The 70,182-nt window shown below is 42.2% G+C and overlaps 4 protein-coding genes and 1 non-coding gene across 5 annotated transcripts; 1 reads left to right on the top strand and 4 right to left on the bottom strand.

The window, feature by feature from the left end:
- Nucleotides 1–35,604: 35,604 nt before the first annotated feature.
- Nucleotides 35,605–38,655, top strand: LOC139565086 (sphingosine 1-phosphate receptor 1-like). Its single transcript, XM_071385149.1, has 2 exons — nucleotides 35,605–35,741; nucleotides 37,033–38,655. Exon 2 carries the CDS (start codon nucleotides 37,311–37,313, stop codon nucleotides 38,511–38,513), a length of 1,203 nt encoding a protein of 400 aa, XP_071241250.1. The 5' UTR covers nucleotides 35,605–35,741; nucleotides 37,033–37,310; the 3' UTR covers nucleotides 38,514–38,655.
- Nucleotides 38,656–43,054: 4,399 nt separating this feature from the next.
- On the bottom strand, nucleotides 43,055–45,211 carry LOC139564793 (kinetochore protein Spc24-like). Its single transcript, XM_071384611.1, has 6 exons — nucleotides 45,067–45,211; nucleotides 44,638–44,806; nucleotides 44,391–44,535; nucleotides 43,684–43,788; nucleotides 43,468–43,544; nucleotides 43,055–43,333 (listed from the first exon to the last, which is right to left on the bottom strand). The coding sequence occupies exons 2-6, from the start codon at nucleotides 44,789–44,791 to the stop codon at nucleotides 43,227–43,229; spliced, it is 588 nt and encodes a 195-aa protein (XP_071240712.1). The 5' UTR covers nucleotides 44,792–44,806; nucleotides 45,067–45,211; the 3' UTR covers nucleotides 43,055–43,226.
- LOC139564792 (protein KRI1 homolog) lies at nucleotides 45,211–51,460 on the bottom strand. Its single transcript, XM_071384610.1, has 19 exons — nucleotides 51,241–51,460; nucleotides 50,455–50,531; nucleotides 50,184–50,289; nucleotides 49,962–50,067; nucleotides 49,815–49,872; nucleotides 49,677–49,726; nucleotides 49,453–49,540; nucleotides 49,274–49,351; nucleotides 49,076–49,182; nucleotides 48,798–48,930; nucleotides 48,607–48,702; nucleotides 48,323–48,493; nucleotides 48,155–48,230; nucleotides 47,942–48,060; nucleotides 47,628–47,781; nucleotides 47,372–47,502; nucleotides 46,819–46,883; nucleotides 46,614–46,709; nucleotides 45,211–46,522 (listed from the first exon to the last, which is right to left on the bottom strand). The coding sequence occupies exons 1-19, from the start codon at nucleotides 51,323–51,325 to the stop codon at nucleotides 46,036–46,038; spliced, it is 2,283 nt and encodes a 760-aa protein (XP_071240711.1). The 5' UTR covers nucleotides 51,326–51,460; the 3' UTR covers nucleotides 45,211–46,035.
- Nucleotides 47,063–47,160, bottom strand: LOC139565566 (Z30 small nucleolar RNA). Its single transcript, XR_011672933.1, has one exon. It is a non-coding gene; the product is annotated as a Z30 small nucleolar RNA (small nucleolar RNA).
- A 5,205-nt stretch (nucleotides 51,461–56,665) lies between the features above and the next one.
- On the bottom strand, nucleotides 56,666–69,507 carry LOC139565515 (low-density lipoprotein receptor-like). The gene is made up of 19 exons (XM_071385923.1): nucleotides 69,366–69,507; nucleotides 69,205–69,265; nucleotides 64,302–64,427; nucleotides 64,055–64,177; nucleotides 63,500–63,877; nucleotides 63,242–63,364; nucleotides 63,011–63,133; nucleotides 62,707–62,826; nucleotides 62,214–62,339; nucleotides 61,916–62,087; nucleotides 61,538–61,765; nucleotides 61,306–61,424; nucleotides 61,048–61,187; nucleotides 60,771–60,912; nucleotides 60,348–60,491; nucleotides 59,985–60,233; nucleotides 59,770–59,844; nucleotides 59,481–59,644; nucleotides 56,666–59,331 (listed from the first exon to the last, which is right to left on the bottom strand). The coding sequence occupies exons 2-19, from the start codon at nucleotides 69,260–69,262 to the stop codon at nucleotides 59,299–59,301; spliced, it is 2,643 nt and encodes an 880-aa protein (XP_071242024.1). The 5' UTR covers nucleotides 69,263–69,265; nucleotides 69,366–69,507; the 3' UTR covers nucleotides 56,666–59,298.
- Nucleotides 69,508–70,182: the final 675 nt, after the last annotated feature.

Raw genomic sequence — 70,182 nt, 5'->3', positions numbered from 1 at the left:
CAAAAACACCTTGTTAATGAGAGAGGTCAGAGGAGAATGTCCAGACTCATTCAAGCTAACAGAAAGGACACAAATGCTCAAATAACAAGCTGTTTAAAACAGTGGTGTGCAGAAGGGCATCTCTTAACGTACAACACCGTGAATAATTCAGGCTGTTGTGGAGGCAAAAGGGGGTCCTACCCAGTACTAGATAGGTGTAACTAATCAAGTGGCCGGTGAGTGTACAGTAATGTCAAATCTGAAAACATGGTCTGGAAAAGTGGTACATGGGACCATAGAAACAGTGTCTGATAAAGAATGATGATGAAATATTACATCTATAGATAATGTAGTCCAATTGGTTCATGTTCCACGGTAATTGGTGTCAGTGGATCTCATTATCCTGAAACTTTCATGATCTAAACATGGAATATTGTTAGTCAGTTTCCGTAAAACTATGCATTAAGAGTAACGCAACAGTTACTTATCATTTTGAGCAGTTGTATCAATTGATAGTTAGATCATTGTAATGAAATGAATAGACAGACATCTCAGATGTAATGTGTGAATTGCATTTTGAAATGGTAATACTTTGATGTTATGTTGTGTCATTTTGAACAGGTGATTTTAGTTCAATGAACAAATGATCTTAGCTTTATGTGTATTGTATCCAAGCAATTGGAAAAAGTGTAAGAGTTTTGAAAAATTGGCATTTTGATCATTGGTTGTGAGTTTTGTGTCTAGAGTTTTGAAAAATGACATCAAGGTTTCCCGAAATTAGTGCCAAAGTGATTGTAAAAAAATTGTATTGTTGATTATGTCAGTGTTAATCATATGGGCATATACTATAACAGGAGAAACTGCCCCACATACTTGACTATAGTAAATAGAAGGATTTTATTCTTAAGTAAACTGCACTTGATTGATGACACTGTTCAGTCAAAGCCTTAGAGGGCCCTGTCTTTAAGACAGAATAGTTATAGATCTCCACAGAGAGAACATGGAACAGAGAGTCCAAAGGGCGTGTGAGCCTTCACCAAAGCACCTCATAATGACATCCAAACGTTTGTGATTAGAACAGCTTAGCACTCTCTCTCTAGTTGGAGGATGACTAAATGATTTAATGCCCCAACTGTTCCTGTGTTCCCACGAACTGCGTGAAGTTTACAGACCCAACTTTTCCCCCTGAAAAACTATCCTTAAATACTTGCAGTCCCATAAATACTTCCAGTCCCCACAAACAACAGTAGGAAATAACCCCCAGGGGATTTTACAGTGTAGGAGGCTGTGGCTGGCTGCCTTTGCAAGGGCCTCAATGTCTGACAAAACCCAGTCAACCTCAAATGACAATGACCTGAACTGATAACAGATAAGGGACAGACAGGCATGGGTCTAGCAGTCTGGTTTCCTGGGTCCTGGCATACGTTGGAAGACTGTCACAAAACATGATGAAGATCCTGCATAAGTAGTGTAAATCAAGGGTTGAGATGTTCTGAAATACATGCAGTGGTGCAGAAGGCCTTACAGTACATCCAGCACACACAGAGACAGATTGATAGGATACTTGGTTCTGCTGCTGTGGTACAGGATGCTCTGCACTGTGCTTGTCTGCTGGTGGCAGCATTCAACTCTTTTCCTCTCTGTCTAGGGGAGTTGTTGAGTCACTCTGTCTGTAAGTCAATGGTAATGTGAGCGTCCACAGGCACCTTACCATATCACCACAGGAAAAGAGAGGAAGTATGTATTAAACACATTATGTAATGAAGTTTCAAGGATATGCCTAAAGAGTTTCTATATTACAGAGAAATGCAGTACTAAAGCACCTTTTTTTAAAGTTATCTCGCCATTATCTTGGAGAGGCTTATCTGCATCGATGGCAGAATGTCAATAAAAGCAGTGGTGAGGGATCCCTTGATGTTTTCTGGAGGTGAGTGGGGACAAGTAGCTCTTCCTTTTCCAGTTATGCAGCTGTGGTGGACAGCCTGCCTGGTCACTGCTCTGGTCTGGCCCCGCCTCCACCGCTGAACAGCACGTTCTCCAGACCTGGCACTGCGCCTACCCAAACACCCCTGTGCCTCCACCCGACCCAACAACCCTTCCGCTTGACCTCTACGTCACACACAGCCACAGCTGCATCCGCACAACCAGGGAGAGAGCTGTGTGTGAGGGATGAAGGTGGAGTGAGGAGGATGACAAGAGCACCTCTACTCTAAATAGACACAAAGAGGATCTTCAAGGACTCATGACTTGGGCAGATACAGCCAATGTGCCTTCTTAAAAGTTGCCTTGTTTCTGTCCAGGCACCCTCCCCCTTCTCCTGAGATGGAGGGAGAACAGAACAGCGAGGAGTTGGACTGAGTTTATACTGTATCTACAGCTGAGAGGTCAGCTTTCCTCTGGGACAATGTGAGGATATGACTGTTTGATGACAAGATACGATAAGCGACTCCGGGGGGGAGCAGGGGTGACGGGTGCAAGGCAACAAGTACACTTTCTTTAATTTATTTTTGCCACAGCCCTGTCTTACCCTTTAATTTTTTAGCTGCTGCTACATTTCTGAGAATTCTACTAATGTGTCAGTGTCCTTGACTGACTGTGTGACTCTTTTTAACTAGAAAGTGTGTCTCTTAGCTTGGGTTCCAGAGCTGGGACTGTGTTGTAAACATGATGAACGGTCAGTCAAACTCACAATGGCTTGTTTTCTTCTACTGTAAACTGAAAATAAACTTTGTTTAGAAGCTTTTAAAGACTCTCCTTGGCCCTCCAATGTATTTGGAGGGACCTTCATGGGTCACTGTAGATATCATGCTTTAGAAATCCAGGGAATAGCTTGTACAACCATACTGTCGTTAGTTATATCACTGTAAAAATCTGTATTTATTTGAAAAAGCCTTATTTCCAGGTGATTCAGAGGCAATAAACGGCTCATCAGTGGTCAGGGAGGGCACATGTTTTCCCAGGGCAGAGTTAGTGATGAGCAAACACACATCCTTCTGTCAGCATCACGTCAAGGCCTCTATCTGTCGTACCAAACAATGGACTCAGGATTCCTGCTCTGTTCCGCAAAGGATCAGGTAGCAATTTAGATAACCATATCTCAGTATTTAGACATACAAGCTAAGTCAATGATATAATTTGTTGAAACAGTGCAGTGTCAATAGCTATTCAAGAACAGTTGTTTCTAAGTAACAGAGCAAACAGTCAGTTGACAGAAGGATTCTGATTGTTCAGTGGCCTTTGATGTTTTAAACTTTGATTAGGCACGTTTATGTTCTTCTTAGGTACACAGGAGATCTTTAAATGGTTACATTGCAGAATGTAAATGACACTGACACACTCTGCGCTGCGGTATCTGATGCTGAATCTGTGAGGGAGGGAGAGAGAGAGACTACTACACTAACACTGACATTTCAGAGTCCACCATTGAGTAGTGGTTTTAGGAGGAATGGGTTAGCTAAAACTGCCCCCATATCTACTCTGTGTCAGACTCAAGAGGTTCTAACAGTTAGACCACTCCCAACACCCACACCAATCTGAAGACTGAAGAAAGGATATAGAACTATGAGAATGGAATGGATTAGTCAGGATTGGCAAACGATGACTTCCTGTAAAGAACGCATTGACATAGAATTACCATTCCTCCATATCTCAATAACCCTCTTAGACATTCTCCAATACAGAGCTCTGAAAACTATCATCTCCCAGTTTTCTAGGGATCTTTTGTAATGCCAGGTTGTGCTCTTCGACTACCATACCCACAAAGATGTTAACATAGGTGAGACAGGGCAGCAGGAAAAGGAGGAGTGGGTTGAGCTGGCTCTTGGGTGATGACTGTGAGTTTCATGGTTATGGGCTGCAGGGTGGTTAGTTACAGGGTGAAACAGTTTCAATCTAAGTTGCTGGCCACTCTTAGAAAGTGAGAACCTGAATGTGATTCACCAGGCTTTATTTGCTATAGTGCTCCCACTTTCACTGCCATCACCAACCATTCTGACTACATGTAGCACATGATGATGTGTGAAACTTATACCTCAGCCTGAAGTCTTCCCACTTGTGCCAGTGAGCAGCTAGCTTTTTGTGTGGCGCCGACTGGTAAGAAGCTTCAGGAGGGCAGTCACTTGTGCTAGCAAGGCAGAGGTCTCCTAGTTTGCGCCTGGTATGGGCCGAATCGGGAGGAAGTGGTACTCGCTAAGCAAACAACGTGATGTCCTTTATATATGCATGAATAAAACCTAGGAAGTCGCAAAACTGAAGGTTTGCTTTATATATGAAACATGTTCCTCATAAATGAATGTGGTACATTTTTGGGCAATCGCACACATTCACACATTCATATTAACTTATTTGACAAAAAGAAAGCTTAGAAGAAGTCACTAACATAGACAACACTTTTACGAGAAGCATAGGCCTAAGTGTGATATTTATTTCCTGAGGGGTGAAAACAGCTGCAAGCAAATGTGTCACTCTAGGTGCAGAAATGGCCTTGTGTTCTCACTCAAGGTTTAGCTGCATGCCTTCAGCCTAACTCCAGCACGGCTATCTAGTTGTGGTGCAACGTGTCACATATTGTAATTAGGAGGTCTCTGAAAACAGTGCAAACAGCTCATGAACTCATGGGTAAAAACAGACACACTCACCTCAGACCGTAAAAGCCTGAGTGATGCTATTTACATCTCCTCCAAAGCTATGAGACTCCACATTGGAATTCTCTCACAAAACACAGATGTATAATTATTATATATAATTATAGCCTAAATGTAACCCTGTAAGATTTATTGTTGTGATAAAGTCATAAAATAACTTAGATTTAAAAGTCATAATTAATCTTTAAAATAATATTGAAAACTTTTGGAATTGGATTGGATGCAATTAATCATCATAGTAAATGTAATATGAGCCTCGTATAAGGTTGTACCTATTAACCCCAGTCAGTCCAGTCTACATGGGCAAGCTTTAGCACCTTCTCTTACCTCATGGTCATTCCCCAAATTACCTCGAAGAGACAGGCCTTTATTAGAACCTGAAATAACCTGTCTGTAAAGAGAGTGGTGGTCTGCATTTGACCCCACCTTAAAGCACCTCTCTAAGTAATATCACATTGATTTGAAATATCAGGTTTCCTAAAAATGTAATTTCACATGATTAATCACAGTTGTTATCGGATCCGTGTAACAGTCAAAGGGCAGGACGTAAAACTGCTGCTGTCTGCAGGAAATGGCCCTGCATCTGAAGAAGCCCCAACAAGATGGGCCAAACACAATCAGGCACAGATGATGAAAAGGACATGCAACCAATCAGAGAAATAACAGGAAATTCAGACTTCATAACAATAGTATGTCAACCCTCCAGCTAACATTAGCAGGTCAGGAGAGATACAGTACATATCTGACCTCAATGTCATATTATCTGCTTATTGTGGATGTACTTTTTAATAGCAGTAGGGGCTTCATAGAGGGGTTTCGTCTTCCAGAGAGATTCCCATTCACTTTTCATAACTGCAGGGCTCCTCTGAGTTCATCTAAAATAACCCCTTCAATGATTAGTTAACAAACAGGGTTATTAAAGGGTTCAGGTGATTGGTCTGGCCTGTCATCATGGGCAAATGGTGAGCACTGGCTTGAATACAATGCATACAGTATGAAGGCATTAATTGAGGTGTCGTGGGGGAGGAGCCAATATCGAACCATACTGACACTGACACTTTCTACGTTTCTCGTGTCCAGGTTTTAACATCACAATCTTAATGAACCAATTCCATAATCACATGGCTCGCTGCATAGGAGATTAACTACATAGTCCTATATCAACATAATCCCTATAGAGTAGATCTGCCTTGTTAACAAGTCAACTAGATCATTTAGACTCTCTCCTCTGGATCATCTAGAATCTAAATTTTAGAGCAATCCAAAAAAATCAGGGATTCTAAATGCTAACTGGCTGCAAAGTGTTGCAGTTGCACTTCTCAGGCATGCAGCTAAACCTTGAGTGAGAACACAAGGCCATTTCTGCACCTAGAGTTGAGTGTTAAATTAAACAACTACTCCGTCCCAACAACCACTAGCTCTGACACAATGATGATGTGGTTAACACATTCTGCAAAATGGATTACTAGATAAGAGGAGGAGGGAGGTGTGTGTGCATGTGTGTGTGTGTGTATTTCCTTTCCTGATGGCTGCCCTTGGGTTACTGAACAAGTCTGAGCCTGAGTGTTGTGCCAGTGTAAAGAGTTGTGGTTAAGCAAAAAAAAGAGCAAATATCAATGGCAAACTTAAAGCTCGAATCCTTAATAGGAGAAACTACTACGTCCCTTTGGGATATTACAACAACAAACACAATTCTTTCCCGTCGGACATCATTACACACACAATAGAACAGCAGAATATGTACTGCCACACGCAATAGAACAGCAGAATATGTACTGCCACACGCAATAGAACAGCAGAATATGTACTGCCACACGCAATAGAACAGCAGAATATGTACTGCCACACACAATAGAACAGCAGAATATGTACTGCCACACACAATAGAACAGCAGAATATGTACTGCCACACGCAATAGAACAGCAGAATATGTACTGCCACACACAATAGAACAGCAGAATATGTACTGCCACACGCAATAGAACAGCAGAATATGTACTGCCACACGCAATAGAACAGCAGAATATGTACTGCCACACGCAATAGAACAGCAGAATATGTACTGCCACACGCAATAGAACAGCAGAATATGTACTGCCACACGCAATAGAACAGCAGAATATGTACTGCCACACACAATAGAACAGCAGAATATGTACTGCCACACACAATAGAACAGCAGAATATGTACTGCCACACGCAATAGAACAGCAAAATATGTACTGCCACACGCAATAGAACAGCAGAATATGTACTGCCACACGCAATAGAACAGCAGAATATGTACTGCCACACGCAATAGAACAGCAGAATATGTACTGCCACACGCAATAGAACAGCAGAATATGTACTGCCACACACAATAGAACAGCAGAATATGTACTGCCACACACAATAGAACAGCAGAATATGTACTGCCACACGCAATAGAACAGCAGAATATGTACTGCCACACGCAATAGAACAGCAGAATATGTACTGCCACACGCAATAGAACAGCAGAATATGTACTGCCACACGCAATAGAACAGCAGAATATGTACTGCCACACGCAATAGAACAGCAGAATATGTACTGCCACACACAATAGAACAGCAGAATATGTACTGCCACACACAATAGAACAGCAGAATATGTACTGCCACACGCAATAGAACAGCAGAATATGTACTGCCACACACAATAGAACAGCAGAATATGTACTGCCACACGCAATAGAACAGCAGAATATGTACTGCCACACGCAATAGAACAGCAGAATATGTACTGCCACACACAATAGAACAGCAGAATATGTACTGCCACACACAATAGAACAGCAGAATATGTACTGCCACACACAATAGAACAGCAGAATATGTACTGCCACACGCAATAGAACAGCAGAATATGTACTGCCACACACAATAGAACAGCAGAATATGTACTGCCACACACAATAGAACAGCAGAATATGTACTGCCACACACAATAGAACAGCAGAATATGTACTGCCACACGCAATAGAACAGCAGAATATGTACTGACACACACAATAGAACAGCAGAATATGTACTGCCACACGCAATAGAACAGCAGAATATGTACTGCCACACGCAACAGAACAGCAGAATATGTACTGCCACACACAATAGAACAGCAGAATATGTACTGCCACACACAATAGAACAGCAGAATATGTACTGCCACACACAATAGAACAGCAGAATATGTACTGCCACACACAATAGAACAGCAGAATATGTACTGCCACACGCAATAGAACAGCAGAATATGTACTGCCACACACAATAGAACAGCAGAATATGTACTGCCACACACAATAGAACAGCAGAATATGTACTGCCACACACAATAGAACAGCAGAATATGTACTGCCACACGCAATAGAACAGCAGAATATGTACTGCCACACGCAATAGAACAGCAGAATATGTACTGCCACACACAATAGAACAGCAGAATATGTACTGCCACACACAATAGAACAGCAGAATATGTACTGCCACACACAATAGAACAGCAGAATATGTACTGCCACACGCAATAGAACAGCAGAATATGTACTGCCACACGCAATATAACAGCAGAATATGTACTGCCATACACAATAGAACAGCAGAATATGTACTGCCACACGCAATAGAACAGCAGAATATGTACTGCCACACGCAATAGAACAGCAGAATATGTACTGCCACACGCAATAGAACAGCAGAATATGTACTGCCACACGCAATAGAACAGCAGAATATGTACTGCCACACGCAATAGAACAGCAGAATATGTACTGCCACACACAATAGAACAGCAGAATATGTACTGCCACACGCAATAGAACAGCAGAATATGTACTGCCACACACAATAGAACAGCAGAATATGTACTGCCACACGCAATAGAACAGCAGAATATGTACTGCCACACGCAATAGAACAGCAGAATATGTACTGCCACACACAATAGAACAGCAGAATATGTACTGCCACACGCAATAGAACAGCAGAATATGTACTGCCACACGCAATATAACAGCAGAATATGTACTGCCACACACAATAGAACAGCAGAATATGTACTGCCACACGCAATAGAACAGCAGAATATGTACTGCCACACACAATAGAACAGCAGAATATGTACTGCCACACGCAATAGAACAGCAGAATATGTACTGCCACACGCAATAGAACAGCAGAATATGTACTGCCACACGCAGTAGAACAGCAGAATATGTACTGCCACACGCAATAGAACAGCAGAATATGTACTGCCACACGCAATAGAACAGCAGAATATGTACTGCCACACACAATAGAACAGCAGAATATGTACTGCCACACGCAATAGAACAGCAGAATATGTACTGCCACACACAATAGAACAGCAGAATATGTACTGCCACACGCAATAGAACAGCAGAATATGTACTGCCACACACAATAGAACAGCAGAATATGTACTGCCACACACAATAGAACAGCAGAATATGTACTGCCACACACAATAGAACAGCAGAATATGTACTGCCACACGCAATAGAACAGCAGAATATGTACTGCCACACGCAATAGAACAGCAGAATATGTACTGCCACACGCAATAGAACAGCAGAATATGTACTGCCACACGCAATAGAACAGCAGAATATGTACTGCCACACGCAATAGAACAGCAGAATATGTACTGCCACACACAATAGAACAGCAGAATATGTACTGCCACACGCAATAGAACAGCAGAATATGTACTGCCACACACAATAGAACAGCAGAATATGTACTGCCACACGCAATAGAACAACAGAATATGTACTGCCACACACAATAGAACAGCAGAATATGTACTGCCACACACAATAGAACAGCAGAATATGTACTGCCACACGCAATAGAACAGCAGAATATGTACTGCCACACGCAATAGAACAGCAGAATATGTACTGCCACACGCAATAGAACAGCAGAATATGTACTGCCACACGCAATAGAACAGCAGAATATGTACTGCCACACGCAATAGAACAGCAGAATATGTACTGCCACACACAATAGAACAGCAGAATATGTACTGCCACACACAATAGAACAGCAGAATATGTACTGCCACACGCAATAGAACAGCAAAATATGTACTGCCACACGCAATAGAACAGCAGAATATGTACTGCCACACGCAATAGAACAGCAGAATATGTACTGCCACACGCAATAGAACAGCAGAATATGTACTGCCACACGCAATAGAACAGCAGAATATGTACTGCCACACACAATAGAACAGCAGAATATGTACTGCCACACACAATAGAACAGCAGAATATGTACTGCCACACGCAATAGAACAGCAGAATATGTACTGCCACACGCAATAGAACAGCAGAATATGTACTGCCACACGCAATAGAACAGCAGAATATGTACTGCCACACGCAATAGAACAGCAGAATATGTACTGCCACACGCAATAGAACAGCAGAATATGTACTGCCACACACAATAGAACAGCAGAATATGTACTGCCACACACAATAGAACAGCAGAATATGTACTGCCACACGCAATAGAACAGCAGAATATGTACTGCCACACACAATAGAACAGCAGAATATGTACTGCCACACGCAATAGAACAGCAGAATATGTACTGCCACACGCAATAGAACAGCAGAATATGTACTGCCACACACAATAGAACAGCAGAATATGTACTGCCACACACAATAGAACAGCAGAATATGTACTGCCACACACAATAGAACAGCAGAATATGTACTGCCACACGCAATAGAACAGCAGAATATGTACTGCCACACACAATAGAACAGCAGAATATGTACTGCCACACACAATAGAACAGCAGAATATGTACTGCCACACACAATAGAACAGCAGAATATGTACTGCCACACGCAATAGAACAGCAGAATATGTACTGACACACACAATAGAACAGCAGAATATGTACTGCCACACGCAATAGAACAGCAGAATATGTACTGCCACACGCAACAGAACAGCAGAATATGTACTGCCACACACAATAGAACAGCAGAATATGTACTGCCACACACAATAGAACAGCAGAATATGTACTGCCACACACAATAGAACAGCAGAATATGTACTGCCACACACAATAGAACAGCAGAATATGTACTGCCACACGCAATAGAACAGCAGAATATGTACTGCCACACACAATAGAACAGCAGAATATGTACTGCCACACACAATAGAACAGCAGAATATGTACTGCCACACACAATAGAACAGCAGAATATGTACTGCCACACGCAATAGAACAGCAGAATATGTACTGCCACACGCAATAGAACAGCAGAATATGTACTGCCACACACAATAGAACAGCAGAATATGTACTGCCACACACAATAGAACAGCAGAATATGTACTGCCACACACAATAGAACAGCAGAATATGTACTGCCACACGCAATAGAACAGCAGAATATGTACTGCCACACGCAATATAACAGCAGAATATGTACTGCCATACACAATAGAACAGCAGAATATGTACTGCCACACGCAATAGAACAGCAGAATATGTACTGCCACACGCAATAGAACAGCAGAATATGTACTGCCACACGCAATAGAACAGCAGAATATGTACTGCCACACGCAATAGAACAGCAGAATATGTACTGCCACACGCAATAGAACAGCAGAATATGTACTGCCACACACAATAGAACAGCAGAATATGTACTGCCACACGCAATAGAACAGCAGAATATGTACTGCCACACACAATAGAACAGCAGAATATGTACTGCCACACGCAATAGAACAGCAGAATATGTACTGCCACACGCAATAGAACAGCAGAATATGTACTGCCACACACAATAGAACAGCAGAATATGTACTGCCACACGCAATAGAACAGCAGAATATGTACTGCCACACGCAATATAACAGCAGAATATGTACTGCCACACACAATAGAACAGCAGAATATGTACTGCCACACGCAATAGAACAGCAGAATATGTACTGCCACACACAATAGAACAGCAGAATATGTACTGCCACACGCAATAGAACAGCAGAATATGTACTGCCACACGCAATAGAACAGCAGAATATGTACTGCCACACGCAGTAGAACAGCAGAATATGTACTGCCACACGCAATAGAACAGCAGAATATGTACTGCCACACGCAATAGAACAGCAGAATATGTACTGCCACACACAATAGAACAGCAGAATATGTACTGCCACACGCAATAGAACAGCAGAATATGTACTGCCACACACAATAGAACAGCAGAATATGTACTGCCACACGCAATAGAACAGCAGAATATGTACTGCCACACACAATAGAACAGCAGAATATGTACTGCCACACACAATAGAACAGCAGAATATGTACTGCCACACACAATAGAACAGCAGAATATGTACTGCCACACGCAATAGAACAGCAGAATATGTACTGCCACACGCAATAGAACAGCAGAATATGTACTGCCACACGCAATAGAACAGCAGAATATGTACTGCCACACGCAATAGAACAGCAGAATATGTACTGCCACACGCAATAGAACAGCAGAATATGTACTGCCACACACAATAGAACAGCAGAATATGTACTGCCACACGCAATAGAACAGCAGAATATGTACTGCCACACACAATAGAACAGCAGAATATGTACTGCCACACGCAATAGAACAACAGAATATGTACTGCCACACACAATAGAACAGCAGAATATGTACTGCCACACACAATAGAACAGCAGAATATGTACTGCCACACGCAATAGAACAGCAGAATATGTACTGCCACACGCAATAGAACAGCAGAATATGTACTGCCACACGCAATAGAACAGCAGAATATGTACTGCCACACGCAATAGAACAGCAGAATATGTACTGCCACACGCAATAGAACAGCAGAATATGTACTGCCACACACAATAGAACAGCAGAATATGTACTGCCACACACAATAGAACAGCAGAATATGTACTGCCACACACAATAGAACAGCAGAATATGTACTGCCACACATAATAGAACAGCAGAATATGTACTGCCACACGCAATAGAACAGCAGAATATGTACTGCCACACGCAATAGAACAGCAGAATATGTACTGCCACACGCAATAGAACAGCAGAATATGTACTGCCACACGCCATAGAACAGCAGAATATGTACTGCCACACGCAATAGAACAGCAGAATATGTACTGCCACACACAATAGAACAGCAGAATATGTACTGCCACACGCAATAGAACAGCAGAATATGTACTGCCACACACAATAGAACAGCAGAATATGTACTGCCACACGCAATAGAACAGCAGAATATGTACTGCCACACACAATAGAACAGCAGAATATGTACTGCCACACACAATAGAACAGCAGAATATGTACTGCCACACGCAATAGAAAAGCAGAATATGTACTGCCACACGCAATAGAACAGCAGAATATGTACTGCCACACGCAATAGAACAGCAGAATATGTACTGCCACACGCAATAGAACAGCAGAATATGTACTGCCACACACAATAGAACAGCAGAATATGTACTGCCACACACAATAGAACAGCAGAATATGTACTGCCACACACAATAGAACAGCAGAATATGTACTGCCACACGCAATAGAACAGCAGAATATGTACTGCCACACACAATAGAACAGCAGAATATGTACTGCCACACACAATAGAACAGCAGAATATGTACTGCCACACACAATAGAACAGCAGAATATGTACTGCCACACGCAATAGAACAGCAGAATATGTACTGCCACACGCAATAGAACAGCAGAATATGTACTGCCACACGCAATAGAACAGCAGAATATGTACTGCCACACGCAGTAGAACAGCAGAATATGTACTGCCACACGCAATAGAACAGCAGAATATGTACTGCCACACACAATAGAACAGCAGAATATGTACTGCCACACGCAATAGAACAGCAGAATATGTACTGCCACATACAATAGAACAGCAGAATATGTACTGCCACACACAATAGAACAGCAGAATATGTACTGCCACACACAATAGAACAGCAGAATATGTACTGCCACACACAATAGAACAGCAGAATATGTACTGCCACACGCAATAGAACAGCAGAATATGTACTGCCACACACAATAGAACAGCAGAATATGTACTGCCACACACAATAGAACAGCAGAATATGTACTGCCACACACAATAGAACAGCAGAATATGTACTGCCACACGCAATAGAACAGCAGAATATGTACTGCCACACGCAATAGAACAGCAGAATATGTACTGCCACACGCAATAGAACAGCAGAATATGTACTGCCACACGCAATAGAACAGCAGAATATGTACTGCCACACGCAATAGAACAGCAGAATATGTACTGCCACACACAATAGAACAGCAGAATATGTACTGCCACACGCAATAGAACAGCAGAATATGTACTGCCACACACAATAGAACAGCAGAATATGTACTGCCACACACAATAGAACAGCAGAATATGTACTGCCACACACAATAGAACAGCAGAATATGTACTGCCACACACAATAGAACAGCAGAATATGTACTGCCACACGCAATAGAACAGCAGAATATGTACTGCCACACGCAATAGAACAGCAGAATATGTACTGCCACACGCAAATTGAACAGCAGAATATGTACTGCCACACACAATAGAACAGCAGAATATGTACTGCCACACACAATAGAACAGCAGAATATGTACTGCCACACACAATAGAACAGCAGAATATGTACTGCCACACGCAATAGAACAGCAGAATATGTACTGCCACACGCAATAGAACAGCAGAATATGTACTGCCACACGCAATAGAACAGCAGAATGTGTACTGCCACACGCAATAGAACAGCAGAATGTGTACTGCCACACGCAATAGAACAGCAGAATATGTACTGCCACACACAATAGAACAGCAGAATATGTACTGCCACACGCAATAGAACAGCAGAATATGTACTGCCACACACAATAGAACAGCAGAATATGTACTGCCACACGCAATAGAACAGCAGAATATGTACTGCCACACGCAATAGAACAGCAGAATATGTACTGCCACACACAATAGAACAGCAGAATATGTACTGCCACACACAATAGAACAGCAGAATATGTACTGCCACACGCAATAGAACAGCAGAATATGTACTGCCATACACAATAGAACAGCAGAATATGTACTGCCACACACAATAGAACAGCAGAATATGTACTGCCACACGCAATAGAACAGCAGAATATGTACTGCCACACGCAATAGAACAGCAGAATATGTACTGCCACACGCAATAGAACAGCAGAATATGTACTGCCACACGCAATAGAACAGCAGAATATGTACTGCCACACGCAATAGAACAGCAGAATATGTACTGCCACACACAATAGAACAGCAGAATATGTACTGCCACACACAATAGAACAGCAGAATATGTACTGCCACACACAATAGAACAGCAGAATATGTACTGCCACACACAATAGAACAGCAGAATATGTACTGCCACACGCAATAGAACAGCAGAATATGTACTGCCACACGCAATAGAACAGCAGAATATGTACTGCCACACGCAAATTGAACAGCAGAATATGTACTGCCACACACAATAGAACAGCAGAATATGTACTGCCACACACAATAGAACAGCAGAATATGTACTGCCACACACAATAGAACAGCAGAATATGTACTGCCACACGCAATAGAACAGCAGAATATGTACTGCCACACGCAATAGAACAGCAGAATATGTACTGCCACACGCAATAGAACAGCAGAATGTGTACTGCCACACGCAATAGAACAGCAGAATGTGTACTGCCACACGCAATAGAACAGCAGAATATGTACTGCCACACACAATAGAACAGCAGAATATGTACTGCCACACGCAATAGAACAGCAGAATATGTACTGCCACACACAATAGAACAGCAGAATATGTACTGCCACACGCAATAGAACAGCAGAATATGTACTGCCACACGCAATAGAACAGCAGAATATGTACTGCCACACACAATAGAACAGCAGAATATGTACTGCCACACGCAATAGAACAGCAGAATATGTACTGCCACACACAATAGAACAGCAGAATATGTACTGCCACACGCAATAGAACAGCAGAATATGTACTGCCATACACAATAGAACAGCAGAATATGTACTGCCACACACAATAGAACAGCAGAATATGTACTGCCACACGCAATAGAACAGCAGAATATGTACTGCCACACGCAATAGAACAGCAGAATATGTACTGCCACACGCAATAGAACAGCAGAATATGTACTGCCACACGCAATAGAACAGCAGAATATGTACTGCCACACACAATAGAACAGCAGAATATGTACTGCCACACGCAATAGAACAGCAGAATATGTACTGCCACACACAATAGAACAGCAGAATATGTACTGCCACACGCAATAGAACAACAGAATATGTACTGCCACACACAATAGAACAGCAGAATATGTACTGCCACATGCAATAGAACAGCAGAATATGTACTGCCACACACAATAGAACAGCAGAATATGTACTGCCACACGCAATAGAACAGCAGAATATGTACTGCCACACGCAATAGAACAGCAGAATATGTACTGCCACACGCAATAGAACAGCAGAATATGTACTGCCACACGCAATAGAACAGCAGAATATGTACTGCCACACGCAATAGAACAGCAGAATATGTACTGCCACACACAATAGAACAGCAGAATATGTACTGCCACACACAATAGAACAGCAGAATATGTACTGCCACACACAATAGAACAGCAGAATATGTACTGCCACACACAATAGAACAGCAGAATATGTACTGCCACACGCAATAGAACAGCAGAATATGTACTGCCACACGCAATAGAACAGCAGAATATGTACTGCCACACGCAATAGAACAGCAGAATATGTACTGCCACACGCAATAGAACAGCAGAATATGTACTGCCACACGCAATAGAACAGCAGAATATGTACTGCCACACACAATAGAACAGCAGAATATGTACTGCCACACGCAATAGAACAGCAGAATATGTACTGCCACACACAATAGAACAGCAGAATATGTACTGCCACACACAATAGAACAGCAGAATATGTACTGCCACACACAATAGAACAGCAGAATATGTACTGCCACACACAATAGAACAGCAGAATATGTACTGCCACACGCAATAGAACAGCAGAATATGTACTGCCACACGCAATAGAACAGCAGAATATGTACTGCCACACGCAATAGAACAGCAGAATATGTACTGCCACACACAATAGAACAGCAGAATATGTACTGCCACACGCAATAGAACAGCAGAATATGTACTGCCACACACAATAGAACAGCAGAATATGTACTGCCACACACAATAGAACAGCAGAATATGTACTGCCACACGCAATAGAACAGCAGAATATGTACTGCCACACGCAATAGAACAGCAGAATATGTACTGCCACACGCAATAGAACAGCAGAATATGTACTGCCACACGCAATAGAACAGCAGAATGTGTACTGCCACACGCAATAGAACAGCAGAATATGTACTGCCACACACAATAGAACAGCAGAATATGTACTGCCACACGCAATAGAACAGCAGAATATGTACTGCCACACACAATAGAACAGCAGAATATGTACTGCCACACGCAATAGAACAGCAGAATATGTACTGCCACACGCAATAGAACAGCAGAATATGTACTGCCACACACAATAGAACAGCAGAATATGTACTGCCACACACAATAGAACAGCAGAATATGTACTGCCACACACAATAGAACAGCAGAATATGTACTGCCACACGCAATAGAACAGCAGAATATGTACTGCCATACACAATAGAACAGCAGAATATGTACTGCCACACACAATAGAACAGCAGAATATGTACTGCCACACACAATAGAACAGCAGAATATGTACTGCCACACACAATAGAACAGCAGAATATGTACTGCCACACACAATAGAACAGCAGAATATGTACTGCCACACACAATAGAACAGCAGAATATGTACTGCAATTATTTTTTCCACACTGCCGGATGCTTCTCTGCTCTGTTTTCATCAACAAAACAAAAACAATAGCAAAGGTACTAGGTGGCTGCTGTGGCTACAGTGGCTGCTGATTTAATCTTTAAAGGGCAACTGCTCCTAAAAACAACTTATCATTTAGAAAACAGCCTATGTGGCATCAATATGAGTCAGAAACATTTATTCTACTGTTAAAGTGTGTCATAAGATAATTTTGGTTGTAGTCAGTCTCGTCCAAAACAGAGTTTTGTGACACTTGTGGTTGTGACTGCATCACAACAAAAATTTATGTTGGGTCTGTTTTAATCTTGCCCGCTTGCCCACAGCTGGCAGCACACAAGTAATCATCAATTCGGAGTGCAGCTGCACACAACCCAATTGTAATGCCTGTGATAAATTTGTGTTAGCTTTGGATATACTGTACGTCTGGGACTAGTTAGGGACCATTGGTAAATTACACAATGTACATGAGACAATATGTTAACATTCCAATGGCTCCAAATTTCAATTACTTAAAAACCTCAACCCAACTATAAATTGTAGAAATTCATATACAATATTGAAAGCATTTAATGAGAAAACTTAAAGCTGTGCAACATGAAAATATTGTCTCATATACATTCATAAATTATCGACGATCTCAAATTAGCCCCAGAGAAAGGCTGTCCAAAGTCAATCCAATTTTGCCACAGTCGCACACCAGCCGGCTGAAGCTAATTGACAAAATAATTTGGCTTATTCTTCCCACATCAAACCACACTCCAAAAACCAACTCCCGTTTGAATTCAGTCATGACCACTTGAATTTCTTAGTGAACCAAATCTAAAACGAGGCAAAATCAGAAAGTGCAGTCTCCCTTTACGGTCAGTGTGCTGAATAGGTTTGGTTGCAAACTGATAAATGTCTCAGAGTCAGGCAATTTTTTTGTCTTCAATTGAAGTGCTGAAATTACATCCTTTTCTCAAGTTATCGCAATGCTTAACCCCTGTACTACACTCAGCTCTATGCTGACTACAGTAGCTGCTGCCCTGTACCTTGTACATGTTGTACAGTATGTGAAGGTTTTATCTATTGTACTTCAAGGGCACCTCAAGCATTTCATAAACCCCAGAGTCTTATACCAGCCAAAGACAGCCACAGGACACATGGTGGATCAGAGCAGAGGTTTATGGGAAACCAGAACTGCTCTACAATACTCCAGGTCATCTGCAGCCCTGCACATGGTCCAGCTAGTGCACGTCATAAAGCCCTGGCTGCTGCTGCCTAGTGTAAATATTTCACCTCTCATCGAAATGCTCTCCCTTTTTTTACTGGCACAAAGAGCGGCTAGGCCTCTAAAACAACAAGGCTTTGTCCTCTGTCACTGGCCTGCTTCTCATTACTCCAGATCATCCCTTTCATTCCACAGGTGTGCCCCCCACTGCACGGTTTAAGCCCTTATTTGTCACTGTGCCATTGTCCGTGCTCACTGCACCAGGGAATGACATCCGTTTGTGACTCAGTGGCCATCAATTGTGTTTGTCTGGGGCAGGAGGGTGAAGGGGACTGGAGGGGGGTTGTATGTCATTAAAGTTCCTGCTGTGTGAGTCATAGCAGGAACTTTAATGACATACACCCCCCCCCCCCTCCTGCCCAGGTTGAAGCAGCCTGTGCCTTACTTGTTTCAGTATGTGTTTCCTTCCAGTGACTGCAAAATATTGAGAAGCCCGGCAGAGCGACTAATAACAAAACACAGGCCACCCTCCAACCATCTTTCCCTTGTTTCCTGAGGAAATGCCCAGGGTCGCAGCTTGCCTTTGCTTTTTTCCAGACCATTTGTAAACTGGATTCATGTTTGATAGGGAGCATGGGCTTGTATCGCAGCAGAGGAGGAATGAGCAGAGGTTCTGCAGTGACATGAAACATAAAAGATTTCCTTCAGGGCATCCAACTCTCACAGCTCCTTACACACGATCATGCAATGGCCTGCAGTCACCGTTCAAGAGTTGCAATCGAGCATCTCTCCCACTCCTTACCCTCTCATCACCTAGATTCATTCCCAGTTGCTTATCCAACGCCCAGCTCTGAGAGACAGGTTACAATGAGTTACACTCATTGCCTTCAACTACCAAGACATCGGTATCTCAACTTTAGAAGCCCTATATTAATGAAATGTTGATTCAGTCAAGTAATAGCCTACATTTTTATTTGATTACAACATTAATTCATACTGTAGAACCTTATCTGCACCAACCACAATCAAGTAAATAATTCAGGATCAAGACAAAAGATATGACACGCTTTGTAAAAGTCATTAACAAATATTTTCTACGAAAGACCCATGGACATGGCCAATAGCAAAGTTGGTTAACTTCTTATGGCTGCAGGGGCAGTATTGAGTAGCTTGGATGAAAGGTGCCCAGAGTAAACGGCCTGCACCTCAGTCCCAGTAACTAATATATGCATATTATTATTAATAGAATGGATAGAATTATGGATAGAAAACACTCTGAAGTTTCTAAAACTGTTTGAATTATGTCTGTGAGTATAACAGAACTCATATGGCAGGCAAAAACCTGAGAAAAAATCCAAACCGGAAGTGGAAATTCTGAGGCTGGTCGAGTTTCAACCAACATCCCATTGAAATCACAGTGAGATATGAATGAGTATTCACTTCCTACGGCTTCCACTAGATGTCAACAGTCTGTAGAACTTTGTCTGATGACTCTACTGTGAAGGGGGGCCGAATTAGACAGGAATGAGTCACCACTGCCATGAGGTGAACATTCTTTGACCACGCGCGCTCACATGAGAGGCAGCTCTGTTCCATCGCTCATCTGAAGTCAATGTAATTCTCCGGTTGGAACGTTATTCAAGATTTATTTTAACAACATTCTAAAGATTGATTCAATACATCGTTTGACATGTTTCTACTGACTGTTACGGAACTTTTGGACATTTCGTCAGGTTTTAGTGAACGCGCTTCGTGACTTTGGAATTGTTTACCAAACGCGCTAACCAAAGTAGCTAATTGGACATAAATAACGGACATTATCGAACAAATCAAGCATTTATTGTGGACCTGGGATTCCTGGGAGTGCATTCTGATGAAGATCATCAAAGGTAAGGGAATATTTATCATGTAATTTCTGGTTTCTGTTGACTCAAACATGGCGGCTAATTTGACTATTGTTCTGAGCTCCGTCTCAGATTATTGCATGGTTTGCTTTTTCCGTAAAGTTTTTTTGAAATCTGACACAGCGGTTGCATTAACTTCTTTGATATAGGGGGCAGCATTTTCACTTTTGGATGAATTGCGTGCCCATAGTGAACTGCCTCCTACTCTGTACCAGATGCTAATATATGCATATTATTATTACTATTGGATATAAAACACTCTGAAGTTTCTAAAACTGTTTGAATGATGTCTGTGGGTATAACAGAACTCACATGGCAGGCAAAAACCTGAGAAAAAATCCAAACAGGAAGTGAGAATTCTGAGACTGGTCAACGTTCAACTCATCGCCTATTCAATTCCCTGTAAGATATGGATCTGTTTGCACTTCCTACGCCTTCAACTAGATGTCAACAGTCTGTAGAACGTGGAATGAAGCCTCTAGTGTGATGTGGGGCCGGGTGGGAGGTGTTTCAGTCATTGGTCTGGCAGAATGCCAGTTCCTGGTCATGCGCTTTCCTCATGATATCGCCTTGCGTTACATAACTTCTACAGACATGAAGGAATGCTCCGGTTGGAACGTTATTGGATATATATGATAACAACATCCTGAAGATTGATTCTCTACTTAGTTTGACCAGTTTATTCAACCTGTTATATAACTTTTTGAAGTTTTCGTCCGAGTTCGCCTGCATCTGCGCAAACGTTTGGACATGTGCACTAAACATGCTAGCAAAAGTAGCTACTTAGACATAAGTAATGGACGTTATCGAACAAAACAACGATTTATTGTAGAACTAGGATTCCTGGGAGTGCATTCTGATGAAGATGATCAAAGGTAAGGGAATATTTATGATGTAATTTCGTATTTCTGTTGACTCCAACATGGCGGAGAAATGTTGTTATTTTTGAGCGCCGTCTCAGATTATTGCATGGTGTGCTTTTTACGTAAAGTTTTTTTGAAATCTGACACAGCGGTTGCATTAAGAACAAGTGTGTCTTTAATTCTATGTAAAACATGTATCTTTCATCAATGTTTATGATGAGTATTTCTGTTATTTGAGGTGGCTCTCTGCAATTTCTCCGGATATTTTGGAGGCATTTCTGAACGTGGTGCCAATGTAAACCGAGATTTGTGGATATAAATATGCACATTATCGAACAAAACATAAATGTATTGTGTAACATGATGTCCTATGAGTGTCATCTGATGAAGATCATCAAAGGTTAGTGATTCATTTTATCTCTATTTCTGCTTTTTGTGACTACTATCTTTTGCTGGGAAAATGGCTGTGTTTTTCTGTGGCTATGTACTGAGCTAACATAATCGTTTGGTGTGCTTTCGCCGTAAATCCTTTTTGAAATCAGACATGTTGGCTAGATTCACAACATGTGTAGCTTTAATTTGGTGTCCTTCATGTGTGATTTCATGAAAGATTGATTTTTATAGTAATATATTTGAATTTGGCGCGCTACATTCTTTCTGGCTTTTGGCCAAGTGGGACGCTACCGCCCCACATATCCCAGAGAAGTTAAGGAGAGGTATATCTATAATTCCATGTGTATAACTTGTATTATCATCTACATTTATGATGAGTTTTTCTGTTGAAACGATGTTGGCTATGCACTATCGCTGGATGTTTTTGGAACTAGTGAATGTAACGCGCCAACGTAAACTCAGATTTTTTTATATAAATATGAACTTTATCAAACAAAACATACATGTATTGTGTAACATGAAGTCCTATGAGTGTCATCTGATGAAGATCATCAAAGGTTAGTGATTAATTTTATCTCTATTTGTGCTTTTTTGTGACTGCTATCTTTCGCTGGAAAAATGGCTGTGCTTATTGTGGTTTGGTGTGACCTAACATAATCGTTTGTAGTGCTTTCCCTGAAAAGCATATTTGAAATCGGAAACTTTGGTGGGATTAACAACAAGATTACCTTTAAAATGGTATAAGACACATGTATGTCTGAGGAATTTTAATTATGAGATTTCTGTTGTTTTGAATTTGGCGCCCTGCACTTTCACTGGCTGTTGTCATATCATCCCGTTACCGGGATTGCAGCCATAAGTAACTATTAAAGCTCATCACTAAGCTAAGGACCCTGGGACAAAACACCTCGCTCTGCAACTGGATCCTGGACTTCCTGACGGGCTGCCCCAAAGGTGGTAAGGGTAGGTACATATACATCAATGATGTTGCTGCTGGTGATTCTCTGATCCATCTCTATGCAGACGACACCATTCTGTATACCTCTGGCCCTTCTTTAGACACTGTGTTAACTAACCTCCAGACGAACTTCAATGCCATACAACTCTTCTTCCATGGCCTCCAACTGTTCTTAAATGCAAGTAAATCTAAATGCATGCTCTTCAACCGATCGCTGCCCGCACCTGCCCGCCCATCCAGCGTCACTACTCTGGACGGTTCTGACTTAGAATATGTGGACAACTACAAATACCTAGGTGTCTGGTTAGACTGTAAACTCTCCTTCCAGACTCACATTAAGCATCTCCAATCCAAAATTAAATCTAGAATCGGCTTCCTATTTCACAACAAAGCATCCTTCACTCATGCTGCCAAACATACCCATCCTACCGATCCTTGACTTCAGCGATGTCATTTACAAAATAGCCTCCAACACTCTACTCAGCAAATTGGATGCAATCTATCACAGTGTCATCCGTTTTGTCACCAAAGCCCCATATACTACCCACCACTGCAACCTGTATGCTCTCGTTGGCTGGCCCTCGCTTCATATTCGTCGCCAAACCCACTGGCTCCAGGTCATCTATAAGTCTTTGCTAGGTAAAGCCCCACCTTATCTCAGCTCACTGGTCACCATAGCAGCACCCACCCGTAGCACGCGCTCCAGCAGGTATATTTCACTGGTTACCCCCAAAGCCAATTCCTCCTTTGGCTGCCTTTCCTTCCAGTTCTCTGCTGCCAATGACTGGAATGAATTGCAAAAATCACTGAAGCTGGAGACTCATATCTCGCTCTCTAACTTTAAGCACCAGCTGTCAGAGCAGCTCACAGATCACTGCACCTGTACATAGCCCATCTGTAAATCGCCCATCCAACTACCTCATCCCCATACTGTTATTTTTTTTTGTGCTACTTTGCACCCCAGCATCTATACTTGCACATTCATCTTCTGCTCATCTATCACTCCAGTGTTTAATTGCTAAATTGTAATTATTTCGCCACTATGGCCTATTTATTGCTTACCTCCCTTACCTCATTTGCACACACTGTATATAGACTTTTCTATTGTGTTATTGACTGTATGTTTGTTTATTCCATGTGTAACTCTGTGTTGTTGTTTGTGTCGCACTGCCTTGCTTTATCTCGGCCAGGTCGCAGTTGTAAATGAGAACTTTTTCTCAACTGGCCTACCTGGTTAACTAAAGGTGAAAAAATTAATTATAATAATGTAAACAAAAGGTAACAACACATCCGCCATGCTGATCCTCAACACGGGGGCCCCTCCTGTACTCCCTGTTCACTCATGACTGCACGGCTAGACACGAATCCAACACCATCATTAAGGTTGGCGTTGATACAACAGTGGTAGGCCTGATCACCGACATCGACGAGACAGCCTATAGGGAGGAGGTCAGAGACCTGGCCGTGTGGTGCCAGGACAACAACCTCTCCCTCAATGTGATCAAGACAAAGGAGCTGATTGTGGACTACAGGAAAAGGAGGACCGAGCACGCCCCCATTCTCATCGACGGGGCTGTAGTGGAGCAGGTTGAGAGCTTCAAGTTCCTTGGTGTCCACATTTCCAACAAACTAACATGGTCCAAGCACACCAAGACAGTCGTGAAGAGGGCACGACAAAACCTATTCTCCCTGAAAAGATTTGGCATGGGTCCTCAGATCCTCAAAAGGTTCTACGCTGAACCATCGAGAGCATCCTAACTGGTTGCATCACTGCCTGGTATGGCAACTGCTCGGCCTCCAACCGCAAGGCACTACAGAGGGTAGTGCGTACGGCCCAGTACATCACCGGGGCCAAGCTTCCTGCCATCCAGGACCTCTATACCAGGCGATGTCAGAGGAAAGGTCCAAGAGGCTTCTAAACAGCTTCTACCCACAAGCCATGGGGCTCCTGAACATCTAATCAAATGGCTACCCAGACCATTTGCATTGCCCCCCCTACTTTTACACTGCTGCTATTCTCTGTTATTATCTATGCATAGTCACTTTAATAACTCTACCTACATGAATATATTACCTCAATTACCTCGACTAACCGGTGACCCCGCACATTGACTCTGTACCGGTACCCCCTGTATATAGCCTTGTTTACTTTTTTTTGGTATTTATATATATTCTTTTAACTGCATTGTTGGTTAGGGCTTGTAAGTAAGGATTTCACTGTAAGGTCTACACCTGTTGTATTCGGCGCATGTGACAAATAACATTTGATTTGATTTATAGAACTGTAAGGGAGGAAGGAAGGGAGGGGGCGAGAGAGAGAGAGAGTGAGAGTGTGTCTCTGGAGAGCCTATATTCTGTAGGCCAGTGAACTCACTGTGCTGTACAACTCATCAAGTCTGTCTTGGGAAAAACATTATTCTGAAAAGTCTCTATTGAAACAAGGTCATCCATTTACTGGTTTCAAAGCAATCACTCAATTCAACCTTTTCTTTTGTATCCCCACACTCAACTTCAACTTCAAGTGGTGAAGGGCAGCCACGTACATCCTCGTATCTAAAATAGAGAGGCCATCCACGTAGTGTGTTTCTTTTGTCTCTGTCTCATACGTAGGGCCCTGTGTTTTGGGTACGGTTGCAAAATTCTTGTAACTTTTGATAAATTCCCTGGTTTTCACAAAATCCAGGTTGGATGTTTCACGGAATCAGGGAGGAATAAGCAGGAAAACTGTAATCCCCCAACCAGGATTTCTGGAAAACCAGGGAATTTATTGAAAGTTCCAGGAATTTTGCAACCCTAGTTATGGACTGTCATGTCAAGCCTTTTCTATAAATGAGAATTACACAAAAAATGTAAGTGATTATTTGAGGATAGTGCTGGACCATCTGACATAAAAAAAAAAAATCTTCGGGTCAGAATCCTCCATGATAAAAACACACGTGAGGAAACTGACATTCCTCCAGCTAGCGCTGGTTTGGAGGTTTGGAACCATAGACAGCTTGTGAAAACCACTGGCATCCAAACAGGGCTCTGCTTTCCCTCTAGTTAACAGTCCCCCAATAAGCCTTCCAATAAAACTACATTTTAAAACAGTCACCCCATTTAATCTTTTAAACATAATTTAACATGAACACCATGCCAGACCATTTTTCAGGGTTATAAACATGTGATGCACAGGGGAAAGAAAGACAGTTGGGTAAATTACTTGTGGTAATTGGTTTAAATGAACAGAGGATCAGGATATTGTAAACCTTCCAAAGGGATCACACAAAAAGAACATGGAATCCATACGGGTAATCATGTTTATGATAACAGAAACCATGTGTCCAAATAATCAGCCGTCCCACAAAATGATACGTCTCTCAACTCAATTTAGACAGCTCATCAAAATAAACAAAGGGATGAGCCTGAATGGAAAGGCATGTTACTAATTTCCAAAGAACATCAACAAAGAGCGTAAGCCAATATGAGCCTGTGCTGTAATTCCTTGTCCCTGTGTGTGGGTGAGGTAGGATTTGGGGATTTGAAACCCTCTCCTGGGTTGAAGAGGGGGCTGTTCCAGGGCTACAGTTACAAAGTGCAGGAGACAGGAGTTTGGAAATCATCTACTCCTTGTCTCCTGGATATGTTTTACAGCGGAATACCTCACATAGCTCCACAGCCATACGGTAACACAGACAGAGCGCAGACACAGTGGGGTGTTGATGTCCACTTGCTGCCATGTGTTGAGCACTGTCACCATCATGCCCTTCACCGTTACAGTACACACTATCACCACCGGCAACTTGGCCCCACAGCTGTTTCCCATCTTTGATGCCTGTTTCCAACACGCACAGACTTGACATGATCGGAGAGAGACTGCCACAGACCACTACCGCCATGACCCAGATGAGGAAGTTACCGGTCCTGGTTTGTGTAGCCCAAGACAGGGCGGTTAATCGCTGGTGATGGGTAGAGAGAGGGAGGCAGGCAGGGATACAGATGTAGCTAGAGACCCATCAAACTCAGGCCCATGTCTGAGTGTTCTGACTGTGTTCTCCAGATTGTGCTGGCTAGATCTACAGTAATGGGTTCTAGAGGGTTATTGTCAACCAATGACAACACAGTCACAAAAGGCAGGACAATTCACTTCCTGTAGTGATGGGGGTTATCACCACCACAGGCAGCATGCACAGTATGCACTCTTCTCTTAATAAAATATGTCAGGTTTCAATTATATTCTAACAATAGTCAAAGTTAGATTCACACGTTTTTAAGAGAAAATATAAGGCCTTTGGGTTGTAAGTCCAATTTAAGCCCTTCGCTACAATGAAAGGCCAAACATTACTCTCTCTTTTATGTGAGATGTAGTGCAGGAAATCAGAGAAGCAGAGACAACAATAGTTTTGGTTTGGGTTAAGCTGAGCATCAGTGGAACATGCACGGCAGAACCTCTGTGATGGTCTGGGTAACTCTAACAGCTGCCTGGTTTCCCCCAGAGCGGGCCCGTACCACACTGACAGAGCACACACATAATTAAGGGTTTATGTTCCGCTTTTAGGGAATGCTATGAAACAATATACGGAACATATATTTAACATATAGGCGATGGGGGTGGAAGAAGACAGAAAGCGAGAGGTCTAGTGATAGCTGGGTGCTGGAACCAAACTCATAGATTTGTTTAGTTTCTCACTAAGAAGGGTTTAAATCTAGCCTATTTGCTGGTTTGCATGGATTGAGCTAAGGAAATCCCATCCTTAGAAACATGGTCCAAGAGATAAACTTCTTGTTTATTCTTTGATTTGATTTAGTGCAATGATGGTTTGGTGAATCATGACTTATTAGAGATATTTGGTTTGTTTATTTGCTCGTGAAATTACAGATCCCAACATACTTTAGAAGTTACTATCCAACCGTCCTCACCACAGCATCATACGGGTTGAGCCAAGTGCATCTTATATGTAAACATCCATACCCTTGATTGAGAGAACTGTGCAGGCATACAACCAGAGGAATCTCCAGCACCACCATAGTCCCTCACTTGAGGGAATGAGTGGGCTGGTTTCCCTCCACAGTGCTCATTTAACCCTAATAAACACACCAAAAGGCATAGGGGGAATTAAAGAAGGAAAACTTAAATTGTCTCAAAACATTGTTAGTCACGCTACACTGCACCCGACTTGGCTTGAACAGGGCCGTATCAACAATCAAAACGCTTGAAGCAAACCGCATCCAAATCAAAAGAAAGAGCGGAACAAGGGAAGAAAAAGACTCCAGGGCATGGCAGTAGTAGCATTTTGCCTTATCAGCCTTTACACTCCATGTTTTAATGATTAACCTTCCTCTCGGGAAGCCAGCCACTCCAGTCCGGCTCACTTCTGGCACTGTAGGTTCAACTTTATGGTCTTATTTTTTATGGAGGTAAAAAGGTTATACAATGGATTGGAGAATAGTGATGTTTGTGAGATGACTGGCCTGGGGGTGGTCGTAGTTAGGTACGGCTATTGAATACAGACAATGGGCCTGATAAAAGCTATTTTTAATGTTGACGTGTGCTTCTTAGAATGGCTTTACATTACATATTAGGTCTGGACACTTCCAAAGTCTGTCCTAAATACAAATCAGAGATATTATATTACTTCCCCCAAACCCATAAAAGGCGTCATTGAGACACTGTTACAATGACCCATATCCTGTACCTCAGTAGCTAACACACAGGTGATGTGGTCAGAGGGTATGCTCTCCTCTCTACAGGAAGATAGTATGAGCCCAGGGCTAGATCTCATTAGTGCTGGAGTTCACCAGAGGAAAAATGAAGACAACTTTATTCATGTGTATTCATTCATTCAATGAATACACATTCACTTTTTTATCGTGTACCAGGGGAACACCAAAACGGGAAAGGGTCCCAGGGTCGGATGCTGAATTTTCCCATCGTCTTGATGAAAAGAGTCTTGCCGTTTATCATTTCATTTTGGATTCCGCCCCCCTCCAACACGGCTGCCCCCACAGTGTGGAAGCGAGGGTGGCTCTTCCCAGAATATGACTCCTGACTAAGACATGGTGGCCTGTTTGGTGCGTATTGGCCATTGAAAAAGTTAGAATAAATCTTGTGAAAGACCTAACTCATTCACATGACTCACCCAGAACGGTTACACCCCCACCCCTTCTCCCCTTCTCCATGGAAATGTTCTTTCTTCCATTCCTCCTTCCAGGATGAACTCATCCCAAACCACGATTCAGCGCGGCTTCGAAGAACAAAACAGCCTTTCATAAGACTCTTCATTCAAATCACACTCAGCAACAGCTAATCTGGAAAAATACTTATGTAATAGCATGAGCAAACAATTTTAGGTCATCCACCATGATGCTAGCTAGGGAGCCTGAGAATTGAAAGTGACAAGTAAGTGTAACATTGTCAGTAAAACCCTTTATCCTAAGGCCTGGGGAGGGGCTGGGGACCAAACCAACCTCTAGAACATAGTGTTTCAGAAGGTTTCTACGTCAGTGAAAAGGGGACCTGGAATGCTTTGTTATATTATGTTGATAGACGAGACACAGCAGCAGGGAAAATGTGTTGACACTGCACTTTTAGGGTGATATCTCTGTGGCAGGGGTTTGTATTCAAAAAGCAATGCACGTCAGCTTCAGAGTGAGGATTTGTAGAGGTTTAGATTAAAGCTGAGGATGTTTGTGTTTATGCACAGACAAAGTTGCATTCACATATGCAGAGTGTGTGTATAATCAAACTGTTCCCAAATGGGAGCCTCTTCCTGTTGTTTATTTGTCCCAGACAATCCCCACTGACTGCAACGACAACATCAAACTATACAAAGCGTTTTCCATCTCCTGTTCCACTCAAAAAGAGGAAAAATATACATGGGAAAAGATTAAAACAAGTTTGTTTACCCAGTGAAATAAATGAATGCATTCCAGTGTAATTTCTGTTTTATTGCACCACCCCTCTCTATAAAGTCTGCCTGGCTTACACACAAAGGCTAAACTTCAAGAGTGTGTTTCCTTATAAAAACAAAATTCTGGATCACAGCAATTTGACATTCTGCTCTACTTGAGAATTTCAAACACACAAAGCTAGAGACTACAGGCGAGTAGAGACTATGGCCCATACACTTAATACAACAATTGCTACCCATGTTTGATATATTTGCATTCATTTCCATGTAAGACATGCTAGTTTACATACTAGAAGTCACACACAGGGAATGGACAAGAGAGGGAGGCAGATACAATCTTCCATCTATCCATATTCAAATTGTGAGAGAATAGTGTAGTGAGTCCTGTTGTGTGGTTTAGAAAAGGACTGCATCACAGGACAGCCTCAGAGGGCTCCAGACAGCCAGTGGCTGGGAGGAGAGTCAGGTGACGTGCCTGACAGAGGTAGACGGACCAGTAATGGAAAGGAAAAGTCCAGCAGTTTCATATGTTCCTCTTACTTCCTCTCATTTGGAACTCGTGCTGAGGCCATTGTTTGAACACTAAGCTGTAGTTAATCACCATCAAAACCTGGTCTTTCTACACAGAAAGGCAGGCGAGCAACTTGTTGCGCACATTCAGAGACATTTTTATGAACTCTGTCAGTCTCTGTCCTTTAGTCTCTACACTGTAGTCTCTGTGAGAGGTTTGTGATGGACAGACACTGTGTCCAAGCCACCCTACCCAGTTACAATGCTCCAGACAGGAGGAGTGGAAATCCCATGACCTCACTTCACCCAGTACAACATCGGGTCAACAAGCCGCCCAACTCAACAACTTCCAAATGAAAAAACAGTCACTCCCTCAACCTACTGTACATCTCAAATATCAATCAATTTTTTTCAATCAATTTTATTTTATATAGCCCTTCGTACATCAGCTAATATCTCGAAGTGCTGTACAGACACCCAGCCTAAAACCCCAAACAGCTAGTAATGCAGGTGTAGAAGCACGGTGGCTAGGATATATGACACCTTGCATATAACTGAGAGAGAAAGAGAGAAGAGAGAAGAACGAGTGCAAACACTTTCTGTTCATGTGGATCTTGTGGCTTGCATCTACACGCAGTACGTTTTGTGATGAATCCTGCCAAAAAGATAGCGTGGAACAAGTAAGGGAGCAAGAGAACAGGGATGGATGAGAAGACATGTCCTTTTGAGTTCAACCAGTCATCCAGATGAAATATTGTTTAACCCCTCACTTTCATCCTCTGTTCTGCTGACCCTGTGAAGTGAAGGGGTCAACGTTGAATCAGAGGATGAGGATATCTAACAAGCTCTTGATTGGATAAACACACTAATGAAACGCTGTTCTAAGCAGTGGGAAGGTGCGAGTGCTTTTCTCATGACCTTTTCAGGGTCCTTCATACAGTATGTATGGCAGGCTCTGTGTTATTTTCAGGATCCTTCATACAGTATGTATGACAGGCTCTGTGTTATTTTCAGGATCCTTCATACAGTATGTATGGCAGGCTCTATGTTATTTTCAGGGTCCTTTATACAGTATGTATGACAGGCTCTGTGTTATTTTCAGGGTCCTTTATACAGTATGTATGACAGGCTCTGTGTTATTTTCAGGGTCCTTTATACAGTATGTATGGCAGGCTCTGTGTTATTTTCAGGGTCCTTCATACAGTATGGATGGCAGGCTCTGTGTTATTTTCAGGGTCCTTCATACAGTATGGATGACAGGCTCTGTGTTATTTTCAGGGTCCTTTATACAGTATGGATGGCAGGCTCTGTGTTATTTTCAGGGTCCTTCATACAGTATGTATGGCAGGCTCTGTGTTATTTTCAGGGTCCTTTATACAGTATGGATGGCAGGCTCTGTGTTATTTTCAGGGTCCTTTATACAGTATGTATGGCAGGCTCTGCGTTATTTTCAGGGTCCTTTATACAGTATGGATGGCAGGCTCTGTGTTATTTTCAGGGTCCTTCATACAGTATGTATGGCAGGCTCTGTGTTATTTTCAGGGTCCTTTATACAGTATGTATGACAGGCTCTGTGTTATTTTCAGGGTCCTTCATACAGTATGTATGGCAGGCTCTGTGTTATTTTCAGGGTCCTTCATACAGTATGTATGACAGGCTCTGTGTTATTTTGACTGAGGTGAGAATATTATTCTGAGGTGAGAATGTTGCTCATCAACTGGATTAGCGCTGAAATGCTGCAGCCAAAGGAAGTTGTCATAGTCTCAGAATGCAATGCCACACTGAGGTGTGATTGACTTTCTCACATCCCACAATGGACAAAATAGTCATGCATATCTTTTCAGAAGAGAAATGATCCTGTATCATTATGAAACAAGCAGAATTGTCAGACTGATCAACAGGGTCCCTCTTTTTTAGGGGGTTTCTGGCTCATCAATCAAGACATGACAGCCATACTGGCAACGTGCCTTCCCTAAAGGGACAACAACACACAGAGCACACAAACAACAGATACATTAAAAGCTTATCTTTACTCCCATTGACTTCCACATTACAATACAGAAATATATCATCCAAATCCAAAGCACTTCATGCATGTACTATACTCCCTAGGGGCGATGGGCGACTAATGAAGAGTACAGACACAAGACCTGAAGGAGAATAATGGGGGACTGACTAGATTCCTACTGTGGGAAGCAGCTGGGCTGAGTGGGGTGTCATTCTGTCTACTCTTTGTGTGTTAATGAGGGTGATATGGTGAGATAGTGTCACAGCAGGAGGCTAACTGCCACTCGGGTGACAGGCCCATGGAGAGGATCACCTCCTGAGCAAGCAGCCACTGGGTGGACCTTAGGCCAGGGGACAACTAAGACAGGCAGGACAAGTCAGGGCTTACCACCAGTTCTCTACTGCGGGGCCAACTGGAAATTAATGGGGGCAAGAAAATAAATAGTTTAACTCCAGAGAAGCAGCTGACGTGAGAAGTATGCCTCCTCAACAGTTAAATAAAACAGCCTTACAGAGCAAGATTGCTTAAATAGATTTAGCCTCTAGAAGCTGATGGAGCATGTCAGAGGAATGGAACCCAATCGACTAAAAACGAGTCTCATGTCTCATGCAGTAACAAAAACAATGTATGTGTGTTTGGTAAACGTGATTTGTTTACAACGTATTATGAGTCCTCTTCTAACTGGAAATGAGTAAGGTGGCATTGCATTCCCAAAGGACAGTGTGTTCCACGTCAAGCTGGAATGCACAGTGTCAGTGTCGAATCCGTCTTACTATGACTTCATAGGTGTTTCTCAAGGAAATCCCTCTCCCTTCTAGGCACAATGAGATGGCTTCCTGTTTAGAGAAAGTAGGATCCAGCCACTCAGCCACCCACCATCCCTTTACGTAATTTCCACATACTAATGTAGTAATTTATCATAACTGCACAAAGTGCACATATTGCTGTATTTCCATCATCCTCCTCATCCTCAGAAACATGTACGGTTATGAGGAAGGGCTGCATACTCTATACGCATTGAGGTGGGGGACTGACAGAGAGCGTTGTCCAAATCATGAAAAAAGATCCATGGCCCATGTTTTCATTCAGAGTGTGAGTAAAGATAAGAAGTAAACCAATAAAACTGACAGTCTTTAAAAATTAAGTACCATATCATTGTAGGAAGTGCAGCCTGGTCTCATATACTAGATGTAACATAGTAAATGTAAATCAAAATATTCTGAACAAAAAAATAAACGCACATGTAACAATTTCAATGATTTTACTGACATTTAGTTCATATAAGGAAATCAGTTAATTGAAATAAATAAATTAGGCCCTAATCTATGGATTTCACATGACTGGGCATGGGCACAGCCATGCCCAGCCATGCCCAGTTGGGTGGGCCTATGCCTGGGAGGGCATAGGCCCACCTACTTGGGAGCCAGGCCCACCCACTGGGGAGGCAGGCCCACCCAATCATTATGAGTTTTTCCCCACAAAAGGGCTTTATTACAGACAGAAATACTCCTCAGTTTCATCAGCTGTCTGGGTGGCTGGTCTCAGATGATCCCGCAGGTGAAGAAGCCGGATTGGGGGGTCCTGGGCTGGCATGGTTACACGTGGTCTGCAGTTGCGAGGCCGGTTGGACATTTTCTCTAAAATAGCATTGGAGGCGGCTTATGGTAGGGAAATTAACATTCTCTGGCAACAGCTCAAGTGGACATTCCGCATGCCAATTGCACGCTGCCTCAAAACTTGAGACATCTGTGGCATTGTATTGTGTGACAAAACTGCACATTTTAGAGTGGCCTCTTATTGTCCCCAGGACAAGAAGCACCTGTGTAATGATCATGCTGTTTAATCAGCTTCTTGATATACCACACCTGTCAGGTGGATGGATTATCTTGGCAATTGAGAAATGCTCACTAACACGGATGTAAACAAATTTGTGCACAACATTTGAGAGAAATAAGCTTTTTGTGCATATGGTACATTTCTGGGATCTTTTATTTCAGCTCATGAAACGTGGGACCAACACTTTACATAGTATGATATGTTACGTTTGGTATGGTTACATGAGACAGAATGTTACCTAAGGCAAAATTAAAGAAGGGAAAGGGAAAGGGGGGTACCTAGTCAGTCGTAGAACTGGATGCCTTCTACTGAAATGTGTCTTTCGCATTTAACCCAACCCCTCTTAATCAGTGATTGGTTGAGCATATAACGCGAACGTCTTGCAACCCAAACGTTGCATGTTCAAATCTCATCACGGAAAACTTGTGCATTTTAGTTAATAAGCAACTTTTCAACTACATGCCACTTTTTAGCTACTTTGCAACTACTTAGCATGTTAGCTAACCCTTCCCCTAACCCTTCCCTTAACCCTTCACCTAACCCTAACCTTAACCCTTTTAGCTAACCCTTCACCTAACCCTAACCTTAACCCTTTTAGTTAACCCTTCCCCTAACCCTAACCTTAACCCTTAACCTAACCTTAACCCTAACCCCTAGCTAACATTATCCAGGTAGCTACGGTTAACGTTAGCCTCCTAGCCACCTAGATAACATTAGCCACAACAAATTGGATTATTGGATTATTATCATACAATTAGCAAATTCGTAACATATTGTACATTTTGAAAATGTATAACATATCATACAAATTGTAATTCGGAACACATAATACGAAATGGATGATAAACATACACAAATTAATACAATCCATACGAAACGTAACATATCATACTAAATGGAGTGTGATGTATTTATGTACAGAATCATATGAAATGCTCTAAGACCAGGTTGGGAAGTAGTATAGTGATCCATTTTACAACCACAGATCAAAAACATATCAGATGGCATTGACCTAGAAAGAATGCACTTTTAAACCTTACAGCATGCGCAACTGCCTGTAGCCAAAACAGATCATAAATGCCTCACTCCGCATCCCTGCAATAATTGTAAATCAGAGAGTAATGCTATTTCATCTCCAAGCCACCTCGGGCAATGTATTTACCTACAGTTATTGCGACTTCAGAAGCCAAGTAAAGGAGAGGTAGAGAGGAAGGCTGAGCGTTGGAGGGCAGAGTCCAGCCCAGCCCACTTCAAGTCGAGTCTCGCACCAGTCTATTTTCTCCCATCACAATTTGTCACGTCTGATCATCGGTCAGAGCGTACTGTATTCAAACGCAAGACAACTGCGCTAAATAAGAACACGTTCTCAGGCAAAGCTAAACTTCTAAAAGGTATGTCTTTGTAGTTATATTTGTGTAATAGCCTACTTATATTTGTACTGGGTATTTTTCGTTTTTATAAATATTTGAATGATACTTGTTTGGTATTTATTTATTCAACAGATATTATGGCGTTTTAGACAGTTGGTCGAAATTCTATAATTTGATGGCATATAATAACTAGGCTAAAGCAAGGACATGTTTATTTGTCTTATATTTGAGAAATTCAGCAATGTTGTGGAAAATCCAGATATTTAGCCTCACAATTTTGATACAAGCCTTTAGCCTATACTTGTCCACTGACAAGTTGATGACAACAGATTTCAGTGTTTTCTTGTTCTTTTTCTGAAATAATAAAAACTTGAATAACTAATAATTATTTAAAAAACGTAACTTAATTCATACATTTGCATACCCAATCCATAATAATTTTGAAGTAGTGTTTTTATCATATGCTATGTTTCAAACAGATAGGCAACAGTGCCTCAAATACAATTTAATACAATTGTATTTGCACATGCTTCGTAAACAACAGGTGTAGACTAACACTGAAATGCTTACATACTGGTCCTTAGTGGGACAAGGAATAAATACACAGTGCACAACGAATAACAATAACGAGTAAAAAATAAAATGGCTATTCAGGGAGTACCTGTACCTGAGTCGATGTGCAAGGGTACGAGGTAATTGACGTAGCTGTGTATATATAGGTATGGGTAAAGTGACTGGACAACAGGATAGACAACTGACAGTAAATAGGCAGTAGCAGAAGCGTATGTGGTGAGTGGTGTGTGTGTGTGTGTGTGTGTGTGTGTGTGTGTGTGTGTGTGTGTGTGTGTGTGTGTGTGTGTGTGTGTGTGTGTGTGTGTGTGTGTGTGTGTGTGTGTGTGTGTGTGTGTGTGTGTGTGTGTGTGTGTGTGTTGACAGGCAGAATGACAGTTTTGCCCCCCAAAAATAAAACTGAGCTGGAAGATGAAGATAAATATGCTAAAGATCAATATGAATTAGTGACATAAATGGCCAAGTTTCTCCAGGACAAAACACTAATATTGGGAATTCTGTTATTATGTCTATTTAATGGCGCCTTAGCTTGGTAATTTCTCATTTGTAAGGCACCTGTGGAGTAATGTCTTTGCTAGTTTCATACTCAAAAACATTCTATTAGAATTTGAATGAAGACAGGTACTGTTAATTACAAGATTAATGAAGAATGTACATCCCCCTCCCTTTTATTTACATGTGTGTGTTGTTACAGATAAATAGGCTATTATACTGTATTTCAATACTGTTATTTTGTTTCCAGGTTTCTTGCTTGTCTGAGCCATCCAGTGGATTGTCCAGGCATTGCACAGTTTTGGATAACGCTATCACATTGAACATTCTTATTACCATCCATTCTTATATTAAATACAAAAAACTGGACTGATCTATCTGTCAGAAACGACATTCAAAGATAGATTTCCTAAGGAATGTACATTCCCCACTTCCAACATATTGAATTATGGACTGCCTAAGAACTATGTGATGCAGAGTGGAAAGCATCTTGTCAGCTAAAAAGAAAGCAACATTCCCAGAATACCAATGGAAGCATCGCATGCCGCTTACGCTGCTGTTGCTGCCCCCACTGTGGTTCCCATGTCCCCCTCGGCAGGGTACCTGCTCCAGATGTTCCACGAGTACCAGAGCAATGCTGTCATCAGAGAACACTACAACTACACAGGCAAACTGAAGGAGAACAAGTACAAAGATGGACTAAAGCCAGAGGCCATAGCCTTCCTGCTGATCTGCTTGCTCATAGTGCTGGAGAATGCTGTGGTGCTGTTAGCTATCTGGAGGAATAAAAAATTCCATCTGCCCATGTACTATCTGTTAGGCAACCTAACACTCTCAGACCTGCTAGCAGGCTTCACCTACATGGTGAACATTGTGACTTCAGGGGCCAACACGTTAAAGATGACCCCTGTGCTGTGGTTCCTGAGGGAGGGGGGGGTCTTCATAACGCTGGCCGCCTCCGTCATCAGCCTCCTGGCCATCGCCATTGAGCGCCATGTCACTATGGTGAGGATGAAGCCCTACCAGGGGGCCAAGCGAGGCCGGATGTTTGCCCTGATCGGGGCCAGCTGGGTTCTGTCAGTGTTCCTGGGGGTGCTGCCCGTCCTGGGCTGGAACTGTATGGGCCGCCTGGACCAGTGCTCCACCGTCCTGCCGCTCTTCGCCAAAAGCTACATCCTCTTCTTCATCACCGTGTTCACCGCTGTGCTGCTGGCCATCGTGGTGCTTTATGTGCGCATCTTCCACACTGTCAAGTCCAACACAAAGCACCTGGGCTCTGGCCCGCAGCGCAAAGGCCTGGCCCGCAAGTCCCAGAAGTACATGGCCCTGCTGAAGACGGTCACCATCGTACTGGGTGTCTTCATCGTCTGCTGGCTGCCTCTCTTCATCCTCCTCTTGCTGGACTTCTGCTGCCCGGCACGGAGCTGCCAGGTGCTCTTCAAGGCGGACTACTTCCTGGGCATCGCCATGATCAACTCTCTCCTCAATCCCATCATCTATACCCTGACCAGTAAGGACATGAGGAGGGCCATCCTGAGGCTGCTGTGTCGACGCTGCCTCCTCACCAAGGATGGCCAGGTGAAGAAGATAGGGATGTCCTTCCTGGAGTGCAGTACCAGCAAGACTGAGGCGCCCTCCCATAGGCTGGAGGGCCTGGAGATCACAGTCTCCTCTGCCAACTTCACCCCTTCCACTATTAAAGCCATCTACCCCAGGATGTCAAAGACATGACTTGTCCATGACGGCCCAATGTGACTCAAGCAGTAATAATGGATAATTGTCCAATTACAGTAAGAGCAGAGTTCTGGATACCCCCTTGACTGGACCACTCTTCGGCACCATCTTACAGCTGTGAGACTACTACATGTTACGTATGGGTTGTAAATGGAACTACAAGCAAGGAGGAAGTAATACTCTTCCTCTCACCTCAATGGTAGAGAACGTCAGCGGAACCCACCATTGTCCTATGTTTTGCCTTCCTCCCCTGGTCTGGCATTTTCTTCCTAGACAGATAAGCTGGAGGTTTCCACTTAAAGACTGGTCAGTCTATTGTTAGGAAGTCAAACCTCCGTCACAGTGTTAGAGAAAGAAATACCTTGTTGGTTTTTAGTCTTCGGCGCCAAGCATTTAACAGATTAATATGCTGTTCACATACTGTGAAAATCCTTTTCTCGTATGCTGAGATAAAATATATCTTTCATACGTTAACAATCTTCCATAATCCAAACTGCCGAAAAGAAAAACCCTCCTGAAGGAATGGATTCATGTTTGTAGCAGCATTTTGAATTCACCATTTACCGGTATTTAAAGAGAACCACTCAACCAGCAGCTGTGAAATTAATGTTATTCATGTTTTTTATTATACAAACATTGAAACACATTCAGTACATTTTATTTTGAGTCATACACATAAAGTATACATTTGAGTCATGCTAAGGCTCATCCTTATCCTCTCTCCAGAAAATACATAATACAAACATAATGACATGTAATTAAAACATGAAGCATCCACACCCAAAACTGCTGCCAGAACCATGGCATTTTTGTAATCTGATCTCAGGTCAGCTGGAATTCTGGGTAGAGGTCCCCAGACCAACATTAGAGGCTTGGTGGCTTAGACACACAGAGAATTTCACGTTGATGCCTCTTCTGGTTTGCACATCTTTGGAGGTCTCTAAAACACACGTAGCAGCAGACATGATTGTGAGCAATAAAAAGGACAGATTAGGCTTAGTTTTGTGGACTCAAAGTATGGAAATCATATTGAACACAACCTGTTCACAAAAACAATAGCCTTCAGAACTTTCCTGAACAAGCTGGAGAATATCCCTCTCATGCAATGAAGTGTTATGTCTATCTTCTGTAAACAGTGGTTAATAGAAATTTGTCAAAGACAAACCACAAATGCTTGGGGTTCCATGTATAAAGTTCCATTGTGACAGCAGTGATGTTTAAAAAGCAAGCAATTCAAAATCTGTTTTCACATTGTATATAAATGTACAAATGAAAATATTTATATTTCTGTCTTATTGTACTATACAGTATATTGTGTAAATAAAATGAACTATAGTTTCTGTATTTTGTTTATTCTGAACTAAACTTAATTTATGAGGCCACTGCCAATGTTTTATGTACATTCAAACAATAAATAAATGTGAACAATATCTACAAAAACAGTATTTTTGGTCATTGTTTTGCAGAATAAACATCCATACAAATAACATTAAATCTAGTTATTTCCTCTCACCAAATCTTTGTGAAGCCAGAGGCCTCATGTGTGAGAATATGAAAGTGCTAGTGTCAATGTGGTGAGAGCGATGTTTCAGATCTTTCACAGGAAACATACCCTCCCATCATCCACCAGTTATAAAAGGCTTTGACCTATATAGTCATCACATACCATATACTTCAACACTGAAAAGTGCATAAACACTGATAAGCAAATGTCAACTTAATTCATTTGAGAACATGGAACAGTCTACAAAATATACATACAGTGGGGAGAACAAGTATTTGATACACTGCCGATTTTGCAGGTTTTCCTAATTACAAAGCATGTAGAGGTCTGTAATTTTTTATCATAGGTACACTTCAACTGTGAGAGACGGAATCTAAAAAATCCAGAAAATCACATTTTATGATTTTTAAGTAATTAAATTGCATTTTATTGCATGACATAAGTATTTGATACATCAGAAAAGCAGAACTTAATATTTGGTACAGAAACCTTTGTTTGCAATTAAAGAGATCATACGTTTCCTGTAGTTCTTGAAGAGGTTTGCACACACTGCAGCAGGGATTTTGGCCCACTCCTCCATACAGACCTTCTCCAGATCCTTCAGGTTTCGGGGCTGTCGCTGGGCAATACGGACTTTCAGCTCCCTCCAAAGATTTTCTATTGGGTTCAGGTCTGGAGACTGGCTAGGCCACTCCAGGACCTTGAGATGCTTCTTACGGAGCCACTCCTTAGTTGCCCTGGCTGTGTGTTTCGGGTCGTTGTCATGCTGGAAGACCCAGCCACGACCCATCTTCAATGCTCTTACTGAGGGAAGGAGGTTGTTGGCCAAGATCTCGTGATACATGGCCCCATCCATCCTCCCCTCAATACGGTGCAGTCGTCCTGTCCCCTTTGCAGAAAAGCATCCCCAAAGAATGTTTCCACCTCCATGCTTCACGGTTGGGATGGTGTTCTTGGGGTTGTACTCATCCTTCTTCTTCCTCCAAACACAGCGAGTGGAGTTTAGACCAAAAAGCTCTATTTTTGTCTCATCAGACCACATGACCTTCTCCCGTTCCTCCTCTGGATCATCATCATCTAGATTCTCATCATCTAGATCATCTAGATTCTAGATGGTCATTGGCAAACTTCAGACGGGCCTGGCGCTGGCTTGAGCAGGGGGACCTTGCGTGCGCTGCAGAATTTTTATCCATGACGGCGTAGTGTGTTACTAATGGTTTTCTTTGAGACTGTGGTCCCAGCTCTCTTCAGGTCATTGACCAGGTCCTGCCGTGTAGTTCTGGGGTGATCCCTCACCTTCCTCATGATCATTGATGCCCCACGAGGTGAGATCTTGCATGAAGCCCCAGACCGAGGGTGATTGAACGTCATCTTGAACTTCTTCCATTTTTTAATAATTGCGCCAAAACAGTTGTTGCCTTCTCACCAAGCTGCTTGCCTATTGTCCTGTAGCCCATCCCAGCCTTGTGCAGGTCTACAATTTTACCCCTGATGTCCTTACACATCTCTCTGGTCTTGGCCATTGTGGAGAGGTTGGAGTCTGTTTGATTGAGTGTGTGGACAGGTGTCTTTTATACAGGTAACGAGTTCAAACAGGTGCAGTTAATACAGGTAATGAGTGGAGAACAGGAGGGCTTCTTAAAGAAAAACTAACAGGTCTGTGAGAGCCGGAATTCTTACTGGTTGGTAGGTGATTAAATACTGTGATTTTCTGGATTTTTGTTTTAGATTCCGTCTCTCACAGTTGAAGTGTACCTATGATAAGAATTACAGACCTCTACATGCTTTGTAAGTAGGAAAACCTGCAAAATCGGCAGTGTATCAAATACTTGTTCTCCCCACTGTATACACAAAGGTGTACTTTCCCACGATAGAGCAGAGACAGATGCCAAAGAAACAATGTACTGTATATCACAATAAAATGTAAATGTCTGATCGATGCTGAAGTTATTAAAGTAAACACACAAGCACACACGACAAACCCCCCCACTTAACCCACAGTGCACCAATTCCATACCAGAAGCAACCACCCAAGAAGACATGCGCTTGTGGTAACACATAGAGAAGGCAGCAGTCATTGGGGACAATATACTTGATGCCCCATTTCCAGTAATATTATAAACATGAAACCCCCAGCTGACGAGGTTACACGAGTTGAGATCCAAACGAAACCTGTCCCCCGCCCTGTATCAAACCAACTACTCACCACATGCTACACTGGCAGAAACCTACCTAAGCATTGACAATAAAATATGACTCATTTACAAAACGTGTGGGATGTGCAATGAAGAGTAATGGTAAGATTTGCATAAATTGTGTGTGAACAAAAAAACTGCCCTTTTCCATTCAAGACTAGAAACAAGTCCTCTCAACCATAAATGGTTGAACTCACTTTGTCAAAATGGACTTTTGCAAAAGTGGGTCAAGTTTCAGCTGGCCACAAATTTAATAAATAGAGTTGCTCTAAAATGAGATAATCTCCACAATAACTCATGTCAGGCTTTCTGCACTGCCAATAATTTTATCCCTTGGGCTTTTCGACTCAAAGATGTTCATTAGGAAAATTCAATGGGTAGACAACTAATAACAGCAACACATTATTACTGCAGCAGTTACAATTATCTTTTTATTCAACCAAAACCTCAGAAACACTAGTCAATTGTGCAGCCTCCTTGCTTGGAAAGCCCATGGAGGAATAGCATTTGCCATGAATAACAGTTACCATCCCAGAAAATCTCACAAAGTTTGCAAAAAAAAAGTTTAAAAAAAAAATGTTATTGCTGCAATGCAGTCCAGAATACTGTCTGTTGCATAAGCACACCTTCACATTGGACATTTATTGCATTAAAAAGGTGATCAGCACCCAAATTCAATACAGTAATTTCAGTACCATATCAGAAAGCAGTGGGTTTGCAATGACATCTATTGACAGAAAATGGTCTTTATAAAAAACCAATGTCTTTGTTGAAAGTATATACAAATAAAAGCTAGGGTTATAGGTTACTACCCAAATAAGTAATTCTAGGAAATGTGATGCTTAGGAAAACTGCTTTATTCAATATAACAAAATGTCATGCAAGTCAATACCAACAATAGGAATACAATCTTAGTATAAAACAAATGTATTACAACACACAACACAAACACAACCCAACTACAGGACAAACAACTACTGGACAGATATGGCAACTTTACTTTGATCTCTTCTACCATTCAGTGCTGACAAAGTTCCACAGCTCATCACTGACTGAACACCGAGACCGCACAGAGGTGTCTATGTTGATTGGCGTGGCCAGGTCAGCTCCATAGTGCACTGCAAGGGATTAAAGTACACTCAAACGTTAGTTAAACGCAACCAAAACCCACATCAACCAGCCATTAAACAAGAGTTCCACATTTGTGACTTGTCAAAGGGTGATGGAAAAATAGTTATGCAGTGACAAATACCTCCTCTCAGGATGTGTGGCTCCGTGTCATATTCCCACTTGATCTTGGTCACCTTGTGGTACAACTGGGCCACGTATCTGCAGAATTAACAGTTTGTCAAGTTGCACCATGCTGTTCATGATGTGAGATCAATGCTCACCGACTATCAGGGTTTAGTGTGGTGGGCTCGTGTGGTGTTGGGAGTGATTATTTCAGTATGCTGTTAGTCCTACTCACATGGCTGATGGGATGACCTCTGTAGTGTCATCATCAACCTCCTGCTGCAGGGTCTGCAGCTCCTGCTCTGAGTCACGCAGACTCTCCAGCTCCCTCTGCAGGAACCTGTGGAACAGGTCAAGGAAACCAACACGGGGAGAATCTCAATTGGTGCTGTTCGACTCCACGCTTCCTCAACTCCATCCTCTCCTTGCCTGATTTTGAAAAAGGTCAAAGGGAATCGAGGAGCGGAGGCGAGGTAACAAATGCGCTTGTATTAAATAAGAATCCTTGTCCACTAGTATGTCATCAGGCAAATTACATTTACAGGGGTGGAGTCCCAAAATAAGTTTAACGTGATAAAAAACATTGTGCTAGTAGGTAAAATTTGCATAGACTTTAAAAAATGTGTGCATGCATTTCTCTTTCGAGAAAACACCTGATTCAAAGTGGTTGTAGCAGATTTTAACACACTTCCACGCTAGTCACTGGGAGGATCCTCTGCATGCTCACTGTATGGCATATAAACTGAAATCTCAAAATACTTTCATCAATGGATGGCAGCCTGGTCAGCCTGCAGCAATGGACAAGTTCAAGGTAGAATGTGACTGCTCCCTATATGTATTATCTGGGCAACACAGCATTCATGTGCACTTTTGAGAGCACCAATTGCAGTACATGAAGAACTTGTTCTGTGTAGAGACAGAACATGACTGGGTGAAGGATACTGTAGTTCTGAGTCCATGTTCTGGCTCCTTGCTGTACACTGCTGCAGCTCCTGCTCCAGGCTGTTCAGTTCCCGCTCTGCCTGGCTCTTCTGCCCCTCCATGTCCAGCAGCTTCTGGCTCGCCTCATCCTCACACTGAACTACACCTGAAGACAATGGCGAGCAAGATTAGGCTATATATCTTGACGGAATGGAAAGAAAGTAAGTTATCATATGACAGGATCTACAAGTTGATTATTTTTCCTTACCGTTTAACACCAGTGTGATGGTTTTCTTCGTGTCAAAGTGTCGCTCAAAGAAACACTGCTGTTTTTCTCTCACTTTTCTTAATTCATCGTCAGCTTTGCTGCTTTTCAGTATTTTGACCATCGACTCTCCCGTGTCCATAACGTCCTGAAGCATGGTGGCACGTCTTTTCTGTGGAATATTTTTGTAGAAATAGATAATAAATGACTGCCTGTTCTAGAGCAGACTAGCTGGTGCATCAACACCACTAAAATGGTTTGCTGCCTACGTCAACAAAATCCAATGCTATGTCTAACTAACGTTAGCTGCAGAGGCTCTTGCTTGAAAACAGCAGTCAACTTTAATGCCCAGACCCTCTGACGACAGCTACTGTTACTAACATCTTAATTAGATACGTTTAGAAAGGTATACAATAACAAGCATCGACTTACCGTGTTTTGCCGAATGTAAACAGTTCACCGAGTTTTGCTTCACTCGTTTCCGTAATTCAAAGTTGTCCTGCGAACGCGCGCGCTTACATGAGGTGCCAGAGAAAGTGCCTGACAGAATTTGTTTCAAAAAAATAAATTACAGGAGAAATGTAAAATATTTATTCACATACACAATATAACAATAAGTAGATGCCTACAATTGAAAATATACAATTAATAGAAAGCGCCAAAAATATCCAGCGTTCTGATTGGGCAGATCCATATGGGGGCGCCAATGTCAAGAGATTGCAAGATTTATTTTACACAATGGAACCTGATGGACCGACGGAGTTGAATTTTCATTAGACGAACGTACAGCAGTGGTTCCCAACCTTTTTCGATTACTGTACCACCAACTGAATTTTGCACTGCCCAGAGGACCACCTCATGTGCATTTTACCAGTAGGCCTATGGTCTATTCTTCTCAAGTACCCCGTGGATAGGCCACGTACACCTGGTTGAGAACCAATGATTTATAGAATACATACTCTCTTTGATGGAACTGTGGTTGTGTTGTGAGATAGGTAGGTTCACTGTACCTCCAGAGGTTATTTCTGGACAACATTTGTACATTTTAGGGAACCATTTTCTTCTCAAGAACAGTTGGAGTACACAAAATGTCCTACAATTGTATTGCAGTTTGCAAAATACAGTCAAGTAAATCACAATTGTTCCAAGAGTTGTTCAAGTTGGTCTGATAGTTTTCAGGAATAAAATACAAAATATACAATTCTAAGCGGCACTCTGAAAAATAGCAGGAATGGCAACTATCAGTGCCAATGCTATTGTAAGCTCATTCAACTTTGATTTATTAGAAACCATACTGTTCTCTGGTCCATTTATATTGTGCAGTTTGTCACTTTACCAACCATTCACCGCAAACCACAAAAATATAAGGGGACATAAATCATAATGATGCCGTTCTCTCCCTCACTCCTTGATCCCTTGCTTCTCACTCTTCGCTTGAGCCTTTCGTTTCTGCCTGCCAAGCTGCCTGAAGTGCAGTCTCTTGGGATTCAGTCCATAGGCCTTCAGTCTCTGTCCGCTGAACTCTCGCCCACCCATTTTCACCCTGAAGGGCCCCTTCCCTGACATGAGGCGGCTTCCTGGGTGCCTGTTTTTCTTCTTTGGCAATTTTGGCCTTTCAGTCCTTGTGTTGGCAGTCTCCTGAGTGGTAGCAACTGTTTCCTGCTCCAGTTTCAGCTTCTTGGATTTGGGTACCAGGAACTCCTCTTCCTGGTCTCCTGCCTCTCTCAGTGCCTGGACTACCGTCCCCTCACCAGAGTCCAATGCAGAGCTTTCCTGACTGGGTCCAGCCTCATCATCATCCTCCAGATCCTTGTCATCCTTCTCTGCATTCTTCATCCTGTCTCTTCTCTTCTTACCCACTTTGGTCTTGCCCTCTGCTTTGTCCTCCCTGCAAGGAAATATGAGCACAAATTGGTCAATGATGATAATTCAGTTCAGATTTCTTAGAGAACATATTCTGCATATGGTAGAATACTCACTCAGCATAGAAAGAGTTCAAGACTTCTATCTTTTTCTTCACATTTTGTCCTTTGATTTTGTAGTTCTGCAAATCACTCATCTCTTCCTTGTCAGACCTGAAAAAGAGATTGAAGAAAAAAATAGAAAAGGAAAAATCTGGAAGGCCATTTTCCCCATAGGTAGCTGATTAGTAAATGCCTACTGTTTTGAGACCAGGTTCAGTACCTGAACATGCAGGTCTTCTTTAGCGAGGCCCAGCGGTTCAGCTCTTTCTCATCTGCTCCCAGGATCTGAGGGAAGAACAAGTTACTTTCTGTAATAGTAACATATTCATACAGCCACTTTAAACAAAGACGCTAAATCCACAGAAATGACTTTAAACCTAATTTGTGCAGATAAGGCTCCAAACAAGTTGATAACTCAGTGCATACAAGCATTTCCCTTTCTATCATTCTCTCCTCATCCTCGTCTGCTCAGAGAGAAGATTGACTGAAGTCATGCCCTGGTCAGAGCCGTCCCCGGAGGGTGGCAATACCAGGTCAGTCGCATCTCAGCTCATCAGTGCAGGACTCAGGGTCTGTACAGTGCAACACTATAGCACAACCCAGGGTTCGGGGGTCAATTATATTTAAATTCCAAACAACTAAAAAAGTTAACCAAACTCAATTTTTTTCTAATTGAAAAGCATGGGAAAAAGTTTGAATTTTAGTGTACTTCCTGAATTGACTTGAACCCAACCCTGAGACAACCTAGTAGGAACTAGAGCTCCCAGTCTCACCTCATCAGTGGACAGGCCAAAGTCATTGGCCAGGACCTGCCTGTAGCGAAACCTGCAGGGGATATCGTCTATGATGTCCTCATAGTCCAGCTTATAGTACTCGTCCAGGTACTGCTCAAAGGACTTCTCCTCTGAAACACAAAGGATGGATACATGAAAGAGAATTCAGTCTCAATATCTATAGTACATCAAACAGAATTGATAAGGTTATGGAAAATAACCCAAGATTCATGGTGGTGAACCTCCTGAGACTTACGGGGGTCAAACACAGGCTTGTTTTGGGTAATGACCTCAGCAAAATGAGACTTCTTTCTCTTCTTTCCCATCAGTGGGGCATCCACCTTCATCTTCTCCTTTTTCTTCTGCTTCTTGGAGGTGCTTGGCTGACTGGGATCATAGTCTGCATCCATCTGGTCAAGTGAGAGTTCAGATGAGTGAGTCACATACAATCTCAAAGGCCTGACTATCTCCAACATCAACGAGACCTTTATTTCTGACTAGCCTCCACTAAACGTGTTTCTGAAGGTCTGCAGGCAATGCTGAAGTGATGATCATATGAGAGGAACTCACAATAAAATCTGGATCTTCACAGTTTGGCTGGTCGTACTCTTCTCCTTCATGCTCCTCTTCCTCACCACCATATTCCTTGTCTCCACCCTCTCCTGTCCATGTGTCCCAGTTCCAGTGTTCTGCAGGACAGAGAAAGCTACCTTATTACAATGCCACCGATTCTAAAGTATTAAATTCTACTTGAGATAATAAAATCAGCAACGAGTGACTTACCACCCTCTAGCTCTTCAACTTCAAACTGGGGCTTCTCCCCCCCTTCCTCTCCATAATATCCATCACCAAAGAATTTCTGGAAGAATAAAAAAATACAGGGAGAGACAATAAGAGGAGTGTCTTTTTATTTACAATCCGTTTCTCTTCTTGAGGTGTGTGTGTGGTCACCTGCATGAGCTGGTCATGCTGCTGGGGGTCAAAGTCTCCCTCCAGGTCCACCTGACTGAAGGCCAGCTGCTCGTTGCCTGTCAGCTCCTGCAGCCGCCGCAGCTTCTGCATGATCTCATTACGCTTCAGGTTCTTCAGCTGCTTCAGCTGCTCATGCTTCTGCTCCTTCTCCTGCAGGGGCCAGAAGAGTGACAGGTCAGTTCGTTGGGAGAGTGGGAGGGTGAGAGAAATGAGGAAGGGATGGTATGATGTATAAGATTAACTAAAAGAGAGAGTCTACTGACCTTTTTCTTCCTATCCTTCACTTCCTCCCTTTTGAGCTTCCTGCGCTCGTCTTTGGAGCGGACAGAGGTGGCAATGGTACGGGGGTAAGTCTTGATCTGTAAGGAACAATAAGATACTATATGAGACCAAGGTACATACACTACACCATACAAACAGACATGTGCATGTAGAGACAGACGGGTAAGTCCACCTTCTGGGCATCAGGCTCCTCAAAGCGGAAGTTGTAGTGTCTTTCAAAGTCCCCCTGGCGCTCCAAGAACGACTCCCCATCCTCTTCTGAGTCCTCCACGTCATCATTCACCACTTCGTCATAGCTGGGGATCCTGAACACAGCCATGGCAGATTAGTACACAGTCAGAGTGGTGCTGAGCACTGCTCTACGATTACAATTGAAAGCATACATGGACAAAAACGAAAAAAACGAAAAATGTATAAACACATAAAATAACTTATGTAAATAACTGTTACCTGTCCACGTCATCTTTCTCCATGTAGCCCTTATTCAGGACAAAATCCCTAAGGAAACACTCCTCCTCATCCAGCTCTGGGTCGTTCCAATAGTCCCTCAGGTATTTCTGTCTCAACACACAGCACATATTTCAGTCACAGCAGGTCATTACATAGCTCTCTCTTTCCCTCTATTCCCACAGTCTCTCCATCACTCACCATGTCCTGCACCGCTTCTGGGCCATCCAGCTCTGCCTGGCCTTTCAGCCAGTCCACATAATCCTCTTCCTCTTTATCCTGTTGGGTAGAAAGATAGCAGGTTAGAAAAATAGAATGTTTGTCTCTGCAGTGCTTTATACTGTAAGATAAGACAAAGTCAGGTACTGGTTCCCACTGACCTTCTCTTCCTGTGTTTTGGTCCTCTTCAGCAGCTGAAAGTCCTCCTCACTGCCCTCCTCATCACTGTCCTGTATGAACTTACGGAAGCTGGAGGAAGCATGACACGGTGTTTATGTTCCAAAGACAGTTATAAAAGACAGAAAACAAGGGTTTATTTACACAAATAAATAAACTGTTCTTTATGACAAAGGACACAGTGATTATGAGAGAATTTAACCTTTACCTCTCTTTCAATTCTCTCTGCTCCTGGATGTAACTTGGAGATGCAGCTCTCTGTCAAAGAAAGCAAAGGCAAACAAATGACTTCTTGTGACATACCTCCATGTAAATGTGTCATTACATACAATGTATCATAACATGCCTCTCTCCTCTTTGCAGCCTCTTCATCATCACTCTCCTCATCATCATCATCATATTTACTGGGAATGAGACAAATTGTTATTGTCAAACCATTTGCCCAAAATGAGATATAAAGATATGCACAGTAGGACATCTGCAGCTCACTCACCCTCCCCTTTCCAAGATAACTTTTCGCTCATAGTCTTTCAGATACATTGGCTTCTCTGTGGTTTTCTTTGAAGTTGAAGGCTGGGCATCATCCCCAATGAATGCATCTGATTAAGAATGAAAAATTGGGTGGTGAAAGACACCTCTTAAACAAACAAACACAGAATCAAAGTGTCATACTGTAATCAGTTGCAGCAACAAGACACGCGAACTGATGACATACCTTCCACTGTGTAGAACGTTGCATCAGTCTGATAGATCTTAGGATCTTTCTTCTTCAGCAGAGACAATGTTCTGTAGAAGTCCCTTTCGACTTTGGGGTCAAGTTCCTAAGACACACATTAGTCTGCATTGAAATTACAAATATACAGGTCAAGGACAAAAAGGTAGGGCCAAAAACACTGACAAACCATAAACTGAACACCATGGCAGTGTTGGCATTGTGACCTTGAAACTATATAGCTAGCCAAATTAGATACAGTAATAGTACTTACCACCTCGCTATCACCATCTGACTCTGACTCTGAACCAGACTCACTCTCGTCAGCTTGGTCACCATATTTGTCTTTCACTGAAATAAATCAATGATATTTGTCTTTCACTGAAATAAATCAATGATGAACATGACAAGCCATTCAATGTGGTGCAAGCATTCTGCCAGGAAAACAAGTCAGAACTAAATTGCTAGCTAGCTGGACATGCTAGCTACCTAGTTATAACCAAAAATGTAACGATGACTAAGTTAACGTCTGAACGTATAATTATATAAGTTACAGAATAAGATTAATTTCAAATGCGATCAAAAGTTAGCAAGCTAGTTGAAAAGGATAACTTTAGCTAACATGAGCTAAAGGGCTGGCTTGCTAGCCATCTAGCGGGTGGGTATAATTTGTGGAACGTTCCAACAGGAATCTGTTCCAAAAACGTAAAGTACAAGGTTGCCAACAAACAACGCATACAAAGTAGCACGATCAATTCACCTGGCTAACTAGCTGCCGAATAGGCATCAACCCACCACGTAGCTTATTCTTAATGTTTGTCCACATGCTACCAGAGTGAGGACAGACATTTTTCGGAATAAACGTGGTGAGTGAAAAACGTAATGAAATAGCCCACTCCATACCCGGTATTTTATTCTGCCGCTATACGACTTTGTATGTGTTGTTTGTTGGAAACCTTGTTATTTACGAAGTTTTCGGGAACAGATTCCTGTTGGAACGTTCCACAAATTATACCCACCCCCATCTAGCTAGCTAACAAGCTTGGGAAGTCACACTTACGCCTTTGTAACTCTTCTTTTTGTCTATATTTGTCATATTTCTCTGCAAACTTTGAATTAATCTTGAAATCCGATTTGCCTGACATGATTACTTGTGAACTGGATAATATTTATCGGAAAAATAATTCTGTGAAATCTGTTCATGACATCCACAGCAGCATGTATAGAACTACCACGTGGTTTCCTGCGAGGAGCGTCAGAGTTCCAAACGACGATCAACCAATCATAGGTTTAGAAAATATGTACGTTTTATCAACAAATATATTTGTTGCCAATATTAAATGATTTTTTGTATATATAAAAAAAATCACAAAATACATATTGATTTGCAAATATTTCTTAGAAATATTCAAATTAAGGGTCCTAGTTTGAGAGCATTGATGGCCTTTTCCTTTTGCGTTAGTAAGAATATTCGTATGATTTATGTTGAGTAATAATCTCCAACCTAGTAGCAATGTGTGTGTCGGATACAATGTTAATCTACTCTGTAGATATCTAATGTTTTTGTGTTGTCTGTGTGTGTAGTATGGTGTAGTAGCCCATCACAATGTTTTTGGAATGAGACTCAGTAGCACAGCTGGGGGCACTCTAGTACAAATTGTCAATATGTATAGGCCCATATGTGCCATGCTGTTCCATCCCTATGGTTTTTTAAAGATCATAAGGTGACCAGACAGTGAAAGTACAGGAGATAATGTCTACTGGGAGGATAGTTTACACAAGACTTGTGAATGTATTTTAAAAACAGTAATGGAATTCATTATTCCAATTATCTGACTCAGAAAGAACAGGTCAAAGACACCAGTTTACTCACCCAGTTTTCAATTGCAATTATCGAGACAACTATTCCTTTTTTATACTTCATCAATATAATGTTCTGTTTTTGTCTAGTTGGACGATTTAGGCCTATGCCCAAATTCTCTCAGTATATTCTGTTTGTCACCTCAACATTCATGTGGCTCTGACCTCTCTGAATTGGGCTTTACTCAGATTCTTTCAAACAACAACCTCGTATATGGTCTTACATGGCATCAATTATCATTCATGTTCTCTTTGCTCTTTGTACTCAGCTACTCTGAGTCATGTCTTCATCTCCCTGGGCCCCACAATAAAACATCAGTTACGTTTACATTGCAATTCTTTGCCAATCTATGTAGCTTATCACCACTGTCAAACAAGTCTGTCAAATAATAACACATCCCACCTAAAGCAAATAATAGTGCCTGAGATAAAGAGACTGTTTCTGTAATAATTAATGACTTTAAGTAGCTTCATTCACCTCGTTCCCTGTGTCATGTCTTGAATAGTCGACCAGGTATTGGAGGGCTCTAGGGAGTGAGGCTGCAGTGGGATTCAGAGAGGAGGAAGGTGTTTGTTTCAGGTCGGAGGTGATAGTCAAGGGACAGCAATATAACTGGGTCGTTTCACAAAATGAGTGCCTTTTGTTGTTTTAAGTAGAAATTGTGCACCAATGTTTAATTTTTAAAGCTTGTTATATTTATTGAAGTGCTCTTTAATATAGACCACATAGATAATTCAATAAATCTGATTTTTATATAACTGAAGACAAAATTCAGTTATATGCACCCTCTGTGACCTTCACCATCATTGTAAAGCCCCAGTTATTTTGCTGCTTTGACAAAGTCATTTCTGAAGATCAATATATATTTAATGTGATTAGTGATTCATTTTAAGGTAAAAAGAAAAACGAACTGTCCCTCATTTTAAGGTCAACCCTATTACGTGAACTGAACTCTCGTTTTAATATGGTGAAACTATTACTTAACATCTAATGATCAAATCATTGCGTACAAGAAAGTGAGTTGGTTCTACTCTTTTTGGCCATTTTCTGGTGTTTTGTGGTGAAAACTGAGTGGTTCGAGCATAACATGTCAACCCTGTTACCCATAGAAAAAAGCTAGAAATGTTTTAACAATTACATTTTTTTTTTTTAGGCTTGCATTCAATTGCACCTACCTGTGGCACACAACAAGCTTCCTTTTCCCCTGTCACAAGGGGATGTATGGCTAATTTAAGATTAAATCTTCAACCCTGTTACTTTATTTGGGAGTCAGTGCCACTTACTGTAGTAATTTAGTTTTTGAACCTCTTGAGTTGGGAAAACTAGTTTTTTATTAAGTTGAACATGTGCTCTTTATCGCAGAATGTTAAAATGAAGTAAAATCAAAAAAATATTTAACCAACTTACACATCTCATAAGGCACCAAATTGGTGTAATTTATGTATCCTTTTATAATAGCCTACCCCGTGGCTCAGGAGTTTTTCTCACCTGACCTGGTATAAATTGGAATTAAAAATTAGATGAAGATTGTCTTCATCTGAAGAAAATAGATCAAGATGTGATGAAGAATTTAACTGGAAGCAAAACTACAAATCAAAGCTTTCTGATGTGTAGAATGACATAGTCTCATGTCATCATTACGCGAGAGGGCTCATCTAAAAATGTAGAGTCATTGATATAGGTAAACAATGGACAAAACATCAACAGGTTTCAGAAGGAAGCAGTGTCCTTCCATGCCCTATTTTCACCCCCCGCCCACTGCTTCCCCTTCTGGGAAAAGTGAATACGTCCAACCTCTGCATAGAATATTGTCAGATATCCAATGTACACAAAAAAACATAAGGATGGCCTCACCATTTATCTCTTCTGTAATGTTTACTTAAAATGAGAGAGTATGATTAATATGTTTCCATGTAGATAGGTTGTATTTCGTATTAACTCCACTGATGATATAAACTGTTTATTATAGCAATCTTTTTGAATACCAGTATAAAGAATACTGCTCATATTGATAGTTTGTTACAGTTTTACACTCTGCTGTACCTCTAATAAACTCCAGCTCCAGTTCAGCTGTACTGAACTCATGTTGTTATGTTAATGATTAAGGACAACCCGAGGTTCTTTGCTTCAGAAATGCGTCATGCCAACAAAAACAACCAGTCCAGAACACTGTGTTAGGAAATGAAGTCATGTTCCAGGGAGCAGTTATTTGTTTTGATGAATGTCACAAGTAAAGTAATCAAACAAAACGAGGCTAAATATCCAGTTGAATAAGTGTCCTAGTCACTGACAGCTGGTTAACATTATTCAGCCAGTGATCCAAACCCAGCATCTACTTTATCTTTAAGAGTGTGCAGTATTGTCCTACTGTAACATGATAATCTAGTGTCCAAGGTCAGTTACCGCTCATGACAGTCTAATAAGGATGGGGACTCTCCTAATTTTCCTAATTTTCCATCTTTCACAATGGCAGCCAGAGTCACAACCTGAATGGAATGGAGATGTATGTGTGTTTGTATGTTTTTTATGTATTTACTGTATATGCATAAGTACGGGTGTGTGTGTGTGTGTGTGTGTGTTTTCTTGGTATGTTATCATTTATCCTCCCTTCACAGCCTTGAACTTTGTCTACAGTAGGGAGCCTGCTGCCAGGACACATAGACAGTTTGACCTGAGCGATGTAGCCTGAGACCTCATTTCTTTTTTGGATGCTGTTCCTGTTATTCTTGGACACTGTTTTTTAAGGCTGCCACACAATCTGCAAAATTGTTTCAGTTGGAGATTTGTGCTGTGAAAAGTGTTCTCTTGACGTGTTCTTGTGCAGTAGCTTTGACATAAACTGGTGTCATTATGACTTTGTAGACCAGAAAGCTTGTGGCAATATGACATGAAGATGAGATATTTCATTCTACATATGGAAAGAAAGTACCCATACACACTTCATCCCAGCTTGAACAAAAAGTAGACCTACAGTGGGGAGAACAAGTATTTGATACACTGCCGATTTTGCAGATTTTCCTACTTAAAAAGCATGTAGAGGTCTGTAATTTTTATCATAGGTACACTTCAACTGTGAGAGAAGGAATCTAAAACAAAAATCCAGAAAATCACATTGTATGATTTTTAAGTAATTAATTTGCATTTTATTGCATGACATAAGTATTTGATACATCAGAAAAGCAGAACTGAATATTTGGTACAGAAACCTTAGTTTGCAATTACAGAGATCATACGTTTCCTGTAGTTCTTGACCAGGTTTGCACACACTGCAGCAGGGATTTTGGCCCACTCCTCCATACAGACCTTCTCCAGATCCTTCAGGTTTCGGGGCTGTCGCTGGGCAATACGGACTTTCGGCTCCCTCCAAAGATTTTCTATTGGGTTCAGGTCTGGAGACTGGCTAGGCCACTCCAGGACCTTGAGATGCTTCTTACGGAGCCACTCCTTAGTTGCCCTGGCTGTGTGTTTCGGGTCGTTGTCATGCTGGAAGACCCAGCCACGACCCATCTTCAATGCTCTTACTGAGGGAAGGAGGTTGTTGGTCAAGATCTCGCAATACATGGCCCCATCCATCCTCCCCTCAATACGGTGCAGTCGTCCTGTCCCCTTTGCAGAAAAGCATCCCCAAAGAATGATGTTTCCACCTCCATGCTTCACGGTTGGGATGGTGTTCTTGGGGTTGTACTCATCCTTCTTCTTCCTCCAAACACGGCGAGTGGAGTTTAGACCAAAAAGCTCTATTTTTGAATCATCAGACCACATGACCTTCTCCCATTCCTCCTCTGGATCATCCAGATGGTCATTGGCAAACTTCAGACGGGCCTGGACATGCGCCTGCTTGAGCAGGGGGACCTTGTGTGCGCTGCAGGATTTTAATCCATGACGGCGTAGTGTGTTACTAATGGTTTTCTTTGAGACTGTGGTCCCAGCTCTCTTCAGGTCATTGACCAGGTCCTGCCGTGTAGTTCTGGGCTGATCCCTCACCTTCCTCATGATCATTGATGCCCCACGAGGTGAGATCTTGCATGGAGCCCCAGACCGAGGGTGATTGACCATCATCTTGAACTTCTTCTATTTTCTTCTATTTTCTAATAATTGCGCCAATAGTTGTTGCCTTCTCACCAAGCTGCTTGCCTATTGTCCTGTAGCCCATCCCAGCCTTGTGCAGGTCTACAATTTTATCCCTGATGTCCTTACACAGCTCTCTGGTCTTGGCCATTGTGGAGAGGTTGGAGTCTGTTTGATTGAGTGTGTGGACAGGTGTCTTTTATACAGGTAACGAGTTCAAACAGGTGCAGTTAATACAGGTAATGAGTGGAGAACAGGAGGGCTTCTTAAAGAAAAACTAACAGGTCTGTGAGAGCTGGAATTCTTACTGGTTGGTAGGTGATCAAATACTTATGTCATGCAATAAAATGCAAATGAATTACTTAAAAATCATACAATGTGATTTTCTGGATTTTTGTTTTAGATTCCGTCTCTCACAGTTGAAGTGTACCTATGATAAAAATTACAGACCTCTACATGCTTTGTAAGTAGGAAAACCTGCAAAATCGGCAGTGTATCAAATACTTGTTCTCCCCACTGTACGTCCCGTCAATAAATAATCAGATCTGTGCAGAAACAGAGTGCTCCTTTTTCTTTATTTAAGACTAAAACACTCCCATAGTTAGTTAGTTAAAAACACTAAAGGTCAGTCGTCTGAGTCCATATAATTAAACACAATAAATCAACATAGTCCGGAAATATAAAACAGCTGTGATTTGTGTATTTACAATCATACAATTTCATAAATACATCAAATCCCCCATGCTTCTGTCAGGAATTACAGAACATTTGTGTTATTCAACAGGCTGTCATCCTGCTAATGTCATGGCCATTGGTAGTGCCCTTATTATCTAAAAGGTTAAAGAAATGTAATTCTGGAAATATTTAATTTTCAAATTAGTGCTAAAAATCTGATGGAATTATAAAGTATAATAGATCTATGTGAAAGGTGACTATTTTGAAACTACTAAAGCATCTCAATATTGATTAATTCTGGAAAACCAAAGGCAGTAAACACAATTAACACAGTCAACTTGTAACATGTATGTATGACACATACTGTATGTAACACAAAAAGGCTGTCAGACAAAAACTTCAGGCATGCGTAAAGAACCCATCAGAGTGTAATGATTCTAAAATAAATATAAGCATTTATTTATGTACATCAAATGTTTAACGGTGTACAAATTCTACACTGGGACATCATGACCAATTTTTTTTATATGAATATTTACAAATACATTATGAACATAATATTTACATATTCATGATCTGCACTGTTGATGTTAGTTAACACTAATTTCTGGATTTATTCCATATGGCTATTGAATTAAACAATATGTTTAGCCCCAACCCCACATAAAAAAAAAAACACAACAGAAACATAAAGAAACACTTTCACTGACTCAACAATAATGTCTTTGTTAGGCTTAGGCCATATATAATTACCCAAACTCTCTGTCTGTCTAATACCTATAACATTGTGACATCCTCAAGGTCAAACACATTTAATTGTAAACAGTTAGACACATTAATTTCACTCTGATCTCAGAGAAAGAGGTGTCAAACATTGTGGCCTAAAGCCACTTCAGCACTATCATTAGTATTTGAATAAATCATCTGGATAAAAGGTTATCAGCATGATATATAATGCACTTGGATGGCTTCTACTCCAGTACCTAGAACTGTCGAAATCAGTTTTTACTTAGTCAAATAAATCTCTCTCTCCAGTAAACAATGCTGTGAAAACCATTAAAAGGCAACTTGTGTTTCTGAACCTGAATGAAGACATGATATGATACACTATTAGAAAAAAGGGTTTTAAAATGGTTCAGCTGTCCCCATAGTAGAACCCTTTTTGGTTCCTGGTAGAACCATTTTGGATTCCATGTATAACCCTCCGTGGAAAGGGTTCTACATGGAACCCAAAAGGGTTCTATCTGGAACCAAAAAGGGTTCTTCAAATGGTTCTGCTATGGGGACAGCCCTATAACCCTTTTAGGTTCTAAATAGCACCCTTTTTTCTAAAAGTGTAAGTCTGTGTACTACTGTTGCATGACACATGAACAATGAACATGGTTTAAGGCTTTCTGTCATAGAAGAATTACACAATTATGTACTGCTTTCACACAGTTGGGGTGAATGAACGGGAAGCTTGAGAAGGAGTGGATGACAGAAAGTAAGACAAGGGAGAAAATGAGAAAGCTACATCTCAGACAGACTGTCCTAAATCTACTGTCTTGGCTTGCAATTAAACACCATATTAGGGAAATTGAATGTTCCCACAGCAATAGTGTTATCAAGGCACATAGACATACAGTATAAGTGTCAGTGTGTTTAACCGTCCATTTGGATAGTGCTCCACTAGTGAGGCAATGTGGACGATTGGTATAAAAAGCTATGATTTGACTTTGTCCCTGTCTGGTGATGATATAGAGGTCAAATTGGCTAGAATTCATGACGACATTCACTATCAAAGGGTTTCATTTCAACAAGTGGCTCAGGTGTTAGTTTAAGTCAGATTTTGATATTAAAACAATTCAGGAACAAATAAATTAGTCTAGACATAGTAAAAGATATGATCCGCTCATTATTTCTCAACATTTTGTCAGTCTCGGACATAAGTCAAATAAATAGCTACGTTATTTACAATACCTAATTTCTGAATTCTACGTAACAAGAAAGAGAGATTTTTCTCAATTCTAAGTGGTGTTAAATAAAGTTGCAGTCACCTCATATATCAAGGGCACTTCTTCACAAACACAAAACACTCAAATATTACAATTACATTACTGTTCTTTCATAATGTGGTTCAACTTCTGAATAGTCTTGCATTTGTAAGACATTTCACAGTTCAGACAAATCGTCTCTGAGAAAAATACTATGGTGTAGAATGGGCCAATAAAACTCAAGCTTGGTGGAGATGAGTTGATGGTCTCTTATGGCTCTGGATTGTGCACAAATGGGCAAGAAAGACACATGAATGAGAAATCGTCCTCCTTTTCCTGCTTTTCTTTCCAGAGATTCCATTTGTCTTTGAGCACACAGTGGTTTGGTCAGCGGTATGACACTTTCTCTGCCTTCTCATGTCTTTGAGGTTGTGAGGTAAAAAAATAAGATTGTCCAGGTAGCTTATATAAAATGTCTCTCTTACTCCTCTGCTTTCTCCTCTTAAAGCGTTTGTGTTGGCAGGGAACGGCAGCACTACGGTCAAGCCTCATCATCAAGACTCACAATCTGTCTCTGAGGGGAAGGAAACAAAGAGTAATACATTAGGTCACTGAACTACAGCTACTGTACAACATACCATAGGCTACATATGCTAATACAAAAACACTAGCATACTCCAAGTGACATTGAGATTGACTGTGTATGACAGATTGGCCTCTTACCGGTGGGTAGGAGTAGCCGTCTGGACTGTGGCTCCTGCATATGTGCACCTGGTCTTCAGTGGTCTTCTGGTAGACTGGGTTTTCAAAGTGAATGGTGTTAGTGTTCTTCAGCCTGTAGTTCCTCCACAGCAGCACTGCACCAAAGGCCACCAGACACACAATGGCTGAGAGACACAGAGACATACAGGTCAGAGGGGATTTGTTGATGCTAAATTGGGGTTTTAACATCATTGGTGTGTAATAATCATGCTAACTGTGTGTCTAAGTCAGTGATGTTAAAGCAACTTACCTATAGGCAGCGCGATGTATAAAGCTGCAGGGGTTGAAGGGGCTGTGGGTATAGCAGCAAATTCATGGCGGATGTCTGAAGGGAAAAACAAGAACAATTTAGATCAATGATACACCATGTTAAAGTGTGATGTTCCAGGAAAGTTTCATCTTTAAAAATATTAATTGCTGATAACTCCTGCATTTAATGAGTGCACACATTTAAGTCATGCTTACCCTGAGTGGTGACTTGAGGCATTGTGGTAGTCTGGGCCTGGGGGATCCTGGGTCTATCTGGCTGAGGGTTGCGTGGCACAGGCTTGGTAGTGCGGGGAGGCGCAGGCATAACTGTGGTAGCGATGATGGGGGCCTTAGTGGTGGCGCGGGCTGGAGGTGCAGGGGAGGTGACTTGTGGTGGCGCGGGTGCCGGTGGGGGGTTGGGGGTGGGAACAATGGGCTTGACTGGAGTTGCAGGTGTTGGTGCAGCTGATCAATATACAGATAACACTTAGGTTAGATATTATACAGGAAGCAATGGATCATATATTTCCCCTGTGTTATGCTACATAGAGAGGCTGAGGGTGCTAGCTAGATATATACCTGGTACACATTTCCTCATGTCTTTGGCCAGCAGCATGTTGTCAGGGCATGCACAGGTGTACTTGGGGGAATGTATGCCCACCTGGGGGGCTGCCAGACACATGAACTCACAGCCTCCGTTGGCCACCTTGCACCAGTCCCTGCCTGGAGTGGGGCAGAGGGGAGGAGGGGATTAAGTCTGGGTACTGGTTTGTCTCAATAGAAAGCACATTGCTATTGCTATGCTACTGCAGCATTGTAACTTAATTGTAATAGTCTGAGGCTCCAGACAAAAAAATAGCACTTTGAATAAAATGCATCCCTGAGGTGCAACCTTCACACCAAAACCCATTGGTGCCTAACTCCATGGCTACTCTTGCATAAACAAACTACTGATCTAACTAACTATGGGAAGATTAAAAAGCTGAGAGACCTGATACATACCAGTTGGCTGTTTGAGGTTGTGGTACAACACAATGTCCTCTGGGGATACCAGGTGCTCTGCCACAGGCTTGATGTCCCTGCCTGTCACACGGTTGGCACTCAGAATGGCATTGTTGCTGACATCTGTCCAAAACACTCTTTCCTACACACAGAATACACAGTACTCCATTTAAACATTTCTAATCGCTGCATAAACATATTAAATATATATGGTTATTTTCATACTTATTTTCATAGTGGCTCATTTAAAAGTTAAAGTTGTAATTTTGGCACTCACCTCAAACACAGTGATGCCTAGGGGATGGGCTAGCCTGTGTTCATCTATAATGAGTGTTCTTCGGCCACCACCCTGGACGTCGATACTGGAGAGGGTGTGCAGCTTGGAGTCCACCCAGTACAGCCGCTGGTTCAGCAGGTCTGACCAGGGGATAGGACAAGAGAAACTAGTCAGACCAGAGTGACCATGCAGAAACACACACACAATTATGCATGCGCACCCTCACACACAAAGGTAGGAAGTTATGAAAGTGCTCACCAAGAGTGATTCCATTGGGCCACACAATGTTGTCTGTGACCAGAGCAGCACGGTCTCCTCCGTTCAGACCTCCCTTCTCAATCTTGGCTGGAGTTCCCCAGTCAGTCCAGTACATGAAACTAGGAGGGCAGGAGAACACATTTATTGAAGCATGTCATCATTCAACAGATATCCTGTGTAGGCTCAAAGTTTCAGTCATTATGCTCATTTATGAAGCCAGTGTGGGACCTACTTGCTGTGGGGGTCGACCACAATAGCGCGGGGCTTGGCCAGGTCATTCTGGAAGAGAGTCTTGCGGCGGCTCCCGTTGGCGGTTGACACGGAGATGCTGCTGCGGATACTGTCGGTCCAGTAGATGTTGCCGTGGACCCAGTCAAAGGCGATGCCCTCCGGAGCTTCGATGTCGCTGTCAATCACAACTTTGTGCTGTGCTGTGTCTGCAGCCAAGTCCATTGAGGTGCTGGATTGTAGGAGAAGGGTGAACAATAGAGAGAAAATATATTTATTATACCATCATCATCATTCTAATCAACATCATCAAGATATCACTGGGAGCAATAGGCATACAACAGGGCTCTATGGATAAAGATAACATGGAAGCTTTGCTCACCTGTAGATCTTCTTCTGGGAGAGGTCAGACCAGTAAATCTCCTTGGCAACCATGTTCATGTCCAGAGCCACTGCATTCTTCAGGCGGGGGATGACACGCGTGTACTCACTCTTGTCCAGTGTCATCTTCCTCACCTCATGGCGATTGGTGAAGAACAGATAGGCTACAGTGCCTGTGTGATCAGACGAGAGAGTATCGTTCCAATAACTGCAATGCATGACCCATGACATTTTAAAAATAAACTTGATCAAAACATGAGCAAAGTAAGCATTCAGTCTTTCTTAGGTCCAATACTTACCGATGGCCTTGCAGGCTTTAGTGGCTGGGTCGACCTGGTAGCCCTCCTCACACTCGCACTTGTAGCTGCCCATATGATTGACACAGATCTGGCTGCAGATGTCTGGGTTGGCACACTCATCGATATCTGTAGGAAGAGGTACAGGACAGATATGACGTCTGTGTAACTGGCACAGTGTTGGAGAAGGTAAATGGTGGCATAGGGTCAGACGAAGGGGGTGTGACAGTAACAGCACTGAGTCAGCATGGCTCCACAGGGAAGTGGTCCAGTCAGGACAGAGACCTTCTCACCCCACTATCACCAGCTTTACACTGCCATACAGGATTGAACTAAGGCAAAGGTATCAATGGGCACATCGCCTGGCACTAGGCCTAAAGGATGTACAGTCTGAAGTCCACATTGAAATGGACATCAGATCCAATATGGCTGCTGATTGAGCCAACTTTTTGGGCTCTGTGGACACACATGCAGCTACAGTGGAAAGGAGTTTTACCTTCACAGCGTTTCTTGTCCGTCAGGTAGTAGCCGGTGGGGCATTGGCACTCATAGCCGAACTTCAGGTCATTGCAGATGTGTGAGCAGCCGCCATTGTTGTACAGGCACTCGTTGGAATCTGCAGGGAGGGTTAGAGGAGAGAAAAGTGACAGTTCAACACACCAGTCCACAACTCCTCCTTTCTTTCAGCAACCACAGCTAGATAGCATTCCCATGGATTCCATCCAACTCATTTTACGTGAGAAGCTAACCATAGGCAAAACAATATTCCCCCTAAGTACATGTTCCATCTTCATACTCACCACACTCTCTGAGAGGCTCATCTGACCAGTCCCTGCAGTCACGCTGCTTGTCACACACCTTCTCCATGCTGATGCACTCCCCACTACGGCACTTAAACCTGGTGGGACCCTTGCAATGGCTCACTGTGGAGGAGAGGAGAGTGTGACTATAACACAAAGGTAGTATTACCATTCCAGTAGGTCACAGTAGTAGAAGCAGGGGTAGTAGCTTTATGTGGGGCAAGAGCCTACCATTGACACAGCCTATTTCATCACTCAAGTCTCTGCAGTCGTACTGGCGGTTACATTGGCGGCCGCCGTGGATACAGGTGCCATCACCGCATTGGAACTCATCGGGGCGGCAGGTGAGGCGGCCTATGGAGAGAATGAGAGATTGAGAGGTCAGTTAAAAATCCATACGCAACTTAAATATTAAAGACAGAAAATATTAAAGCGAATATAGCTAACAGAAGTAATAAAAGGGTAATAAGAGAGAGGGAATGTACTCACTACAGTTGGTCTCGTCAGAGCGATCCAGGCAGTCGAACCCTCCATCACATTCCCAGCTGCTGTGGATACACTCCCCGCTGCCACATTGGAACTCCCGAAGGGAGCAGGACTTGGGGGCACCCTCAGCGGCTCGCGTCCCACAGCTCTGGGGCCACTCGTCGGAGCCATCCGAGCAGTCAGTGTCTCCGTCGCAGGCCCACAGGCGCGGCACACACACAGAGTTGTTGCACTGGAAGGAGGTGGAGCTACAGGTGGTGGGTGGGCAGGAAGCCTCGTCGCTCCCGTCATCACAGTCCAACTCCTCATCACACACAAAGGAGGCCGACACACACTGGCCGTTACTGCAGCGGAATTTGTTATCTGTGCAGTGCTTGGGCGCTGTGGGAGGAACAGAGACGTGTGTGTTAGAGCGGAGCCTCATTTGTCAGGCTTATATCAGTTGGGAAAGAATGGGACTGAAAGGGAAAAGAGAGAGTAGATGAAAGAAGGGGAAATGTTGGGAGGTAAGTTGGGGAGAAGGGTACAATAGAGAGTGGAGAAGACAGGACCACTCACCACAGCTCTCCTCATCAGCTCCATTCTCACAGTCTGCTTTGCCGTCACAGAGCCAGGTACTGGGAACACACTGGTTCAGACGTCCACCACAGCTAAACTCTGTGGTTCTGCATGTTCTGGCCGCTACAGGTGCAACCGAAAAGAGAGAACAACCATCAGTGACTGAAACTGAAAAAGATGTTGAACTAGAAGTGTGGTTCAATCCTCTATTGTATTCCTATTAGCTACGGCGGTATGTGTTACTCACAGCAGGTTCCGGGGAGCTCGTCAGTTCCATCTCCACAATCATCTGTTTCGTCACACACCCATCTCAGTGTAATGCACTTCCCATTCCCACACAGGAACTGCCTGATCCTGCATACTGTCTCTGCGTCTATAAGGGGAAAACACACGTACCCACACGGTCAGTCCATGACTATTCATTCTGGTGAACAACAAAATCTCAAAATCAAAATGGGCTTTAAGGAGCATTTAACTGACTAACATTTACGACCCCGGATACATTGTATAATGGGACAATAAATCTCTCATGAATGAAACCAATTGCTGTTCTATTTATTTCTGGGAAGCACACAAACCAGACGCTTTCCTGAGAGGACACTGTATATAGCTGCACATTGATCTGGTACTGGTACTCCTGGCAAAGTACACAAATCAGACGCTTTCCCGAGAGGACACTGTATATAGCTGCACATTGATCTGGTACTGGTACTCCTGGCAAAGTACACAAATCAGACGCTTTCCCGAGAGGGGTTGCGTGGCAAGCCAAGCCCATGCCAATGCAAAGCCTTAGCAGGATAGGACAACCAGTGGTATTTCTCTGCTTTATCATCTACATACTGTCAGGTCAGTCAAGAACACTACACATTATTTGAACACCTGTATCCTGACATCATAATAAACCACAGGAAAAGGAAAAAGTGTCTGTTTTCTGTAACTCTGTAGATGTTATCTGAGGCAAATACTTGAGCAGACCATAAATCAGAATATATAGAGTTAAATCAAAGGTGCTAGAGCAGGTTGCATCTGGTGGGTCTCATTTCCCAGCTTGCAGTCATATGTGACAGTGAGTGGGGGAGGGACATATGTGACAGTGAGTGGGGCTGGTAACACATCAACAAAGAGGCAGGGGGATGGGTGGGAGAGGCCCATTATGACCCTCTCCCTCAACATACATACTGTACGTATACATGTATACATACACATGCAAATTCCAACCTGCCTATAGAGGAGGAAGGTGGAGAATCTACAACTCAAACACACTGACACATGCACACACACACATGCACTAATTTTACACCTGCCATTGGTAGTGGATAACGTAGATTTTTGTCAGTAATTGGGTGGTGGTGACTGAAGACAAATGAAAAGAGATCGTAGACATACAGTGCTGGCTGATGTTATGTTCTCCTTAACATCTTCATTATCCTCCATGCAGCTCTGAATGCTCTTCATCCATCAAACAGACATTCTAGACCTCCTACAGCTCTCCACCCAACCCCCTATCTAAATCACCCTAGTTAGTGAACTGGAAGAACCAATTAAGACACTGTACTGTACACCAGTGCCCCTGGCCGCAGAGATGACTCACAGCAGTGTCCAGATGCCACTGGGAATTCCTTATCCTGCACTTAGGCCTCAAAACACTGGATGGACACCTGTTTCTGATAGGAGCCAGAGGGCTTGAACAGAGGGAGGAGCTTGAATCACACCACTGGTAGCTGATTGGGTCAAGCGCAAGGTTTGCATGATAATAACAGTAGAGACAATAGTGGGCCAGATACTCTTTTCACTGACCACTGGGGATGGATTTTCAAAACAGGACAGTTCCTGGGTGAGGTGAATCTTTAGTTTCTGACCAACGGTTTCAGGTGCAGGAACAATAAAACCTACTGAATTGCACTACCATGTTATTTCAAGAATGTAAATAAGGGAATTTGGAAAGATTTAACAATTTATGCACATTTAAGAGAAGGCTCATAGTTTGGCCTACATTTTCTTTACTGAGATATTTTGGTCATAAACTGTGACAGAGCAGTTCTGTTGCTTTTCTTTCCATTCTATTCAACAGATGTCAACAGCAGATCTGGGAAAGTGGATGGAAATTAAATGGGGAAATCTAGTACAGATATGACTCTGTGAACAAACACTATGAACATGAGAAGTCAATGTCCTCAGTCACCATGTCTCCACAGCTAAACAGGTTACTGCCATTCCAGTTCTGGACCCAGCTGTCCACATATAAGAGTATACTATGGGCGGCTGTATTGGTGGGACCCTCTTCCATGTGCACTCCCTTTCTTTAAAGGTTTTATCATCAGTGACTTTAATCTTATCTTACCTGGTTGTCTTATCTATAAAGTTCCCTCGTGAGTGAACAAGACTAGCCACAAAATAAAAGCAGAACAACACGTGAATGAATACCCACACAACTGAGAGAGAACATAAAAGAATACCCAGATGTGATCACATTTCACACTGCCATCCCTTGGAAAACAGTTTGGGTTCTAGTAACTCACACAATATGACCCTCTAGGGCCAGGTGAGTATATTGACTTAATACCTGCAAACTCTAATTAAAAGCTATCAACGTCTCTCTCTCTTTATCATGTCCACCTGTCCTCATTCTCAGAGAGGAATGATGGTCAGATGCAGGCGAATGCCCTGCCTTCAATAACATTTGGTTAGGCTTAAAGTTCAGTCCATCAAAGGCTCGGACTGACTAGGTTTACTGATTAACCTTGCGGAGAAATGTAACGTGGCATACTTGTTTGTCTGTCCTCTGATGTGTGGTGTGTTAAATTGATCTTCCGTCCCCTATCAGGACAAGCTGGAGGAGAGTAAAACAGCTCTGCCCACTGTTTGATGAGCTGTTGAAGCTGGCTAATCAAGTAAAAATCTCTTAATATGACACTTAGAAGGCATGGACATGGTTCACAGATAGCATGATAAAGGGATTTGCACAGGCTTACAGTTAATCAGTACCACTTTCTAAATAGGTGATGGAACAGATCTTTTTTGAGATGGGGCATGTCATTCTGCAACTACTTTTATTTATCGCTCAGCACTCTCCATTTAGGCCCTCAGAAAATGTCATGGCAAAAACTGTATTCTTTATGATTATTTGCAAAGAGTTTGAATCAAGTTCCCAGTGTGAGTCTCCCATTCGATGTCACCATTCGATGTCACATTCTCGATATATCTGCACGTTACAGATTGCGCAATATGAGGGATGTCCGCTCCTCCTGATAAGACAATGGACAATGTGAGAATGAGCACAGACTGTTTCAGACTGCTGATGCTCTCACAACAACACAACTCTGTTGTGTCAATGGATAGGAGTGTGAGAGCCAGTTCCAACACGTTCCTGGCACTTTTTCCCAAACATTTCCATACTGGTCCCAACACTAACACTGGAAGTTATTGCATACAGGGCTGATGGTGTTGAACCAATACATTGGAATGTTGCCTCAAGAGGAATACTTAAAAGTCCTGCTTTGTGGAGGTGGGCAAGAGGGATTCCTTTCATTCTCAGGGTGGCCCACCACAATGACATCATAGGGCCATCAATACATCATGAAAGAGTCAAAAACATGAGTGAACACCAGAGAGTCTAGATTGCAATGTGACTGGTTATTGCATCAATTGAGAACACATTTAGTCTATTGCAGCCTTGCTATGTAGCCTAATTATACAATAACTCACTTGTAATCTGCTGTACCTGAATTTGGAAGATTTTTGCACTTTAAAGCTAGAATGAGCAGTTGAAACAATAAAGCAACACCCCGCCTCTGTTTTGGTAAAAAGCTGAGGGATGGGCCTGAAGAAATGTAACCTCTCTCAAATTCATAGACACAGCCAGACTATGGATGCAAGGACTGACCATCCATGATATCAACATTATAATTTGAACCATGTTTTGAGACTATGCAGGGTTTGTTTACATTTAGCCTATATTGTTTACTAACATTGGAGGGAAAAAAGCTTATATTTTGGGTTCTGATGGTGTACAACAGCTGGACTAAGCTCATTAGGTATGTATAAGTGGCATAGCGGTCTAAGGCACTGCATCTGGGTGCTAGAGGCATCACTACAGTCCCTGGTTCGATTCCAGGCTGCATCACAGCTGGCCGTGATTAGGAGTCCCATAATTGGCCGAGCATCTTCCGGGTTTGGCCAGGATAGGCCGTCATTGTAAATAAGAATCTGTTCTTAACTTACTTGTCTAGTTAAATAAAAAATATAATCAATGGGTGTATATATAATTAGGTAGATACCCATAAACTTCTAGTCATTGTGCTAATGCTAGTTAGCATTGGCTCGCTAAACTACCTCAAACTTTCTTCATACTGGCCAATGGTATCCACGAGTTCATCTGACTCTGACGTTTTACTTGCCAGTAAATAGCCTCATTGGCAAAATCCCGTAGTATCCCTTTAATTTATAAATCCTAAAATGGATGTAGCAATGAAGCTTTAAAATAACAATAGCCTACTAACAAAATAATTGTCTTACACAAAAAAGTATTGCACAATAGCGCAAAAATGTAAACTGCTGCTCTTCTCAGCATGCACTATAATGCAAACATCATTTAGCCTCGACCCGGCTCCTATTCCACAACAAGCTTTCGGAAAGGTCTTGTTGCACATTCTCAAATCTGATTGGCCACGGAATCTCATGGCCAACAACAAATCAGAGGCAGTGAACGTAGTTCATTCAAACAAATGCCGGTAAAAATAGATCATGTAAATGTATCTAAAGGTAAATGCGAGTGCAATGACAAAATAAATACTCGCCTACGCTTTGTGTTCTGATAATAATAAGAAACCATTTGTGTTGCACACTATCGCAGCTTCTTCAAGATGCAGCACAAATTTGACCTACATTCTACAAATAACTAGCCCCCTCCCCCGTCGTGATGCGTCAGGCGATGTCCAAGAGTGGGCTATTTAAACATTTCAAATCGATTGATAACTGCCATTTACGATAGACATAATATTTAACAAGAAGGTAAGCTATGTTTAAAAATATACTTACTTTGCCACTATGCATTAATGGAACAAATAACAAATAAGCCAAATGAATTGGGGAATTATTCCCGAAGTTTACGATACACTAGAGTAGACCTATGTTAGAATAAAGATACTTACTTGTTTGGACAACACAGCAAGCCAGGAATACCAACAGCACGCACAGCAGCCGCCCCATAGTCTGCAGCCAAATTGTTAAAATTATTTACACTTTACTCTGACTGTCAATAAGGTACAATGATACAGCTATAACAATGTATATTATATGATTATTCCTTTACCAAGTTAAAACGATTGTTTTATTTTAAAGTCACTGCTTCCAAGCTATTCAGTTCCTCTGCTCTTATGTTCTGGATTCAGATGCGCTTGGGACGAGAGGTTAGGCAAGGATGCTCCTGACAGTGTAATCATGTTTGGCAACATCAGAGCAATTTCAATGTGGTCCAGGAGTGGGCTGGAACGGGAGGAGCCCAAGAAGCATAGGGCGGGGTTTGGAGTGGTGTGATCTCTGGAATACAGAGCCTCACTATCGAAAGGCGTGTCTTCAGACGCTCTATTTTACTACTGTTTAACCCTTTGTGTGTGTGTATGTGTGTCTTGAGTTCATTCTTAAAGCTCCAGGCACGAACACACACACACACACACACACACACACACACACACACACACACACACACACACACACACACACACACACACACACACACACACACACACACACACACACACACACACACACACACATTAGAGGGGGGCCTAGACATACCAATATTTGTCTATAAGCTCATTCTGACAGGCGCTTCTAAGTATTCAAAAGCAGGATCTCCCTGGTCAAAACAATAGATAAAGATTGTTTGAAGTTTTGGTCAAAACATATTTGCTTGCTTTTCCGTGGAGTTGGTAAAACTGGTAACTATAAAGGTGATTCTTATTAGTGATAGTTTTACTGAGATATGTAGAACCTATCTTGTGACATTTTGATAAAACTGTACATTTTAATGACTCAGCTCAATCCAGACACAAACAGAAAATGACATAGGCTGTTGGGGTTCATCGAGGTTGTCCCTATGAAATACAACAGAACTGAGTGGGGGGAGA

The sequence above is a fragment of the Salvelinus alpinus genome, chromosome 36 (assembly GCF_045679555.1).
Source record: "Salvelinus alpinus chromosome 36, SLU_Salpinus.1, whole genome shotgun sequence".
NCBI classification, from domain to species: domain Eukaryota; kingdom Metazoa; phylum Chordata; class Actinopteri; order Salmoniformes; family Salmonidae; genus Salvelinus; species Salvelinus alpinus.
The sequence above is the reverse complement of the archived record's forward strand: the minus strand, read 5'-3'. Positions and strand labels throughout refer to the sequence as shown.

Excerpts from the sequence above, each read along its gene's own strand:
- LOC139564792 (XM_071384610.1), bottom strand. The coding sequence starts at position 51,325 with ATGTCAGGCAAATCGGATTTCAAGATTAATTCAAAGTTTGCAGAGAAA. Across the intron at positions 50,068-50,183 it reads AACGTTCTACACAGTGGAAG|ATGCATTCATTGGGGATGAT; the intron begins GTATGTCATCAG and ends ATTCTTAATCAG. Across the intron at positions 47,503-47,627 it reads CAAGCCTGTGTTTGACCCCC|AGGAGAAGTCCTTTGAGCAG; the intron begins GTAAGTCTCAGG and ends TTTGTGTTTCAG.
- LOC139565515 (XM_071385923.1), bottom strand. The coding sequence starts at position 69,262 with ATGGGGCGGCTGCTGTGCGTGCTGTTGGTATTCCTGGCTTGCTGTGTT. Across the intron at positions 64,428-69,204 it reads TTGCTGTGTTGTCCAAACAA|ACGCAGAGACAGTATGCAGG; the intron begins GTAAGTATCTTT and ends TTCCCCTTATAG. Across the intron at positions 61,766-61,915 it reads TCCCAGAAGAAGATCTACAG|CACCTCAATGGACTTGGCTG; the intron begins GTGAGCAAAGCT and ends CCTACAATCCAG.
- LOC139565086 (XM_071385149.1), top strand. The coding sequence starts at position 37,311 with ATGGAAGCATCGCATGCCGCTTACGCTGCTGTTGCTGCCCCCACTGTG.
- LOC139564793 (XM_071384611.1), bottom strand. The coding sequence starts at position 44,791 with ATGCTTCAGGACGTTATGGACACGGGAGAGTCGATGGTCAAAATACTG. Across the intron at positions 44,536-44,637 it reads CATCACACTGGTGTTAAACG|GTGTAGTTCAGTGTGAGGAT; the intron begins GTAAGGAAAAAT and ends CATTGTCTTCAG. Across the intron at positions 43,789-44,390 it reads AACATGGACTCAGAACTACA|GTTCCTGCAGAGGGAGCTGG; the intron begins GTATCCTTCACC and ends CCTGTTCCACAG.